Below are 71,959 nucleotides of genomic sequence, written 5' to 3'. Positions count from 1 at the left end.
ATTTTTATCCCGGGGTATAGGTCTGTGAATCACCAGGTTTACACACTTCACAGCACTCACCAAAGCACATACCCTCCCCAATGTCCATAATCTACCCCCCTCTCCCGACGCCCCTGCCCCCAGCAAACCTCAGTTTGTTTTGAGAGATTTAGAGTCACTTATGGTTTGTATTCCTCCCAATCCTATCTTGTTTCATTTATTCTTCTACTCCCTTAACCCCCCATGTTGCATCTCCACTTCCTTATATCAGGGAGATCATAGGATAGTTGTCTTTCTCCGCTTGACTTATTTAACTGAGCATGATACCCTCTAGTCCCATCTATGTTGTCACAAATGGCAAGATTTAATTTCTTTTGATGGCTGCATAGTATTCCATTGAGTATATATACCACCTCTTCTTTATCCATTCATCTGTTGATGGACATCTAGTTTCTTTCCATAGTTTGGCTATTGTGGACATTGCTGCTATAAACATTCGGGTGCACATGACCCTTTAGATCACAATGTTTGTAACTTTAGGGTAAATACCCAGTAGTGCAATTGCTGGGTCATAGGGTAGCTCCATTTTCAACTTTTTGAGGAACATCCATGCTGTTTTCCAGAGTGGTTGCACCAGCTTGCATTCCAAACAACAGTGTAGGAGGGTTCCCCTTTCTCCACATCCTCGCCAGCATCTGTCATTGCCTGACTTGTTGATTTTAGCCATTCTGACTGGTGTGAGGTGTATCTCATTGTGGTTTTGATTTGTATTTCCCTGATGCCGAGTGATATGGAGCACTTTTTCATGTGTCTGTTGGCCATCTGGATGTCTTCTTTACAGAAATGTCTGTTCATGTCCTCTGCCCATTCCTTGATTGGATTATTGTTCTTTGGGTGTTGAGTTTGCTAAGTTCTTTATAGATTCCGGACACTAGTCCTTTATCTGATATGTCGTTTGCAAATATCTTCTCCCATTCTGTCAGTTGTCTTTTGGTTTTGTTAACTGTTTCCTTTGCTGTGCAAAAGCTTTTGATCTTGATGAAATCCCAATAGTTCATTTTTGCCCTTGCTTCCCTTGCCTTTGGCAATGTTCCTAGGAAGAAGTTTTTGCGGCTGAGGTCGAAGAGGTTGCTGCCTGTGTTCTCCTCAAGGATTTTGATGGATTCCTTTCTCACATTGAGGTCCTTCATCCATTTTGAGTCTATTTTCATGTGTGGTGTAAGGAAATGGTCCAATTCATTTTTCTGCATGTGGCTGTCCAATTTTCCCAGCACCATTTATTGAAGAGGCTGTCTTTTTTCCATTGGACATTCTTTCCTGCTTTGTCGAAGATTAGTTGACCATAGAGTTGAGGGTCTATTTCTGGGCTCTATTCTGTTCCATTGATCCATGTTTCTATTTTTGTGCCAATACCATGCTGTATTGATGATGACAGCTTTGTAATAGAGTTTTTTTTTATTAATTTTTTATTTTTTATAAACATATATTTTTATCCCCAGGGGTACAGGTAGTGAATCACCAGGTTTACACAGTTCACAGCACTCACCAAAGCACATACTCTCCCCAATGTCCATAATACCACCCCCTTCTCCCAAACCCCCTCCCCCCAGCAACCCTCAGTTTGTTTTGTGAGATTAAGAGTCACTTATGGTTTGTCTCCCTCCCTATCCCATCTTGTTTCATTTATTCTTCTTCTACCCCCTTAAGCCCCCATGTTGCATCACCACTTCCTCCTATCAGGGAGATCATATGATAGTTGTCTTTCTCTGCTTGACTTATTTCGCTAAGCATGATACGCTCTAGTTCCATCCATGTTGTCGCAAATGGCAAGATTTAATTTCTTTTGATGGCTGCATAGTATTCCATTGTGTATATATACCACATCTTCTTGATCCATTCATCTGTTGATGGACATCTAGTTTCTTTCCATAGTTTGGCTATTGTGGACATTGCTGCTATAAACATTCGGGTGCATGTGCCCCTTGGGATCACTACGTTTGTATCTTTAGGGTAAATACCCAATAGTGCAATTGCTGGGTCATAGGGCAGTTCTATGTTCAACATTTTGAGGAACCTCCATGCTGTTTTCCAGAGTGGCTGCACCAGCTTGCATTCCCACCAACAGTGTAGGAGTGTTCCCCTTTCTCCGCATCCTCGCCAGCATCTGTCATTGCCTGACTTGTTGATTTTAGCCATTCTGACTAGTGTGAGGTGGTATCTCATTGTGATTTTGATTTGTATTTCCCTGATGCCGAGTGATATGGAGCACTTTTTCATGTGTCTGTTGGCCATCTGGATGTCTTCTTTGCAGAAATGTCTGTTCATGTCCTCTGCCCATTTCTTGATTGGATTATTTGTTCTTTGGGTGTTGAGTTTGCTAAGTTCTTTATAGATTCTGGACACTAGTCCTTTATCTGATATGTCGTTTGCAAATATCTTCTCCCATTCTGTCAGTTGTCTTTTGATTTTGTTAACTGTTTCCTTTGCTGTGCAAAAGCTTTTGATCTTGATGAAATCCCAATAGTTCATTTTTGCCCTTGCTTCCCTTGCCTTTTGCGTCGTTCCTAGGAAGATGTTGCTGCGGCTGAGGTCGAAGAGGTTGCTGCCTGTGTTCTCCTCAAGGATTTTGATGGATTCCTTTCTCACATTGAGGTCCTTCATCCATTTTGAGTCTATTTTTGTGTGTGGTGTAAGGAAATGGTCCAATTTCATTTTTCTGCATGTGGCTGTCCAATTTTCCCAGCACCATTTATTGAAGAGGCTGTCTTTTTTCCATTGGACACTCTTTCCTGCTTTGTCGAAGATTAGTTGACCATAAAGTTAAGGGTCTATTTCTGGGCTCTCTATTCTGTTCCATTGATCTATGTGTCTGTTTTTGTGCCAGTACCATGCTGTCTTGATGATGACAGCTTTGTAATAGAGCTTGAAATCCGGAATTGTGATGCCACCAACGTTGGCTTTCTTTTTCAATATCCCTTTGGCTATTCGAGGTCTTTTCTGGTTCCATATAAATTTTAGGATTATTTGTTACATTTCTTTGAAAAAAATGGATGGGATTTTGATAGGATTGCATTAAAAATGTAGATTGCTTTAGGTAGCATAGACATTTACACAATATTTATTCTTCCAATCCAGGAGCATGGAACATTTTTCCATTTCTTTGTGTCTTCCTCAATTTCTTTCATGAGTACTTTATAATTTTTTGAGTATAGAATCTGTGCCTCTTGGTTAGGTTTATTCCTCGGTATCTTATGGTTTTGGGTGCAACTGTAAATGGGATTGACTCCTTAATTTCTCTTTCTTCTCTCTTGTTGTTGGTGTAGAGAAATGCAACTGATTTCTGTGCATTGATTTTATATCCTGACACTTTACTGAATTCCTATACAAGTTCTAGCAGTTTCGGAGTGGAGTCTTTTGGGTTTTCCACATACAGTATCATATCATCTGTAAAAAGTGATAGTTTGACTTCTCCTTTGCCAATTTGGATGCCTTTAATTTCTTTTTGTTGTCTGATTGCTGAGGCTAGGACTTCTAGTACTATGTTGAATAGCAGTGGTGATAATGGACAATTCTACCGTGATCCTGACCTTAGCGGAAAAACTTTTAGTTTTTCTCCATTAGGAATGATATTTGCGGTGGGTTTTTCATAGATGGCTTTGATAATATTGAGGTATGTGCCCTCTTTCCCTACACTTAGAAGAGTTTTGATCAGTAGGGATGCTGTATTTTGTCAAATGCCTTTTCAGCATCTATTGAGAGTATCATATGGTTCTTGTTCTTTCTTCTATTGATGTATTGTATCACATTGATTGATTTGCAGATGTTGAACCAACCTTGCAGCCCTGGAATAAATCCCACTTGGTCGTGGTGAATAATCCTTTTAATGTACTGTTGAATCCTATTGGCTAGTACTTTGTTGAGTATTTTCGCATCTGTGTTCATCAAGGTATTGGTCTATAGCTCTCTTTTTTGATGGGATCCTTGTCTGGTTCTGGGATTAATGTGATTCTGGCATCATAAAACTAGTTTGGAAGTTTCCCTTCCATTTATTTTTTTGGAACAGTTTCAGGAAAATAGGAATTAGTTCTTCTTTAAATGTTTGGTAGAATTCCCCCGGGAAGCCATCTGGCCCTGGGCTTTTGTTTGTTTGGAGATTTTTATTTTATTTTATTTTATTTTATTTTATTTTATTTTATTTTATTTATTTTATTTTATTTATTTAACAGAGAGAGATCACAAGCAGGCAGAGAGGCAGGCAGAGGGGCAGGCAGAGAGAGAGAGGAGGAAGCAGGCTCCCCGCTGAGCAGAGAGCCCAATGCGGGACTCGATCCCAGGACCCTGAGATCATGACCTGAGCCGAAGGCAGCAGCTTAACCCACTGAGCCACCCAGGCACCCTGTTTGGAGATTTTTAATGACTGTTTCAATCTCCTTACTGGTTATGGTTCTGTTCTGGCTTTGTATTTCTTCCTGGTTCAGTTGTGGTAGTTTATATGTCTAGGAATGCATCCATATCTTCCAGATTGTCAAATTTGTTGGCGTAGAGTTGCTCATAGTATGCTATAATTGTTTGTATTTCTTTGGTGTTAGTTGTGATCTCTCCTCTTTCATTCATGATTTTATTTATTTGGGTTCTTTCTCTTTTCTTTTTGGTAAGTCTGGTCAGGGGGTTATCAATCTTATTAATTCTTTCAAAGAACCAGCTCCTAGTTTCATTGATTTGTTCTATTGTTTTTTTGGTTTCTATTTCATTGATTTCTGCTCTGATCTTTATGATTTCTCTTCTCCTGCTGGGTTTAGGGTTCCTTTCTTGTTCTTTCTCCAGCTCCTTTAGGTGTAGGGTTAGGTTGTGTACCTGAGACCTTTCTTGTTTCTTGAGAAAGGCTTGTACCGCTATATATTTTCCTCTCAGGACTGCCTTTGTTGTGTTTCACAGATTTTGAACCATTGTGTTTTCATTCTCATTTGTTTCCAAGATTTTTTTCAATTCTTCTTTAATTTCCCGGTTGACCCATTCATTCTTTAGAAGGATGCTGTTTAGTCTCCCTGTATTTGGGTTCTTTCCAAACTTCCTCTTGTGGTTGAGTTCTAGCTTCAGAGCATTGTGGTCCGAAAATATTCAGGGAATGATCCTAATATTTTGATACTGGTTTAGACCTGATTTATGACCCAGGATGTGATCTATTCTGGCGAATGTTTCATGTGCACTAGGAAAGAATGTGTATTCTGTTGCTTTGGGATGAAATGTTCTGGATATATCTGTGATGTCCATCTGGTCCAGTGTGTCATTTAATGCTATTATTTCCTTGCTGATCTTTTGCTTGGATGATCTGTCTATTTCAGTGAGGGGAGTGTTAAAGTCCCCTACTATTATTGTATTATTTTTGATGTGTTTCTTTGATTTTGTTATTAATTGGTTTATATAGTTGGCTGCTCCCTCGTTGGGGGCATAGATATTTAAAATTGTTGGACAGACCCTTTGAGTATGATATAGTGTCCTTCCTCATCTCTTATTATAGTCTTTGGCTTAAAATCTAATTGATCTGATATAAGGATTGCCACTCCTGCTTTCTTCTGATGTCCATTAGCATGGTAAATTCTTTTCCACCCCCTCACTTTAAATCTGGAGGTGTCTTCGGGCTTAAAATGAGTTTCTTGGAGGCAACATATAGATGGGTTTTGTTTTTATATCCATTCTGATACCCTGTGTCTTTTGACAGGGGCATTTAGCCCATTAACATTCAGGGTAACTATTGAGAGATATGAATTTAGTGCCATTGTATTGCCTGTAAGGTGACTGTTACTGTATATGGTCTCTCTTCCTTTCTGATCTACCACTTGTAGGCTCTCTCTTTGCTTAGAGGACCCCTTTCAATATTTCCTGTAGAGCTGGTTTGGTGTTTGCAAATTCTTTCAGTTTTTGTTTGCCCTCAAAGCTTTTTATCTCTCCTACTATTTTCAATGATAGCCTAGTTGGATATAGTATTCTTGGCAGCATGTTTTTCTCGTTTAGTGCTCTGAATATATCATGCCAGCTCTTTCTGGCCTGCCAGGTCTCTGTGGATAAGTCTGCTGCCAATCTAATATTTTTACCATTGTATGTTACAGACTTATTTGCTCAGGCTCCTCTCAGGATTTTCTCTTTGTTGCTAAGTCTTGTACATTTTACTATTATGTGACATGGTGTGAACCTATTGTTATTGATTTTGAGGGGCATTCTCTGCACCTCCTTAATTTTGATGCTTGTTCCCCTTGCCATTTTGGGGAAATTCTGTCCAATAATTCTCTCCAGTATACCTTCTGCTCCCCTCTCTCTTTCTTCTTCTTCTGGAATCCCAATTATTCTAATGCTGTTTCGTCTTATGGTGTCACTTACATCTCAAATTCTACCCTCATGGTCCAGTAGCTGTTTGTCCCTCTTTTGCCCAGCTTCTTTATTCTCTGTCATTTGGTCTTCTATATCACTAATTCTTCTGCCTCATATATCCTAGCAGTAAGAGCCTCTATTTTTGATTGCACCTCATTAATAGCTTTTTTGATTTCAACTTGGTTAGATTTAGTTCTTTTATTTCTCCAGAAAGGGCTTTTATTTCTCCAGACATGGTTTCTCTAATATCTTCCATGCCTTTTTTAAGCCCAGCTAGCACCTTGAGAATCGTCATTCTGAACTCTAGATGACATATTAGCAATGTCCGTATTGATTAGGTCCCTAGCGTTTGGTATTGCCTCTTGTTCTTCTTTTTTTTTTTGTGGTGAGTTTTTCTGCCTTGTCATTTTGTCCAGATAAGAATATATGAGGAGCAAATAAAATACTAAAAGGGTGGCAAATACCCCAGGAAAATGTGCCTTAGCCAAATCAGAAGAGACCCCTAATCATGGGGGTTAGAAAGGGGATAAAAAGAAGTTCAGAAAAAAAATTAAGAAAAAAGAAAACAAACTTAAAAAATATAAGAAAGGAAAAAATACATATATTAGACTGGTGATTAGAGCAGGATCACCCACTTAATTGTGGGAGTGTTTTGGTCTCTTAGAAGAAGCTACCTCCCAAAATTTTAAAGAATGAAAAACATATGTAAGGGTAAACACAATGAAGGGATGGAATATGCCTATAAAGATGAAAATTTTTTTTTTAAAATTTCTAAAAAAGGAGTTGATGAAGTAAACTGGTTGGGAGAATAAAGAAAAAGAAAGTGGAGAGATTTTGCTCAGACTGGAGGCTAGAACAAGCCAGGAGCTATATTTAGGGCATATTTTGATCTATTAGAAGAAGTTTTACCCCAAATTTTTTAGAAGCAAAACCCATATGGGTATACAAAAAATAAAGTTAGATACAATGATGGATAAAATATGTCTATAATAATGAAGGTTCAAAAATGATTATTATTATTATTATTTAATGAAATGTATTGTTAAAATAAACTAGTTAAAAAACGTTAAAAGAGGAAAGGGTAAAAAAATTTAGAAGAAGAAAAAATAAAATTAAAAAAAAATTAAATTAACTGCAAGACTAAGGGTCATGGGGAGAAAACCATGAGTTCCATGCTTTGCTATTTCCTTCTCTGGGATTCTGCTGTTCTTGGTATGTGAACTTGGTCCTGGCTGGATTTCTTGTTGATCTTCTGGGGGAGGGACCTGTTGTAGTGATTCTCAAGGGTCTTTGCCTCAGGCAAAATTGCACTGCCCTTCCCAGGGGCCGGGCTATGTAGTCTGCTTGAGTTCACTTTCTGGAGCTTTTGTTCCCTGAAAGCTTTTTGTAGAGTTCCAGAGGATGGGAATGAAAATAGCTGCCTCCCAATCTCTGGCCTGGAGGAGCCGAGAGCTCGGGGCCCCACTCCTCAGTCTGCCTTTAGAGACAAGCACTCAATTACTCCCGTGACCCTGGCCTCTGGCTGCACTCCGAGATCACCCACCCTGTGACCTGTTCAAGGTAACCCTGAGCTGAGAGCTCACTCCTTGGCTCTGTCTCTGTAGCTGGCTTCTCCACTCTAATATCTGTGATCTCTGGGACACTCAGACACCCTCCATCTTTCTATGACCCTGCGGGACCTGGGGCCACGCTGACCCTGCTGGGCTTCACCCCAGTTTGGCCTCTGGAGTGATGTCCCTTAATGGAGCAGATATTTAAAAGTCCTGATTTTGTGCTCCATTGCTCTGCTGCTTGCTGGGAGTCGGCCCCTCCCCACGCGGTCTATCTTCCCATCGCTTTGGATTCACTTCTCTGCCAGTCCTACCTTTCAGAAAATGGTCGATTTTCTGTTTCTAGAATTCTTGCTGTTCTTTTCTTTGGTCTACTGTTGGATTTGCAGATGTTCACAATGGATTGATAAGCTATCTAGCTGATCTTCTGCTACCTGATGTAATATCAGCCTGCTACTTCTCCGCCATCTTGACTCCTCCCCCTCACTGAATTTACTTTTTAAAGAATTTCTATGTCCATGGCTCTCATATTTTGTATTTTATTTCTTTGTGGGATTTATTTATTTATTTATTTGCATTGAAGTGCAGTGTTAGTTACTGAATTAAGTCAAACCACAAAGCTTCCACATTCTCTGTTAATATTTATTACTAAAGAACAAATTGGTTTTTCCTTATTGCCTTCTCTTACAAATGAGTTTTTGAAATTCCATTTTGCTTCCTTGAGATATCTGTCATTGGGATAATCAAATAGTAGGTTGATTTTGTAATACTAAGTTTGAGTCAATAGCTTTTTCCCTGTTATCACACATTAATTATAATAACAACCAATTAAATATTTTCAGTGTCTTTAGGGCTTGCTGTTTTTCCTGTATCAATAATGAAAATGGATTTTCCCAGGAGACTCCAAAAGTTACAAGAATGGATTCAATGCATTGATTATAATATTCTGTTCTTACCAGGGTGGGTACAGGGTCAACTCCATCTATGTGTCCCATTATCACAATTATGCCACTATATCAGAGAAATGTCATCAGCCAGGTTCTAGATTTTCTTGAGAACTGGAACTCTGAAAGATAGTAGGTTCACTCAGGGAATGACCTCTGTGGATCACATTAAGATACAGTGAAGACCCTCTTTGGGAACCCACCTACCCACTTTGAATCCCATTTCTTCAAATCACAGACACCAAATGCTTCATTATGGCATTGCGCTATGCCATGCAGCCCTTAAGAAATGGAGACTCTGAATATGATTTTTTTCCTGCAATTATAAATATCATGGTTCCATGGAAAACCCATCTATCCTATAAGTGAGAATGAAGTTTTGATAAAATTGTCTCCAAAGTGTGATTGATACATTTTATTTTATCTTTCAAATATTTTACATTTTACAATGCTTATTTATTTATTATTATTTATTATTTATTTGCTTCACAAATAAAATGTATCACCTGAGATTCTCTTTAGTTTGAGGTATAGCACATGATGCTATTGCATGACAATCAGTAATATGACATTTTGATGACCTTTCTTAGTTACTGCTATTAATGACATTCATGTATCCAGTAGTAGTAGTTTCATGCTTTAAAAGTTACTCTTTGCTTCTGTTCACTATGAAACCACCAAAAAATTTTAAAGATAGAAAATTGAAAATGAATGTGCATTTGACTTGTGTATGAAGTTATGGTCACTCGTGCTAAGCACGTGGTAGCCCTGGGAATTTATGGTGTTTTTCTATCTACAATGTAACTTATGGTCACTCGTGCTAAGCACATGGTAGCCCTGTGAATTTATGGTGTTTTCTGTCTACAATGTAGTGAAAAAGCACACCCCTAATGTTTTTTCTGTATGGGCACTATTTTCTGGACAATATTTTCTTGATTATTTTCCAATATTCGTCATTTTTGGAAAAAAAAAAAAACTTTTCCAAGTGAGTTCCTTTGGGAGGAACATCTAATGCTTGAGATTCCTTGGGCTGAGAGGTTTTTACACTACCAATATGACACTTGTGATTTATAATTAAGTTGAAAGATCAGAAGGTCTTTTATAACATACATTCAAAAGGTACTAATGCATTTTCTGTGTACTGAAGTGGTAAAAACAAAAAATGCCTAACAATAATTAATAATGACAATGTCCTCAGAGAAAAGAGTGTCAATAACATCTGCTACAGATTGCCAGAACATAATTTAAAATATCAGTCTAACTTATGTTTATTTTCATACATTCTAAGATGGTTGAAAATTATAAGATCTCTCATTTATTCTTTATCCATTTTTATTATATGAATAATTTATAAACTAGAAAAAATTTGTCTAATATGTAAAAAGGGGAAAAGAACGTGAACTATTGTAACAGAGAGAGCAAATATTTTGGAACATATGCTTTTAGATTTTCCTTCTACAAGTAGACCTATATATTGTAAATAACAGAAATATGAATGTTAAACATAAGACTTATACAATTAAATACATAATCTATCATATGTTATTTACCTTAAAATATTACAATCTTTTTAATACCTTAATCATAACACCAAAACCAAAGAACAAAATGATCCTTGGGCTCTTGTTCCTATCTTAGGCAAATATGTAATTTTACCCTCATTATTGCAGTTTATACCCCTTCAGTTCATCTTTCAGTAACATATTAACATGCTTAAGGACTTTGTGTTCTGAGTTTGTGTCAATGATCTTTCATAATTCATTCTCAGTGATTAGTAATTAACTACATTATAATCTCAGGTATTTTAATTCCTGAATCAGTGCTTATAGGGTTTGAAATTAGTTTATATCAATGAATGGAAAAGAGTTTTCCTTGGAGGCTCTGATTAGATTACAATGTGAATAGTTTTCCTTTCTTCAAAATCTTTCCTTCTTTTAGAATTGGGAGCAGGGTTGGATACCAGAAGTGTCTAGCTCCTATAAAGCCTCAAAGTATAGAGTCACCATGATGATGAACTTTCTGAGGAGCCATGAGATTGCACGCATACATGGTATAAAACTAAATAGATCAAATTAAGACACACTGAAGGATTATCTCAATAGCCCACCTAACCTCCTGTCAATCCCTTTTCCTGAGCTTATGAGCACTTAGTGTGTACAAACACAGTCTATTGTTCTAAATTATCCATCTTTTCTTCTAGTTGTTGATGCACTCTGTTTATCCAGAAAGTACTAGGATAATCCTCATTCCCTCAACTATTTTGCAGTGTAGTGTCTGGTTTAAACCACTTAAGTATTAGAAATGCAGGTGGAAATGTGTAAATCAAACTTCAAGCTCTTCTGTTTATGGAATTAGAAAATAGAAAATTAGCAATAACTAATGCTTTATATAAGAAGTAATAATAAAATATCACTTTATCCCTTCTATTTATTTGTATATTTATTTGTATATTTGTATATTGTATATAATTTACATGATATTTATAATTATTCTTACATTTTTGAAAGAAAACACCACTATTTTACTTATCATGAGCAGTTTATGTTGGTAATTTTTTTCTGTAGTTTACATGAGCAAAGATCAAAGATAATGAAAGGCAAACATACTCACTAGAAAATAATACTTAATTTTGTAGGCAGAAAGATTAATATAAAATAATCTCATGTTAATTCAAACCAAAGAGATAAAGTGTGAATAGTTTAATAATGTGATTTATCTGCATTATCACATGTATCAATATATGGTAGTACCTATGGCTTGGGTAATAAAGATTTCTCATAAATTCCTTTGTTTAATACTCTATAATTTATAAAATGTGTGTCCAAACATTCATGAAGATTATTATAGCAGAGCTCATTAGATTGAAACTTGGGAAATATATATTAGTTTCCAATTATCTAAAAGGAATTAAGGCATCTCCACAGGAAATCTAAGGGGAGGATGTCCCTAGGGAGAAATAAGAAAGATGAAAAACATTCCAAAGAACCTACAAAACACCAGTTGACTTTGTCTTTGTTCCTTCATTAAATGTAAGCTTATTGTTTCAAGCATGATGATAAACAATTGTTAGAGTTGTCACATTAAAAACTGCCCATTTCATGACAATCATGTAGACAATCAGCAAGTCGTGCTGTCAATAAGCAGAATATTTTGGATCATACATAATAATACGTGCCAAGATACCAATAATATGTGCCAAGATAGTTCCTTTTGAGGTTTGGTGGGGGGTTTTTGCAACATGTAAAGCTATCACTGGGAAAATAGCATATGGGTACCTAACTCAAATTCTTCTCCTACTTTTTTTTTTTTTTTACAAGCAGCTGTGTTCAATATTAAGAAAAGAAATAGAACTTCTGCTTAATATTGTGCTTAGAGAATGAATATTTTCTTCAGTGATTTGAGAATGTACACCTAAGTTCCTTTTTGAAATAGTACTAATCATTATAACAGCTATCATTTATTGAATATGTACTATGCATGAACTACTATGATGACTGACATCATACATTATTCAATTGATCATCATAATAGGCAAAGTACACATGATTATTAAATTTTTTGGCTGTTGAAAAAAACAAGAATTAGGGAAATCAGTTTACATGCTCACACTTATGACGAAGTTTAGAAATTATATAGAGGGGCGCCTGGGTGGCTCAGTGGGTTAAGCTCGGGTCATGATCTCAGGGTCCTGGGATAGAGTCCCACATGGGGCTCTCTGCTCAGCAGGGAGTCTGCTTTCCCCTCTCTCTCTCTGCCTGCCTCTCTGCCTACTTGTGATCTCTCTCTGTCAAATAAATAAATAAAATCTTTTTTTAAAAAATAAATTATATAGAGACACAATTACAATTAGATCTTTAATTCCAAAGTGCAGTTTGTTAAACCATTATGAAATATTTCTAATTAAGTAAATGCATAGTTTTTGGCAGCCAGATGATGATAATTAGAAAGATGATAGAGATGGTGATACATGACAGATAGATGATAGATAGATGATAGACAGACAAAAGGGCTATTTAATTTAGAAAATAATCAACAATCTAATGCCTGATGCCACATTTAGGATATAAGTGCTGAACATTTATTTTGAATGAATAAATAAATATATGATTGAAAATTTAAGATTCTTATTTCATAAATGCAAAAGCTTTTTCAAGAAATGAACTCATGAAGCTTTTTGAATATACCTTTAATATAAAATTTTGATTTTTCAACCAAATTTTATGTATTTTAAGGTTTAAAGGACCATATTACTGGGAGAAAAAGACCTACAATTGAGCATAAATAGAAATAAAGGAGGCAACAGTAATTCACACTGAACAAACCACAGGGGTAATAATCTAAGATACAGAAATAATTAGTGTGTGACTCTTTAAACTGCCATGTTCTGATCACTGACTGTCCATGAGATATATTCTTTTATATTTTTATTTTTTTATATAAAATATAATATAATTTTTAAAAATTTTTAAAAATTTTTAAAAATTTATTTATTTTCAGCATAACAGTATCATCATTTTTTCACCACACCCAATGCTGTATGCAATCCATGCCCACTATAATACCCACCACCTGGTACCCCGACCTCCCACCCCCCCTGCCACTTCAAACCTCTCAGATTGTTTTTCAGAGTCCATAGTCTCTCATGATTCACCTCCCCTTCCAATTTACCCCAACCCCCTTTTCTCTAACTCCCCATGTCCTCCATGCTTTTTGTTATGCTCCACAAATAAGTGAAACCATATGATAATTGACTCTCTCTGCTTGACTTATTTCACTCAGCATCATCTTTTCCAGTCCCGTCCATGTTGCTACAAAAGTTGGGTATTCATCCTTTCTGATGGAGGCGTAATACTCCACAGTGTATATGGACCACATCTTCTTTATCCATTCATCCATTGAAGGGCATCGTGGTTCCTTCCACAGTTTGGCGACCGGCCATTGCTGCTACAAACACTGAGGTACAGATGGCCCTTCTTTTCACTACATCTGTATCTCTGGGGTAAATACCCAGTAGTGCTATTGCAGGATCATATGGAATTTCTATTTTTAATTTCTTTTTTTTTTAAATTTTTTATTTTTTATAAACATATATTTTTATTCCCAGGGGTACAGGTCTGTGAATCGCCAGGTTTACACACTTCACAGCACTCACCAAAGCACATACCCTCCCCAATGTCCATAATCCCATTCCCTTCTCCCAACCCCCCACCCCCAGCAACCCTCAGTTTGTTTTGTGAGATTAAGAGTCACTTATGGTTTGTCTCCCTCCCAATTCCATCTTGTTTCATTGATTCTTCTTCTACCCACTTAAGCCCCATATTGCATCACCACTTCCTCATATCAGGGAGATCATATGATAGTTGTCTTTCTCTGCTTGACTTATTTTGCTAAGCATGATACGCTCTAGTTCCATCCACGTCGTCGCAAATGGCAAGATTTCATTTCTTTTGATACCTGCATAGTATTCCATTGTGTATATATACCACATCTTCTTGATCCATTCATCTGTTGATGGACATCTAGGTTCTTTCCATAGTTTGGCTATTGTGGACATTCCTGCTATAAACATTCGGGTGCACGTGTCTCTTTGGATCACTACGTTTGTATCTTTAGGGTAAATACCCAGTAGTGCATTGCTGGGTCATAGGGCAGTTCTATTTTCAACATTTTGAGGAACACCCATGCTGTTTTCCAGAGTGGCTGAACCAGCTTGCATTCCCACCAACAGTGTAGGAGGGTTCCCCTTTCTCCGCATCCTTACCAGCATCTGTCATTTCCTGACTTGTTGATTTTAGCCAATCTGACTGGTGTGAGGTGATATCTCATTGTGGTTTTGATTTGTATTTCCCTGATGCCGAGTGACATGGAGAACTTTTTCATGTGTCTGTTGGCCATCTGGATGTCTTCTTTACAGAAATGTCTGTTCATGTCCTCTGCCCATTCCTTGACTGGATTATTTGTTCTTTGGGTGTTGAGTTTCCTAAGTTCTTTATAGATTCTGGACACTAGTCCTTTATCTGATATGTCGTTTGCAAATATCTTCTCCCATTCTGTCAGTTGTCTTTTGATTTTGTTAACTGTTTCCTTTGCTGTGCAAAAGCTTTTGATCTTGATGAAATCCCAATAGTTCATTTTTGCCCTTGCTTCCCTTGCCTTTGGCAATGTTCCTAGGAAGAAGTTTTTGCGGCTGAGATCAAAGAGGTTGCTGCCTGTGTTCTCCTCAAGGATTTTGATGGATTCCTTTCTCACATTGAGGTCCTTCATCCATTTTGAGTCTATTTTCATGTGTGGTGTAAGGAAATGGTCCAATTTCATTTTTCTGCATGTGGCTGTCCAATTTTCCCAGCACCATTTATTGAAGAGGCTGTCTTTTTTCCATTGGACACTCTTTCCTGCTTTGTCGAAGATTAGTTGACCATAGAGTTGAGGGTCTATTTCTGGGCTCTCTATTCTGTTCCATTGATCTATGTGTCTGTTTTTGTGCCAGTACCATGCTGTCTTGATGATGACAGCTTTGTAATAGAGCTTGAAATCCGGAATTGTGATGCCACCAACGTTGGCTTTCTTTTTCAATATCCCTTTGGCTATTCGAGGTCTTTTCTGGTTCCATATAAATTTTAGAATTATTTGTTCCATTTCTTTGAAAAAGATGGATGGTACTTTGATAGGAATTGCATTAAATGTGTAGATTGCTTTAGGTAGCATAGACATTTTCACAATATTTATTCTTCCAATCCATAAGCATGGGACATTTTTCCATTTCTCTGTGTCTTCCTCAATTTCTCTCATGAGTACTTTATAGTTTTCTGAGTATAGATTCTGTGCCTCTTTGGTTAGGTTTATTCCTAGGTATCTTATGGTTTTGGGTGCAACTGTAAATGGGATTGACTCCTTAATTTCTCTTTCTTCTGTCTTGTTGTTGGTGTAGAGAAATGCAACTGATTTCTGTGCATTGATTTTCTATCCTGACACTTTACTGAATTCCTGTATAAGTTCTAGCAGTTTTGGAGTAGAGTCTTTTGTATTTTTAATTTCTTGAGGAATCTCCACACTGTTCTCCAAAGAGGCTGCACCAACTTGCATTCCCACCTACAGTGTAAGAAGGTTCCCCTTTCTGCACATCCTCCAACACATGTTGTTTCCTGTCTTGCTAATTTTGGCCATTCTAACTGGTGTAAGATGGTATCTCAATGTGGTTTTAATTTGAATCTCCCTGATGGCTAGTGATGATGAACATTTTTTCATCTGTCTGATAGCCATTTGTATATCTTCATTGGAGAAGTGTCTGTTCATATCTTCTCCCCATTTTTGGATATGATTGTTTCATGTGTGTTGAGTTTGAGGAGTTCTTTATAGATCCTGGATATCAGCCTTTTGTCTGTACTGTCATTTGCAAATATCTTCTCCCATTCCGTGGTTTGCCTCTTTGTTTTTTTTTGACTGTTTCCTTTGCTGTGCAGAAGCTTTTGATTTTGATGAAGTCTCCAATAATGATTTCTTAATGATTTTTTCCCCTATCTTTGTTCTTCAAAAGATCCTAGAAAGCTTTTGACAGTATTACCGTGCCTAAAATCAAGGGGAACATTCCAAAATAACAGAGGAGCCAAAATTTTCTACCGATTCCACCTTATTTTTCTGAATTTTACATACTAGAATGGTTCAAGTTTCAGTCTTTGGATCTGTTCTCTCTTCTTCTTCTGTTTATTCCCAAAGTCCTCTTATTCATTCTCATCTTTTACAACGTTTTGCTGGAATTTAACCACATCTCACTATTTCCCTGACCACTTTTATGCTTAAATCACCATTATTTTTGACATTTTACTATTTTAGTAGGCAAACATGTTGAGATTAAATGCCTATCATATGGGAAATTAGAACATCAGCTCATGTAATGCTGTTTTTTTTTTCAAAATTTTCAACTTTATTTAATAGATTATAAACATTTTGATAAAAATTAACATTTTATGTAATAGGTGCAAACATATAACCACAGGTTTTTCTGCCCATATTGTATATTTCTCTCTCAGTCCCAAAAATGGCATTTAAAACAACTGTCTAATCATTTTGGGGAAAATTCTATATGCTCATACCTTATACCAACTATAATCCAACAGTATAGATACTAATATGAGTAAGTTATGAAGTTATTGGAAGAAAATACAAAATATATGACAAGATCAGAATAAGCAAATCAGAAACAAGAAAAATCAGAATAAGCAAACCCTCTCAAGAAATGGCAACAGATTCAGAAATAATAAGACAAAAAAATTATATTTTACCACATAGTAACCAAATTTTCTGCATACCACCACCCTAAATTATATTAAATGTCAAACAACAAATCATTAAATAGGATTTGTAATATAAAAGACTTGCACAGACTTAACATCCTGAATATATGTGAATATTTTAGAAAAGGATAAGGAATCACTTTTATTCAAAAATAATGAAAGGAGAGTAATAGTATGTTTATAAATAAAGCACAAATTGCCAATAAACATACCAAAAATTACTGTATATCATTAGCAATAAAAATGTGAATTGAAATGAACAAAATAACAAAATATTACTTGGATCATCATATTGGCAAGATAATACATTGATAATGCATCTTGTATTATTAATGCATCTTCTAATCTCCAAGGACACTATCCCAATTCCCACATGCATCAGCTAGTTTTTGTTATGTTTTATTTTTCTTTTTTTTTTTTTTTTTTTTTTTTTTTTTTAACTTTTTATTTTTTATAAACATATATTTTTATCCCCAGGGGTACAGGTCTGTGAATCACCAGGTTTACACACTTCACAGCACTCACCAAAGCACATACCCTCCCCAATGTCCATAATCCCACCCCCTTCTCCCAAACCCCCTCCCCCCAGCAACCCTCAGTTTGTTTTGTGAGATTAAGAGTCACTTATGGTTTGTCTCCCTCCCAATCCCATCTTGTTTCATTTATTCTTCTCCTACCCACTTAAGCCTCCATGTTGCATCACCACTTCCTCATATCAGGGAGATCATATGATAGTTGTCTTTCTCTGCTTGACTTATTTCGCTAAGCATGATACGCTCTAGTTCCATCCATGTTGTCGCAAATGGCAAGATTTCATTTCTTTTGATGGCTGCATAGTATTCCATTGTGTATATATACCACATCTTCTTGATCCATTCATCTGTGGATGGACATCTAGGTTCTTTCCATAGTTTGGCTATTGTGGACATTGCTGCTATAAACATTCGGGTGCATGTGCCCCTTTGGATCACTACATTTGTATCTTTAGGGTAAATACCCAATAGTGCAATTGCTGGGTCATAGGGCAGTTCTATTTTCAACATTCTGAGGAACCTCCATGCTGTTTTCCAGAGTGGCTGCACCAGCTTGCATTCCCACCAACAGTGTAGGAGGGTTCCCCTTTCTCCGCATCCTCGCCAGCATCTGTCATTTCCTGACTTGTTGATTTTAGCCATTCTGACTGGTGTGAGGTGATATCTCATTGTGGTTTTGATTTGTATTTCCCTGATGCCGAGTGATATGGAGCACTTTTTCATGTGTCTGTTGGCCATCTGGATGTCTTCTTTGCAGAAATGTCTGTTCATGTCCTCTGACACTTTACTGAATTCCTGTACCAGTTCTAGCCGTTTTGGAGTGGAGTCTTTTGGGTTTTCCACATATAGTATCCTATCATTTGCGAAGAGTGATAATTTGACTTCTTCTTTGCCAATTTGGATGCATTTAATTTCCTTTTGTTGTCTGATTGCTGAGGCTAGGACTTCTAGTACTATGTTGAATAGCAGTGGGTATAATGGACATCCCTGCCGTGTTCCTTACCTTAGTGGAAAAGCTTTCAGTTTTTCTCCATTGAGAATGATATTTGCCGTGGGTTTTTCATAGATGGCTTTGATGATATTGAGGTATGTGCCCTCTATCCCTACACTTTGAAGAGTTTTGATCAGGAAGGGATGCTGTACTTTGTCAAATGCTTTTTCAGCATCTATTGAGAGTATCATATGGTTCTTGTTCTTTCTTTTATTGACGTGTTGTATAACTTTGACTGATTTGCGGATGTTGAACCAACCTTGTAGCCCTGGAATAAATCCCACTTGGTCGTGGTGAATAATCCTTTTAATGTACTGTTGAATCCTATTGGCTAGTGTTTTGTTGAGTATTTTCGCATCTGTGTTCATCAAGGATATTGGTGTATAGCTCTCTTTTTTGATGGGATCCTTGTCTGGATTTGGGATCAAGGTGATGCTGGCCTCATAAAATGAGTTTGGAAGTTTTCCTTCCATTTCCATTTTTTGGAACAGTTTCAGGAGAATAGGAATTAGTTCTTCTTTAAATGTTTGTTAGAATTCCCCCAGGAAGCCGTCTGGCCCTGGGCTTTTGTTTGTTTGGAGATTTTTAATGACTGTTTCAATCTCCTTACTGGTTATGGGTCTGTTCAGGCTTTCTATTTCTTCCTGGTTCAGTTGTGGTAGTTTATATGTTTCTAGGAATGCATCCATTTCTTCCAGATTGTCAAGTTTGTTGGCATAGAGTTGCTCATATGTTCTTATAATAGTTTGTATTTCTTTGGTGTTAGTTATGATCTCTCCTCTTTCATTCATGATTTTATTTATTTGGGTCCTTTCTCTTTTCTTTTTGATAAGTCAGGCCAGGGGTTTATCAATTTTATTAATTCTTTCAAAGAACCAGCTCCTAGTTCATTGATTTGTTCTATTTTTTTTTTGGTTTCTATTTCATTGATTTCTGCTCTGATCTTTATGATTTCTCTTCTCCTGCTCGGCTTAGGCTTTCTTTCTTGTTCTTTCTCCAGCTCCTTTAGGTGTAGGGTTAGTTTGGGTACCTGAGACCTTTCTTGTTTCTTGAGATAGGCTTGTACCACTATATATTTTCCTCTCAGGACTGCCTTTGTTGTGTTTCACAGATTTTGAACCATTGTGTTTTCATTCTCATTTGTTTCCAAGATTTTTTTCAATTCTTCTTTAATTTCCTGGTTGACCCATTCATTCTTTAGAAGGATGCTGTTTAGTCTCCCTGTATTTGGGTTCTTTCCAAACTTCCTCTTGTGGTTGAGTTCTAGCTTCAGAGCATTGTGGTCTGAACATATGCAGGGAATGATCCCAATCTTTTGATACCGGTTGAGTCCTGATTTAGGACCGAGGATGTGATCTATTCTAGAGAATGTTCCATGTGCACTAGAGAAGAGTGTGTATTCTGTTGCTTTGGGATGAAATGTTCTGAATATATCTGTGACATCCATCTGATCCAGTGTGTCGTTTAAGGCCTTTATTTCCTTGCTGATCTTTTGCTTGGATGATCTGTCTATTTCAGTGAGGGGAGTGTTAAAGTCCCCTACTATTATTGTATTATTGTTGATGTGTTTCTTTGATTTTGGTATTTATTGGTTTATATAGTTGGCTGCTCACATGTTGGGGGCATAGATATTTAAAATTGTTAGATCTTCTTGTTGGACAGACCCTTTGAGTATGATATAGTGTCCTTCCTCATCTCTTATTATAGTCTTTGGCTTAAAATCTAATTGATCTGATATAAGGATTGCCACTCCTGCTTTCTTCTGATGTCCATTAGCATGGTAAATTCTTTTCCACCCCCTCACTTTAAATCTGGAGGTGTCTTCGGGCTTAAAATGAGTTTCTTGGAGGCAACATATAGATGGGTTTTGTTTTTTTATCCATTCTGATACCCTGTGTCTTTTGACAGGGGCATTTAGCCCATTAACATTCAGGGTAACTATTGAGAGATATGAATTTAGTGCCATTGTATTGCCTGTAAGGTGACTGTTACTGTATATGGTCTCTCTTCCTTTCTGATCTACCACTTGTAGGCTCTCTCTTTGCTTAGAGGACCCCTTTCAATATTTCCTGTAGAGCTGGTTTGGTGTTTGCAAATTCTTTCAGTTTTTGTTTGCCCTCAAAGCTTTTTATCTCTCCTACTATTTTCAATGATAGCCTAGTTGGATATAGTATTCTTGGCAGCATGTTTTTCTCGTTTAGTGCTTTGAATATATCATGCCAGCTCTTTCTGGCCTGCCAGGTCTCTGTGGATAAGTCTGCTGCCAATCTTATATTTTTACCATTGTATGTTACAGACTTCTTTTCCCTGGCTGCTTTCAGGATTTTCTCTTTGTCACTGAGACTTGTAAATTTTACTATTAGGTGACGGGGTGTAGGCCTATTCTTATTGATTTTGAGGGGCATTCTCTGCACCTCCTGAATTTTGATGCTTGTTCCCTTTGCCATATTCTGGAAATTCTGTCCAATAATTCTCTCCAGTATACCTTCTGCTCCCCTCTCTCTTTCTTCTTCTTCTGGAATCCCAATTATTCTAATGTTGTTTCATCTATGGTGTCACTTATCTTTCAAATTCTCCCCTCGTGGTCCAGTAGCTGTTTGTCCCTCTTTTTCTCAGTTTCTTTATTCTCTGTCATTTGGTCTTCTATATTACTAATTCTTTCTTCTGCTTCATTACCCTAGCTGTGAGAGCCTCCATTTTTGATGCACCTCATTAATAGCTTTTTTTATTTCAACTTGGTTAGATTTTAGTTCTTTTATTTCTCCAGAAAGGGCTTTTATATCTCCGGAGAGGGTATCTCTAATATCCTCCATGCCTTTTTCGAGCCCGGCTAGAACCTTGAGAACTGTCATTCTGAACTCTAGATCAGACATATTACCAATGTCTGTATTAATTAGGTCCCTAGCCTTCGGTACTGCCTCTTGTTCTTTTTTTTGTGGTGAATTTTTCCGCCTTGTCATTTTGTCCAGATAAGAGTATATGAAGGAGCAAGTAAAATACTAAAAGGGTGGCAACTACCCAGGAAAATATGCTTTAACTAAATCACAAGAGATCCCAAATCATGAGGGGGGAGAAAGGGGATAAAAAGAGGTTCAAAAAGAAAGAAAGAAAAAAAAAAAAAAGAAAAGAATTAAAAAAAAGAAAATGAATAAAGAAAAGTATAAAAAAGATTATATATATATATATATATATATATATATATATATATATATATATATATATATATATTAGACCAACTAGTTAAAAACGTTAAAAAAGAATAGGGTAACAGTTAAAAAAATTTTAGCTGAAGAAGAGAAAAAAAATGAAAAAGAAAAAATTAAATTAACTGCAAGACTAAAAAAAATCACAGGGAGAAAGCCATGAGTTCCGTGCTTTGCTTTCTCCTCCTTTGGAATTCTGCTGCTCTCCTTGGTATTGAAACTGCACTCCTTGGTAGGTGAACTTGGTCTTGGCTGGATTTCTTGTTGATCTTCTGGGGTACGGGCGTGGTGTAGTGATTCTCAAGTGTCTTTGCCCCAGGCAGAATTGCACCACCCTTACCAGGGGGCCGGGCTGAGTAATCCGCTTGGGTTTGCTTTCAGAAGCTTTTGTTCCTGAGCGCTTTCCGTAGAGTTCTGGAGGACAGGAATATAAATGGTGGCCTCCTGGTTTCTGGCCCAGAGGATCTGAGTGCCCGGGGCCCCACTCCTCAGTGTGCTCTCAGAGAAGAGTGCCCAGTTACTCCCGTCTGCCTGACCTCCGGCCGCGCTCTGAGCTCACCGAGTCTGTGGCTGGTTCAAGGTAACCCTGAGATGTGAGCTTACTGTCCGCTCTCTCTCTGTAGCCGGTTTTCCCGTTCCAATACCTGCAAGCTCTGTGACACTCAGACACCCCCGATCCTTCTGTGACCCTGCAGGACCTGAGGCCACGCTGACCCCACGTGGGCTTCGCCCCGGTTTAGCCTCTGGAGCGATGTCTCTCAGTGGAACAGACTTTTAAAAGTCCTGATTTTGTGCTCCGTTGCTCAGCCTCTTGCCTGGAGCCGGCCCCTCCCCCCCGGGGTCTATCTTCCCATCGCTTTGGATTCACTTCTCCGCCAGTCCTACCTTTCAGAAAGTGGTTATTTTTCTGTTTCCAGAATTGCTGTTCTTCTTCTCTTCAATCGGCCGATGGATTTGCAGGTGTTTGCAATCTTTAGATAAGCTATCTAGCTGATCTCCTGTTAGCTGAAGTAGTCTCAGCCTGCTACTTCTCTGCCATTGTGACTCCTCCCCTCCTCTAGAACTTTTTAAAGACTTCATAAACTTATAATTATTTGTTATGATCTCTGTTTTTTCATATGGTCTATATTAGATTTTAAATGAAAAGTTCTGTGGAGTTGTGATCACTAGAGAGGATTAAACACCCAGACTGAGGGACTATACGTTAATGCTCAAAAATTAGGCCACCAAACAGTCAAGGTAGCATGACACAAATTCTTATATTAAAGGAAGAACCTTTAACATTGGTGTAGTATCTTCTAAATGAACCACAGGAATAACAGGACCTTTGTTAAGAAGAAATTTGAAAGAGAAGTAAAGACTATATTCTAGTCTTTTTAAATATCTGTGTGTTTAATTACTATACTGAAAAACTATCACATTCCAAAAATGCAACAAGATCTGAGTTGATATGATCTGAGTCTACTACTGAGAATAAGGTGGCCTCTGCTCTCAAGATTGTCACAGTCACAGTCTAATTGGGTGACAAACAGTAAAGAAGCAATTCAAAGCAGCTGTGATGTAGGGATGATGGATATAGGAACACAGTGGAAATGTAGCCAGACTAGTCTACAGGAATTGAGATGGCATCTCAGAACTTATTCTATATACAGTGAGGAAAATGTATTAAAATGATCAAAACAGGAGACAGGAACTCCAGTGAGAGTATGAAGTTTTCATATTGAGAGTGAGATCAAAGTGATCTGAAGTATGGTAGAAGCAGATGGAAGGAAAACATAGACTATTTTGTAATACATTAAAAATGTAAAGTGTAGGGGAGTGTGTGTGCTATGGTGAGTGCTGTGAAGTGAGTAAACCTGGCGATTCACAGACCTGTACACCTGGGGCTGATAATACATTATATGTTTATAAAAAATTTTTTAAAATTAAATTAAAAAAATAAAATTAAAAAAAGTAGAGTCTAAAAGGATTGGCCTTATCCAGATGTGGGCAATAGGGTGGAAAGAGGCCTTCTAAAAGAAGAGTAATGACAATGAATTAAATAAGAGCAGTGATAGATAAGTGGATAAAAATGCCAGCTTTCAGTAGCCTGAGTAATGAATGAAAGATAGAGGAGTAGACAAAAAACAGATAATCAGGTCAAAAGATGGTCAGAAGATATGAGCAGACACTTCTCCAAAGAAGACATACAAATAGCTAACAGACACATGAAAAAATGTTCATCATCATTAGCCATCAGGGAAATTCAAAGCAAAACCACACTGAGATACCATCTTACTCCAGTTAGAATGGCAAAAATTAACAAGGCAGGAAACAACAAATTTTGGAGAGGATACAGAGAAAGGGAACCCCCCTTACACTGTTGTTGGGAATGCAAGTTGGTGCAGCCACTTTGGAAAACAGTATAGAGAGTCCTCAAACAATTAAAAATACAGTTACCCTGTGACCTGGCAATTACACTACTGTGTATTTACCCCAAAGATCCAGATGTAGTGAAAAGAAGGGCCATCTGTACCGCTATGTTTGTAGCAGCAATGTCCACAAGAGCCCAACTGTGGAAAGAGTCAAGTTTCCCTTCAACAGATGAATTGAAAAAGAAGATATGGTCCATAAATACAATGGAATATCATGCCTCCATCAGAAAGGATGAATACCCAACTTTTGTGTCAACATGGATGGAACTGGAGAAGATTATGCTGAGTTAAATAAAGCCAAGCAGATAGTGTCAATTATCATTTGGTTTCACTTACTTGTGGAATATAAGGAATAACATGGAGGACATTAGGAGAAGGAAGGGAAAAGTGAAGTGGGGAGAAAATCATAGGGGGAGATGAACCATGAGAGACTGTAGACTCTGATAAACAAACTGGGGGTTTTAGAGGGGAGGATGGGGGGATGGGTGAGTCTTGTGGTGGGCATTAAGGAGGGCACCTGTTGCATGGAGCACTGGATGTTATATGCACATCAAAAACCAAAGACATATTGTATGGCGACTAACATGATACAAAAGAAAAGAAAAGAAGAAAGCAAAGAAAAGAAGAAAGCAAAGAAAAGAGAAGAGAAGGGATGACATGAAAATATACATGTTGACTAGGAGAATTCATGAAATGGCATGGTCTTTGAAATTCAGTGATTGGATGTTAACCTGAGCTGTTCTTTTTTTTTTTTTTAATTTATTTATTTATTTTCCGAAAAACAGTATTCATTATTTTTTAACCACACCCAGTGCTCCATGCAATCTGTGCCCTCTATAATACCCACCACCTGGTACCCCAATCTCCCACCCCCCCCGCCACTTCAAATCCCTCAGATTGTTTTTCAGAGTCCATAGTCTCTCATGATTCACCTCCATTTCCAATTTACCCCAACTCCCTTCTCCTCTCTAACTCCCCATGCCCTCCATAATATTTGTTATGCTCCACAAATAAGTGAAACCATATGATAATTGACTCTACTTGACTTATTTCACTCAGCATCATCTCTTCCAGTCCCGTCCATGTTGCTACAAAAGTTGGGTATTCATCCTTTCTGATGGAGGCATAATCTTTTTCCTGATCTCAACGGGAAGGCTGCAAGCTTTTTCCCATTGAGGATGATATTTGCTGTGGGTCTTTCATAGATAGATTTGATGAAGTTCAGGAATGTTCCCTCTATCCCTGTACTCTGAAGCGTTTTAATCAGGAACAGATGCTGGATTTTGTCAAATGCTTTTTCTGCATCAATTGAGAGGACCATGTGGTTCTTCTCTCTTCTCTTATTAATTTGTTCTGTCACATTGATTGATTTGCGAATGTTGAACCATCCTTGTAGCCCAGGGATGAATCTCACCTGGTCATGGTGGATAATCTTTTTAATGTGCTGTTGGATCCTGTTTGCTAGGATCTTGTTGAGAATCTTAGCATCCATATTCATCAGTGATATTGGTCTGAAATTCTCCTTTTTGGTAGGGTCTTTGCCTGGTTTGGGGATCAGGGTAATGCTGGCTTCATAGAAAGAGTCTGGAAGTTTTCCTTCTGCTTCAATTTTTTGAAACAGCTTTAAGAGAATAGGTGTTATTTCTTCTTGGAAAGTTTGGTAGGATTCCCCCTGGAATCCGTCAGGACATGGGCTCTTGTTTTTTCTGAGGTTTTTGATCACCGCTTTAATCTCGTTACTAGATATCGGTCTATTCAGATTGTTGATTTCTTCCTCGTTCAATGTTGGGAGTTTATATTTTTCCAGGAATGCATCCATTTCATCCAGGTTGCTAAGCTTATTAGCATATAACTGTTGATAATAACTTCTGATGATTGTTTCTACTTCCTTGGTGTTAGTTGTGATCTCTCCCTTTTCATTCATAATTTTATTAATTTGGGCTTTCTCTCTTTTCTTTTGGATTAGTGTGGGCAGTGGTTTATCGATCTTATTGATTCAAACAACCAGCTTCTGGTTTCATTGATACGTTCTACTGTATCTCTGGTTTTTACCTCATTGATCTCAGCTCTAATCTTGATGATTTCCCTTCTTATGTGTGGAGTTGGTTTGATTTGTTGTTGATTCTGCAGTTCTTTAAGGTGTAGAGACAGCTGGTGTATTCTGGATTTTTCAATTTTTTTTGAGAGAGGCTTGGATGGCTATGTATTTCCCCCTTAGGACTGCCTTTGCTGTATCCCATAGGTTTTGGACTGAAGTGTCTTCATTCTCATTGGTTTCCATGAATTGTTTCAGTTCTTCTTTGATCTCCTGGTTGATCCAAGCATTCTTAAGCAAGGTGGTCTTTAGCTTCTAGGTTTTTGAGTTCCTTCTGAACTTTTCCTTGTGATTGAGCTCCAGTTTCAAAGCATTGTGATCTGAGAATATGCAGGGAATAATCTCAGTCTTTTGGTATCGGTTGAGTCCTGATTTGTGACCCAGTATGTGGTCTATTCTGTGTGCACTTGAGAAGAATGAGTATTCTGTTTTTTTAGGGTGGAATGTTCTGTACATATCTATGAGGTCCATCTGGTTCAATGTGTCATTCAATGCTCTTGTTTCTTTATTGATTTTCTGCTTCGATGATCTATCTATTTCTGAGAGAGGCGTGTTAATATTTCCTACGTTTAATGTATTCATATCAATATGACTCTTTATCTTGATTAACAATTTTCTTATGTGATTGGCTGCTCCCATATGGGGAGCATAGATATTTACAATTGTTAGATCATCTGGTGGATAGTCCCTTTAAGGATTATGTAGTGTGCTTCTGTATCTCTGACTACAGTCTTTAGTTTAAGTCTAATTTATCTGATATGAGAATTGCTACCCCAGCCTTCTTTTGAGGTCAATTGGCATGAAAGATGCTTCTCCATCCCTTCACTTTCAGTCTGGGTGTATTTTTAGGTTCAAAATGGGTCTCTTGTAGACAACATACGGATGGGTCCTGTCGTTTTATCCAATCTGCAGCCTGTGCCGTTTTATGGGCACATTTAGGCCATTCATATTGAGAGTGATTATTGATAGATATGTTTTTATTGACATTGAGTTACCTTTGAAGTCTTTCTTTCTGTAGACTGTCTCTATATTTCTGTTCAATGCTATTCTTAGGATTTTTCCTCTTTTATAGAACCCCCCTTAATATTTCCTGCAGTGTTGGCTTGGTGGTTGCATACTCTTTTAAGCCTTGCCAGTCTTGGAAACTCTTTATCTCTCCATCCATTTTGAATGTCAGTCTTGCTGGATAAAGTATTCTTGGCTTCATGTTCTTCTCATTTAGTGTCCTGTATATATCTTGCCAGCCTTTTCTGGCTTGCCAGGTCTCTGAGGACAGGTCTGACATTATTCTGCTAAGCTTCCCTTTGTAAGTAAGGAGCCTCTTTGCCTTGGCAGCTTTCAAGAGATTATACCTACAATTATAATTCCTCAATTTGACTATTAGGTATCGTGATTTTTTTTTTTTGGAATGTATAATCTTGGGGGGAGACCGTTCAGCCTCTAGTACATGAACGCTGGTTCCATTTGCGAGATTGGGAAAATTTTCATGAAGGACTTGTTCTACTATATCTTCTAGACTTCTTTCTTTGTCCTCCCCTTCAGGGATTCCAATAATTCTGACTTTGGAACGCTTCATGGCATCATTTATTTCCCTGATTCTGTTTTTGTGGTTTCTAAGCTGTTTGTTCCAGGCTTTCTCCTGATCCTTTCTCTCTATCTGTTTGTCTTCCATATCACTAATTCTATCTTCTGTCTCAGTTAACCTAGCTTTGAGAGAGTTTAGATTAGATTGGAACTCATTGAGAGCATTGTGAACCTCCTCCCTGGTAGCTTTAAGCTCCGCCCTAACATTGTGAACATCCTGTCTGGTCACTTTCAGCTCGGCCCTAATCAATTCCGTTTGGTCATCCATGGCTTTCTGCGACCTAGCTATTGCCTGGATAATTGTTAGCCTGAATTCTCTTTCCGACATATTGTCTATGTTTATAGCCGTTAGCTATGTTGCAGAAGGCCCATCCTCTGTATTTTTCTTCTGTTGGGCATTCCTCCTCCTAGTCATTTTGGTGGGAGATGACTGAACAGATGTAGCTGGATGTATCAACCGTGGTGCAGTCAAGGTGCACCCTGGAACACTTCTGAGCAATCAGGATTCCCCACCCAAACGAGAGACAAAAGAAAAGGAAAAGAAAAAAAAGAAAAGAAAAAAGAGAGAGAGAGAGAGAGAGACAGGAAAGAAAGGAAAGATGAAAGAGAAGGTTCAGCCCAGATGGGCCCCAAGGTAAGATTTATGAAGTAGACAAACAAAAAGAGACAAACAAAAAGACTGATACAAGTATATGACAAAAGAAAAAAATATATATATGCAAATAAATGAAGAACCTCATCAAAAAGAACTCCAAGTGTAGGATTTATATGCTATCAGGACAAACACAAAAACACAGAAACACTGGTAAAAGAAGAAGATGGGAGAGTTCTTATAAATTCTCAGTGTGTGCAAGGAAGGTTGTTTTGATTCTTCCTCGATGTATCTTGATATCTTTGTTAAAGGACTCAACTTTCCTAAGATACAGGGGATTAAAAATTGTTTTACCTATAGGGGTAGTATTGATTGGGGAAAGGGGATTACTTTGAAGTTTAACTCTATATGAATATTATAGAGGATAAAAATAAAAAAGGATAAAAGGTTAAAAATAAAAAAGGAATAAACTAGATTAAACTAAACTAAAACTAGAAAAAAGGAATTAAAAAATAAAAATGCAAAAGAAAAACATAGGTGTATGTATCAAAATGTTCATGTTAGAAGGGTATCATGGAATTTGATGTACTGTACAGCTCTCTGTGATGGTAAATAGGTTAAAAAAATTACCTTTGTGTAAAAGAAAAAAAAATGAATCAGAATAGTGGGAACGAGTGAACAATAAAAGTTTTCCTATGAAGTAGTGGTTGTTCTCTTGTAGTCCCTTTTTTTTTTTTTCTTTCTAGGTTTGTTTTCTGGGGGAGGGGCCTGCCACGTGGGTTGTCAGTAAATGATGTTTCCTTAGTAAAGTCCTCCCGCCCCCCCTCAAGGGGGTGGGCTCTGAGGAAACTGTTTTTTTTTCAGGCTTTTTTTTCTCTGGCGGTTTTTATGTTTGTTCACTTTTTTTTCTCTCACCTTGACCGCTTTTGATGGTTTTTGTAGTTTTAGAGGAAAACAAACCGCACCCCGATCTCCCTCTCAGAGAGAGGCCTCAGTCTGGCTGCAGAGCCTAAATAAGTTCCCCCTTGGCTGCTGGCAGAGCAGGTTCCAAGTCACAGTCCCTGGGGACGCAGGATCTTTTGCTTGTATCTAAAGCCAAGGCAGTGGCGGCTGTCTGGGAGCTCCAGACCGTCAGAGAGGTTCCAAGCAGCAATCGCACACTGAGATTTTGCTGCTGGCCCAGGCTGGGAGTGCCTGGTCTTGCTGGGTCTAAGAGTGCCCAGCTTGCGCGCACCTCTTTCAGGGGCGGCTATGGGTCACGCGCGCACATCTCAAGCACTAATGGGGTGCAGGTCTGAAAGCAGCAGGCTGGGTTTTTGCGCACCTCTGTCAGGGGAGAGAGTTTGGGGCATGTGGCTTAAACTCTGAAACAATGGCGCGGGTCAAAGAGTGCTGGCTGGGCCTTTGTGACTCTCTCAGGGGAGCATGAGGGATGTGCTTGCGTATCTCAGGCTTTGTAGTAGGGCTCAGGAGTTCTGCTGACCGGCGTGGCTCCCATCCCCTCACAGGAGCTAGAACCTACGCATTCTCAGGAAGGCTGGCGGCTTAGGGACCAAGGCCTGGTTTCTCCGCTGCATTGTCTCTGCCTCAGCACTGGGGAGGCTGTCCTGGGACCGGGGACTTAAGCCCCTGTCCCTAGCCGCCCAGATTCCCACAATTTCCCCCCGCGATCCTTTGCTCTTTTGGAGTGCTTTCAACCAGTCTCTAAGTTAATGCTCGTCCCCAGACGCAGGGCACTCTTGCTTGTATTGGGGTATTACTTTCCAACCGGTTGCCTCTGGTGGCTCCCTCCCCCTTTTGTGTATCTTCTGATATCAGTCCGCTGTTCCCACTCCACTTTACCTGCCGACTGGCATCTTCTGCCCCTGTAGAGATCCAGACTTGTATGATTCTGATCTCAGGCTGATTTCATGGGTGAATGGAGTTCTTTGGTAGGTAATCAGCTCACTTTGGGGTACAGGCTGAAAAAGGCGCCTCCTCCTACTCCCCCACCATTTTGTCCCCCCTCCTGTATTTTTTTAAAAAATGTGCTATTTTTAAATTTAATTTATTGTCACTGTAACAGAATTCATTGTTTATGCACCACACCCAGTGCTCCATGCAATACATGCCCTCCTTAATACCCACCACCAGGCTCACCCAACCTCCTACCACCTGCCCCTTCAAAACCCTCAGGTTGTTTTTGAGAGTCCATAGTTTCTCATGGTTCACCTCTCCTTCCAATTTCCCTCAACACCCCTCTCCTCTCCATCTCCCCTTGTCCTCCATGTTATTTGCTATGCTCCACAAATAAGTGAAACCATATGATAATTGACTCACTCTGCTTGACTTCTTTCACTCAGCATCATCTCTTCCAGTAGCGTCCATGTTGCTACAAAAGTTGGGCATTCATCCTTTTTGATGGAGGCATAATACTCCATAGTGTATATGGACCACATCTTCCTTATCCATTCGTCTGCTGAAGGGCATCTTGGTTCTTTCCACAGTTTGGCGACCGTGGCCATTGCTGCTATAAACATTGGGGTACAGATGGCCCTTCTTTTCACGACATCTGTATCTTTGGGGTAAATACCCAGTAGTGCAATGGCAGAGTCATAGGGAAGTTCTGTTTTTAATTTCTTGAGGAATCTCCACACTGTTCTCCAAAGAGGCTGCACCAACTTGCATCCCCACCAACAGTGGAAGAGGGTTCCCCTTTCTCCACATCCTCTCCAACACATGTTGTTTCCTGTTTTGTTAATTTTGGCCATTCTAACTGGTGTAATTATGGTATCTCAATGTGGTTTTAATTTGAATCTCCTTGATGGCTAGTGATGACACTTTCATGTGTCTGATAGCCATTTGTATGCCTTCATTGGAGAAGTGTCTGCTCATGTCTTGTGCCCATTTTTTGACATGGTTATCTGTGTGTGTTGAGTTTGAGAAGTTCTTTATAGATCCTGGATATCAGCCTTTTGTCTGTACTGTCATTTGTAAATTTCTTCTCCCATTCCGTGGGTTGCCTCTTTGTTTGGTTGGCTGTTTCCTTTGCGGTGCAGAAGCTTTTGATCTTGATGAAGTCCCAAAAGTTCATTTTCACTTTTGTTTCCTTTGCCTTTGGATACATGTCTTGAAAGAAGTTGCTGTGGCTGATATCAAAGAGGTTACTGCCTATGTTCTCCTCTAGGATTCTGATGGATTCCTGCCTCACATTGAGATCTTTTATGCATTTCAAATTTATCTTTGTGTATGGTGTAAAAGAATGGTCGAGTTTCATTGTTCTACATATAGTTGTCCAATTTTACCAGCACCATTTATTGAAGAGAACTTTTCCACTGTATATTTTTTCCTGCTTTGTCAAATTATTTGACCATAGAGTAAAGGGTCCATATCTGGTCTCTCTACTCTGTTCCACTGGTATATGTATTTGTTCTTATGCCAGTACTATTCTGTCTTGGTGATCACAGCTTTGTAGTAAAGCTTGAAATCAGGTACCCTCATGCCCCCCATTTTATTTTTTTCAACATTTCCTTAGCGATTAGGGGTCTCTTCTGATTCCATACAAATTTTTGGATTATTTGCTCCAGTTCTTTGAAAAATATCAGTGGAATTTTGATTGGAATGGCATTAAAAGTATAGATTGCTCTAGGTAGCATAGACATTTTAACAATATTTATTCTTCCCGTCCAAGAGCATGGAATGGTCTTCCATCTTTTTGTGTCTTCTTCCATTTCTTTCATGGGTGTTCTGTAGTTCCTCGAGTACAGATCCTTTACCTCTTTGGTTAGGTTGATTCCCAGGTATCTTATGGTTCTTGGTGCTATAGTAATTGGAATCGATTCTCTAATTTCACTTTCTGTGTTTTCATTGTTAGTGTATAAGAAAGCCACTGATTTCTGCACATTGACTTTGTATCCTGCAACACTGCTGAATTGCTGTATGAGTTCTATTAGTTTGGGGGTGAAGTCTTTTGGGTTTTCCATATAAAGAATCATGTCATCTGTGAAGAGAGAGAGTTTGACTTTTTCATTACCAGTTAGGATACCCTTTATTTCTCTTTGTTTTCTGATTGCTGTTGCTAGGACTTCTAATACTATGTTGAACAAGAGTGGTGAGAGTGGGCATCCTTGTCGTGTTCCTGATCTCAGCGGGAAGGCTGTTAGCTTTTTCCCATTGAGGATGATATTTGCTGTGTGTTTTTCATACATCGATTTGGTGAAGTTCAGGAAAATTCCCTCTATCCCTATACTTTGAGGCATTTTAATCAGGAATGGATGCTGGATTTTGTCAAGTGCTTTTTCTGCATCTATTGAGAGGACCATGTGGTTCTTCTCTCTTCTCTTATTGTTTTGATAACTGTCTTGTAACAGGTGTCAAGTAATATACCATTGTGTTTTTTATTTGCATTTCCATGATGATTAGTGATGTTGAACACCTTTTTGTGTACCTCTGGTTATTTGTATGTCTTTGGGAAAATATCTATTCTGATCCTCCACCCATTGTCCATTTTTAAATTTTATTTGTTTTAGTTTATTTTTTTTCTTTTTTTCTATTGAGTTGTATGAGTTCTTTATATTATTTTGGATACTAATCTCTTATCATATATTTGATTTCCAAATATTTTCTCCCTTTCAGTAGGTTGCCTTTGCACTTGGTTGATGGTTTACTATGCTGGGTAAAAGTTCTTTAGTTTGATGTAGCCCCACTTGTTTATTTTTCTTTGTTGCCTTCACTTTTAGTGTCAAATCCAAAACCACCGCCAAGACTGATATCAAAGATATAAAAACTAATACCTCCTATGTGTTCTTCTAGGAGTTTTATGGTTCTAGGTCTTATATTCAAGTCTGTAGCCCATTTGAAGTTGATTTTCATGTATGGTTGCATTAATTTATATGTAGCTGTCTAGTTTTCCCAGTAGCATTTATTGAACAGTCTATTCTTTTCCTAGTGTACGTTCTTGGTTCTTTTGTCATAAATTAATAGGCCATGGCAGCATTGAAAATTTTTAAGGACATGGATCTGTAATAATTCATTTTCAAGAGCTGATGGAACATTAAGGTATTGAACAAAAGTTAATAACAGTACATGATTCAAATATAATTATATGTATATAATTCTAGAACATGTTTAGAAGAACACTGTTGTATATGTCCAAATATACCAATTATGTTACTAATGTTTATTTTAAAATCATACCTACAAGTATATTGATATATTTTGGGGGGAAAGATTGGAGTTTTGATGCTATAATTAAGCACTATGGGCTATATGGTTTTACATATTTTTCCTTTTCCTTGTCCAAGTATAATTTTTCAATACAATAAGCAATTTATGTAACCAATCAGTAAATGAAGAATATGGTTTCTTTATGACTCTCCCTGTACTGTCTCTCAGTTTATGTGATATAACAGCAAAAGGAGCTAAAGTTGTTTTATAACCAGATTTTTCTATTGTCCTATGCCTATTATCCGCTACTGCACCTTTCTGTCTCCAAGAACACTATCTCCAAAGAAGCCATAGTTAGTGTACTTTTTTTTTTACCTTGATTTTATTTCTCAGAAGATTTATTAACAACTCTGTTCTTCAGTCATCAGGGACGCTTTGTTTATTCATTTAGTTGATTCACTTATCAAATAAAGCAAATGTCAAGTTAGATATAGGAATTGTGCTCACAGCCCTGAGAGGTCAAAATTGCAACTTTGCTGAAACTGGAGAAGGTTACTGACTTTCCACAGCCTTGTACTATATTATTATTATTATTATTATTTTTATTTTTATCTGAGGGGGGTTTTAATAGCAAACAAGGAATTCCATGTGACTGGTTGAAGAAGGATACTATGGTGCATCTTGGAGTTGTGAATGTGACAGTGGATTCATAAACAAAAGTGGCCAGAAGTTCAGATAAAAATCTTCACCTCAACTACCATCTTCACTTTAGGAGTTTTAAAGCTTCATGTGTTTCAACCACCAGCAGAAAGTATGATTCACAGTCATATAGTAAATGAGAAAAACTGTCATTTTAATTATATTTACTTTCATGTCATTTGAATTTTATTATGCTCTAAAAAATCTCTTTTACCTATCTGTTAAAAATTAGAAATGAGAGTGATACATAAATGTAATATTCTGAGAGACTTTTATGTATGAGAATATACTGACATTTGAAAGGATTAAAATTTGATAGCTATCCAGAAATATATTACCTGTATCATCAATCTCACCAAAAAATAAGATATATATTTACATAATTGTATAAACATATCCTTACTTTATCAGAAGAATGACACATAAACTAAAGTTTCATCATCATTAGAGATCCTTAAACCCATATCAAACATATGTTTTGAAAGTGGAATAAACAAAAACCAATTAGTCACATTTCACTGAGTCTTTTTTATGTCTTTTATCATACTTATGACACCTTAGATGGAAAAAAACTTTTTAGAGCATAGAATAATATCCTATGGAGATAGGACTGAGTATGTTTAGTCAATACCATGATGTATGCATTGCTGAGAAATTAGAAACTGGGTTGGAGGAGGGTAGGTGATGGGCAGCAGAAATACTTCTCCCACATATCAATTTGATTTACTACAGTAGTTGAATGTATCTCTTGATTTCCTTTGAGTGTTCTGTCAGACCAACCATGAGCTTAGTTCAGTTCTTTCTTCTGTTTGGTACCATCATCCTGTGGCCTTAACTGGCTTTGATCCTTAGAGCCAACCCTGTTCCACACCAGTAATCACTGGGTGTTATATGCAACTAATGAACCACTGAACACTACATCAAAAATTAATGTTGTACTATATAGTGGCTAACTAAACAAAATTTTTTAAAGTTTTAAAGGTGCTGGTGATGGCTATGGATAATGTGTATATTGCCTTTTCTAAGTCTATTATTCCAGTCCAAGGGGGAAAAAAGGCTTGGGCAAAAGTATTAGCAAGCCCCTTTCTATCTTCGTTTGGGTTATTAATGGGCACACATTCAAAATTATAACCTTCTCAAGCTCTTTTTAATTGATATAAGAAGGATCCCAGATTTCCTTAAAGGAGGAGTGGAGGGACAAGTCTAAAGGTAGCATCATAGGCTAAATCAATAACCCCAGAATGCCCTTTCCATTTAATAAGAAGAGCGAGGTAAATAGTGATGCCACAGACACACAAAAATCCAGAACCTTCCAGGGACACAGCATAAGTGGGTCCCTTTGTCTGGACTTTTTTCTCAGTTTCAAAGGAAGAAATCTCATGATCAAAATGTAATCATCTTTACAGAGTACATGATAATCTGATTTACTGGAATTGTGTGACTGAATATTAGTGCATCTTATTTTTCTATATACATGAAGCAGTAATGAGTTTGATTATTATAAGTCAGACTCAGAAAACAGACTCAGATTATTGTAAGTCAGACTCAGAAAATCACTCACAAGTGACTTTGAACTATAGGAAACAAATTGAAAGTTGCTGGAGGGGACGGTAGTGGGGGGATGGGGTAATTGGGTGACCTCTGATGGAAATGACTCATCAGATGACCTACTGGGCAGCTGATCAGCTTGTAAATGTCATGAAGCAATACTGGTGGGAGATATTTCTAGGGCTGCCAGAATGGCACAATTGACTTCTGGACATTCAAAATTAGAAGAAACTAAAAGCAGCAAATCTAATTTTGAATGTCCAAAAGTCTTGATAATGGCCAATGCAGACAGAATTTTGTCAAAAATATCAAAAGGTTTTAAACATTTGAGTAAATACTCTCACAGATTATTAGGAAAGATACTTAACTGTGTATTTGACCAGAGACAATAAAAAATTTTACAGACAAATACCAGAAGGTTACAGACTTGTGAGAAAACCTATCAAAGACCTAATAAAGCACAGAAAATTACTTCAATAAAACACAAAATTTTTGCTTTTTTTTCATAATCTCTTATCAGAAGCAGACCAATAGTACAGGAAAACTTTGTCCTTTTAGCAGATGAAAGAATATTAACTTTTATCCTGATATTGTTCAGCTAGACTAGAAATGATACAATAAGCAGAGGCAACACGATCCCTGTATCACTGTTGAGGAAGGTTCTCAGAGAGTAAAGACTTGAAAGATGGGATGCCAACTTCAGAACTGATGACAGAACTATCAATATCAGTGATGCCATGACCAGAATTCCCAGCCTTGCAAGTAACTGGGAAAAAATGAAGGAAGTTCTTTGGAACAAAGATTGTTGCCTGGCTGTAAGTCTGAAAAGACAATCTATTTATGAGGCAATCAAAAAGTGATTACAGCTTGGCCTCGAGAAGTTATGACTGTGTGTGTACAGGGCAGAAGAGTGATTGTTCTTATACTGACTTTTTCAGCCAGCTGCACAGACCCTTTTGTTGCTCAGTTAACTGTGGTATAAAACCAGTAGCTTTCAAACATGCTGGATCATTTCACAGCAAGAAATAGTGTATATTTATGTCCCAGGACATACATACACATTAAAACCATATAAGTAACAGAAATAAAAGTTCAATAAATGGACATGTATTTCCTTGACATGGAAATATTTTCAGGAAGTATTACCTGACATGTATATATTTTCAGGATACACCATGCATACTCTATTTTCCATTCTATTAAATTATGCTCTTTTATTTATATAAAGTTAATAAATAAATCTATAATAATATCTGTAAATTATAGGTAAAATTAAAGACACATATATCATCCATCCATCTACATTGATAGGTATTGTGTATTTTTCATTTAAGTAAATGTTAATCATAACTCATCAATGGTTTGTGACCTCAGTTTGAAAAATGAGAAGTTACAGCAAATCCTTCCCCAGGGTTAGAAAACTCTGTGGGGTTCAATGCACCTTATCTTCTAAAGGGGCACCTGTGGCCTTGGTCTGCATTCTCTCAGCATCAAAGCACACAGTTTACACAGAGTTAATTTATGCTTATTACTCTGTTTTAACATTTTCTCTGGTTCATTTTGTAATGTTAGCTCTTCTTCCAACCTTTTTAACTATTTGTAATCTTTCCTTTTCAGTGAAAACTAGGAAACCGGCAATTGGGGACCATAATAAATTAGCATCCTGTAGTATATTAGTAAACTTTTAAAAACATCTGAAATTTTCAGAAATATATTCTTCCTCATAATACATTTTTTTGTAAATATTAAAATACAAAATTAAATAATTTTATGTTTAACAGTTAATGATTCTCTGATTTGTAAGTAATTTAAATATTTAACAAACACCCATTATTTAGTTTAACTTAATATAAACTTTGATCTTATTCATATTAATTTAAATCACTTGTTTAACATAACAATTATATTTGGATTAAACACTGAACAGCTAAATACCATTTTGTTATTTGTCTTGTTGACAAATTTTAGAACATTGAGATAACATGAGCTTTTTGATTGTAAACAAATGTAGAAAAATTTGTTTACCCACATTATATCTAATGCTGATGACATTCCTGAGTTTTTTTAAACCAAAAAACTTGAATTAGCTTTTATATATCAAAGATCATCCTAGATAATATGAACTTGAAAAAAACATCTGTGTTGGTTTGGTTATATTTCTGAGAACTTTAGGAATACTTAATTTATAAGCACTTGATTTTTGTTAAGACAATTAAATAGAGCTCTTAAAAATTTATTTTGGTAATGCCATCCAGAGGTTGAAAAATACTATGTCCTTAATGTGTATATAGACAGACAAAGAGATCATACAGATTTTGGTGTTTCTTCCTTAAATATTCCTCATATTGTCATATGCCTCAGATATGAAACTCAAAAGAATAGCTGAATCCAAGTTGTGTTTCTGGTAGATGGACCAAGTTAAAATTACCAGCTCAAATTCCCAAAGTCTTTAACCAAAGACTTTAAAAATTATTATTATTATTACCACTTGCATGCTGTATGGGAGCTATTTTGTCTTTAGAAGCTTCTGTATAACAATCAAAGAATGCATTCCATGGTCTTCAAGTGGTTTGGAATCTTCTCTTTAAAGAGTCTCTGTTAGGGTGGACTCATTTAAAACAAAGCCTCCCCAGAATGGCCAATGCAATTTTAAATTATCCAACAGCTATTAAGACACCAGGAATTGCTCATTTCCTCCCCTTGTGGAAGAAAAGTGTATTCACCAGTAGGAAGACCCACCACCACCACACCACCACCACAGCACAGTTGTGAGCTAGCACCATAATCATCCCCCTTGGTATCTCCAACTTGGCCCCAGATAAAGGCTATAATCTCAACCAGAAGGAGGGAGGTTGGAACCTGAAAGGACTCACAGTTGAAGGAGACAGCTGTTCAGGGAAGTGATGAGCACAAAGGCTTGAGTGAATACCATGGCCTGCAGCAGTGGGGTTGCTTCCAGTCTAGCTTCTGACACCAGTCATGTCAACCTAAAATTGTCAGGAAGCAAGAATTAAACAAGAGTACTTATTTGGAATCAAAGAATTGCAATTCAGGGTACACAGACATGGGAGAAACTAGTGTCTTACTAGGGAGCAAAAGCCAGGGTTTTTGTTTTGTTTTGTTTTAAGCAAATAGGAAATACTTGTATTAATTGTTGACAAAGAATTTTCTATTAGTGTTGACAACAGAAAACTAATCTTGACTGAATATAATTGGCTGCTAAATCTATCACTAAACTGTCTTTTACTACAGTGAAGGCAGCTGTTCAGGCTGAGTCCTTGAAATATTTTCAGTTTGGCCCCATTCAAAAGTTCATGGTTCCACCAGTGAAGACTTGCACAAGACCCATATCCTTAATGGCCTCCTGGCTCCATTTAAAAACTACTTAACATGGGGCAGGAAGAAGATGGTGCATGAGTAGGAGACTCAAATATCATGAGGTCCCGGGAGTTCAGCTGGATAGTTATCAAACCATTCTGAACACCTACAAATTCAACAGGAGGTTGAAGAGGGGGAGAACAGCAATTCTAGGAACAGGAAATTGACCACTTTCAGGAAAGTAGGACATGTGGAGAAGTGAATCTAAAAAGACAGAAAGATAGAACAAGTAGGAGGGGTCAGCGCCCAGCAAGTGAGAGAGCAGTGGAACACAAAATCAGAATTTTTATAAGTCTGCTCCACTGAGGGATGTTGCTCCAGAGGCTAAGTAGGGGGTGGAGCCTTCATGGGGACAATGTAGTCTCAGAACCCACAGGGACATAAAAAGACTAGAGATGTCTGAGTGTGGCAGAGCTACCAGGTATTGGAGCAGGGAAGCCAACTGCAGAGACAGAGCTGAAGAGTGTGGTCTCAACTTGGGGTTACCTTAAACCATGATCCAAGGCACAGTAGGGCAACTGCAACTAAAGAGATCCGAGAAACCTCCTCCTTCCTGCTCTGGGAGGAGTGGCATGGGAGCACATTGCAGGTATCTGCTGGCAACGGAGACTCCAAACCCAGCCATGTGCCAGAGATAGAAATACTTGCTGATCAAAATACTGGTGATAGAATACTTTGGCTGGGTGATCTCGAGCACACCTGGAGACCAGGGAGAGCTTCTCTGAAGCTAGAACTCAATCACAAAACCCACAAAAGGAGATTGACCACTTTTCCTGGAGGGTGCACTGAGGAGTGGGGCCATGAGCTCTTGGCTCTTATGGGGTGGGAGACTGGAGGCCACCATTTTCATTCCTGTCCTCCAAAGCTGTACAGAAAGTGTTCAGGAAACAAAAGCTACCAAAAACAGATTGCTTAGCAGGGCCTGTGGCAAGGGCAGTGCAATTAGGCCTCAGGCAAAGACATTTGAGAATCACTGCAACAGGCCCCTCCCCCAGAAGATCAGCAAGAACATCCCGGCAAGACCAAGTTCATGAACCAGCGAGAAATGCCAAACTCCAGAGGTAGGGGAAAGCAACACATAGAATTCATGGCTTTTTTCCCTATGATCCTTTAGTTTGTCAGAGTTAAAATTTTTTAATTTTATTTTTTCTTATTCCATTTTTAAAAATTTTTCCCTCATTCCTATTTTAACATTAACTATTTTATCTTACCAATTCCTTTTCAAAAATCTTTTTTAATTTTCATTGTTATACTCATATTTTATTCCTTCATTGTTTTTAACCTTATTTTTTTGTATAAATATAGGGTTTTTTTTCTTTAAAATTTTGGATACAATTTCTTCTAATAGACCAAAATATACCCTAAATCAAGTGCATAGTTTTGAACTAGTCTCCAGCCTGACCGCATTCTTTCCTCTTTTCAACCAACTTCTTATCTTATCAATTCCATTTTTAGAATCTATTTTAATTTTCATCTTCACATTCATATTCCAGCCCTTCATCATGTTTAACCCTTATTTTTGTGTATATACAGGTTTTTCTTTCTTTAAAATTTTAGGAGGTAGTTTCTTCTAACAAATCAAAATACACCCAAAATCAAGTGTGCGGCTTTGTTCTATTCAGCAGCCTAATATATATTCTTTTCCTTTTTCCCTATTTTTCTCCCCTGATTTTGAGTCACTTCTAATTTGGTTAGTGTATATTTTTCTGGGGTTGTTGCTACCCTTTTAGTATTTTGTCTCTCGTTCATCTATTCTTAACTGGATAAAGTGACAAGGTGGAAAAACTCACTACAAAAAAAGAACAAGAGGGACGCCTGGGTGGCTCAGTTGGTTAAGCAGCTGCCTTCAGCTCAGGTCATGATCCCAGCATCCTGGTATTGAGTCCCATATCGGGCTACTTGCTCCACAGGGAGCCTGCTTCTCCGTCTGACTCTGCCTTCCACTCTGTCTGCCTGTGCTCGCTCTCGTTCGCTCTCTCTGACCAATAAATAAAATCTTTAAAAAAAAAAAAAAAAGAACAAGAGGCAGTAGCAAAGGCTAGGGACCTAATCAATACAAACATTAGTGATATGTCAGAACCAGAGTTCAGAATGATGATTATCAAGGTGCTAGCTAGGCTCGAAAAAGCATAAAAGATATTAGAGAATCCCTTTCTGGAGAAATAAAAAAAATCTAACCAAGCTGAAATAGAAAAAGCTATTAATGAGATGCAATAAAAAATGGAGGCTCTTACTGCTAGGATAGATGAGACAGAGGAGAAAATTTGGTATGGAAGACCAAATAATGGAAAATAATGAAGCTAAGAAAAAGAGATAAAAAACAACTATCAGATCAATAGGGGAGAATTCAAGAGATAAGTGATATCATAAGATGAAATAATATTAGAATAATTGGGATCCCAGAAGAGAAGGTATATTGTAGCAAATTACAGTAGATACTTTCTCTATTTGGTGAAGGGAACAAGCATCAAAATCAGGAGGTACAGAGAAGCCCCCTCAAAATAAATAAAAATAGGAATACACCCTGTCATCTAATAGTAAAACTTACAAGTCTCAGTGGCAAAGAAAATTCTGAAAGCAGCTCGGGACAAGAGGTTTGTAACATACGATGGTAGAAATATGAGATTGGTAGCAAACCTATGCACAGAGACCTGGCAGGTGAGAAAGGACTGGTATGATATATTCAGGGCACTAAATGAGAAAAACATGCAGCCAAGGATACTATATCCAGCTAGACTATCATAGAAAATAGGAGGAGAGATAAAAAGCTTCCAGGACAAATAAAAACTAAAAGAATTTGCAAACACAAAACCAGCCCTACAAGAAATAGTGAAAGGAATCCTCTAAGCAAGAAGAGAGCCTAAAACTAACAGACCAGAAATGAACAGAGACAATATACAGTAACAGTCACCTTATAGGCAATACGATGGCACATAATTCATATCTTTCAATAGTTACCTGAATGTAAATGAGCTAAATGCCCCAATCAAAAGACACAGGGTATCAGAATGGATAAATTTAAAATTGTCCAGCAAAAAAAAAAAAAAAAAAAAGCAAGACCTGTCAATATGCTGTCTACAAGAAAATCATTTTAGACCCAAAGACACCTTCAGATTTAAAGTAGGGGTGGTGGGAAACAATTTACCATGCTAATAGACAACAAAAATAGAATGGCAATCCCTATATCACATAAGTAAGATTTTAAGCCAAAGACTATAATAAGAGATGAGGAAAGACACCATATCATACTTAAAGGGTTTGTCCAACAAGAACATCTAACAATTTTAAAATATCTATGCCCCTAACATGGGAGCAGCTGATTATATAAACCAATTAATAACAAAATCAAAGAAACACATCAATGGTAACAACAATAATAGTAGGGGACTTTAACTCCCTCTTTATTGAAATGAACAGATCATGTAAGCAAAAGATCAGCAAGGAAATAAAGGCTTTAAATGACACACTGGACCAGATGGACATCACAGATGTATGATACTTGGGAAAACCCCAAAGACTCCACTCTAAAACTGCTAGAATGCATACAAGAATTCATTAAAGTGTCAGGATATAAAATCAGTGCACAGAAATCAGTTGCATTTTTATACAACAATGGCAAGACAGAGGAAAGAGAAATTAAGGAGTCCATCCCATTTACAGTTGCACCCCAAACCACAAGATACCTAGGAATACACCTAACCAAAGATGCAAATAATCTGTACTCAGAAAACTATAAGGTACACATGAAAGAAATGGAGAAAGACATAAAGAAATGGAGAAACGTTCCATGCTCATGGATTGGAAGAACAAATATTATGAAAATGTCTATACTACCTAGAGCAATCTACACATTTAAAACAATCCCTATCAAAACACCATCAATTTTTTTTCAAAGAAATAGAACAAATAATCCTGAAATTTATATGGAACCCGAAAAGACCCATAATAGCCAGAGTAATGTTGAAAAAAAACAAAAAACAAAAAACAATGTTGGTGCCATCCCAATTCCAGACTTCAAGTTCTATTACAAAGCTGTCATCGTAAAGACACTTTGATAGTGACACAATAACAGACACACAGATCAGTGGAATAGAATGGAGAGCCCAGAAATAGATCCTCAACTCCATGGTAAACTAATCTTCAACAAAGCAGGAAAGAATGTCCAATGGAAAGAAGACAGTCTCTTCAACAAATGGTGTTGGGAAAAATTGGACAGCCACATGCAGAAAAATGAAACTGGATGATGTCCTTACTCCACATACCAAAATAGACTGAAAATGGATGAAAGACCTCAATCTAAGACAGGACTTCATCAAAATCTTTGAGGAATACAGGCAGCAACCTCTTTGATCTTGGCTGCAGCAACTTCTTCCTAGGAACATCACCAAAAGCAAGGAAAGCGAGGGCAAAAATGAACTATTGGGACTTCATCAGGATCGAAAGCTTTTGCACAGCAAAGGAACAGTCAACAAAACCAAAAGACAACTGACAGAATGGGAGAAGATATTCGCAAATGACATATCAGATAAAGGGCTAGTATTCAAAATCTATAAAGAACTTATCAAGCTCAACACCCAAAGAACAAATAATCCAATCAAGAAATGGGTAGGCGTACCTGGGTGGCTCAGTTGTTGGGCATCTGCCTTTGGCTCAGGTCATGATCCCAGGTCTGGAATCAAGCCCTGCATCAGGCTCCCTGCTCAGTGGTGGGCCTGCTTCTCCCTCTCCCATTCCCCTGCTTGTATTCCCTCTTGCTCTTGCTATGTCTCTCTCTGTCAAATAAATAAATAAAGTCTTTAATAAATAAAAAAAGAGAAACAGACATAAGACATGAACCAACATTTTGACAAAGAAGACATCTAAAATGGTCAACAGAAACATGAAAAAGTACTCAACTTCACTTGGCATCAGGGAACTATAAATCAAAACCACAGTGAAATAGCATCTCATACCAGTCAGAATGGCCAAAATTAACAAGTCAGGAAATGACAGATGTTGGCAAGGATGCAGAGAAAGGGGAATCCTCCTACACTGTTGGTGGGAATGCAAGCTGGTGCAGCCACTCTGGAAAACAATATGGACGTTCCTCAAAAAGTTGAAAATAGGAAGCCTGGGTGGCTCAGTGGGTTAAGCCTTTGCCTTTGGCTCAGGTCATGACCCCAGGGTCTTGGGATCAAGCCCTGCATCAGGCTCCCTGCTCAGTGGGGATCCTGCCTCTCCCTCTCTCTCTCTGCATGCCTCTCTGCCTACTTATGATCTCTGTCAAATAAATAAATAAATTTTTTTTAAAAGATGAAAACAGAGCTACCCTACAACCCAGCAATCACACTACTGGGTGTTTACCCTAAAGATACAAATGTAGTGGTCTGAAGGGGCACGTGCACCCAAATGTTTATAGTAGCAATGTCCGCCATAGCCAAACCATGGAAAGTATCTAGATGTCCATCAACTGATGAATGGATAAAGAAGAAATGGTATATATATACAATGGAATACTATGCAGCCATCAAAAGAAATGAAATCTTGCCATTTGCAATGACATGGATGGAACTAGAGGGTATTATGCTAAGTGAAATAGTTCAATCAGAGGAAGACAATTATCATATTATCTCTCTGATATGAGGAATTTGGGAAGCCTGGGTGGAGGGGGTCGTGGGGAGTAAGGAGGGGAAAAATTAACAAGAGGGAATCAGGAGGAAGACAAACCATAAGACTCTTAATCTCACAAAACAAACTGAGAATTCCTGGGGGGTTAGAGGGATGAATAGGGTGGCTTGGTGATGGACATTGGGGAGGGTATGTGCTATGGTGAGTGCTGTGAAATGTATAAGCCTGATGATTCACAGACCTGTACCCTGAAGCAAATAATGCATTATATGTTAAAAAAAAATGCAACAGCAAAGGCTAAGGAAGACAGAGAATTTGAAGAGCTGCAAAAAAAACAAACTTTTGATCATATGCTCCTATAAAGCATTAAAAAGTACAATAGGTTAAAAAAAAAGAAAAAGAATGAGGAAGAAATTATATTTGTGAGCTTCCTAATTTGCTTATAGTAAGCTGTTAATATCCACATAATAGGTATTAAATATTGTTACTGGTTTTTCATTTAGTTTACCTTGTTTGTGCATGGATTTAATTTGTCAAATATATCTCAGTGTTTCCTAATGTAAATTGATAAATGCCTGAAAAGGTCTTAGAAATTTAGACTGTGGTCATTGGTATAAATTCTTTCAAAATAGATCTGAGATAGTAATAGATATGGTGTGGTAGCAGTTTAAACTGTACCCATGGGGCAAATAATACATTATATGTTAATTAAAAAAAAAACACTCCTTGACATAAGTGACCCGATTTTATTTCATCTTTCAGAACACCTATAGTTAAAAGTAATACATTTTACACTTCAAACTTAAGAGGCTAGAACTCATGTTAAGTGTTCTTAACACAATAAAATATTTAAGAATATACATATATATACATTTTTCAGTGAAAAAAGGAAACAAGTCTTCACAAATATGATTTTAAGGGAGTACCTTATTCTAAAGCTTGATAGTAGTTTAGATTCCTCCAGTTGATTACCAACCCATCATTCAACAATAACTATTGTTATTAAAAGAATCACTCCTTTGAGATTTCACATTTTGTAATATATAAAGGACATATTCATGCTTCAACAGTGAAAAGAACATCAGGATATTTAATATTTTTGTGAAAAAAAAGAATAAGCCTAGAAAACAACACATTCATCATAATTACAAGACTAGTACTGTTATCATGAACAATAAGGACCTATCAACTGGGTGATATTGTGATTTATAATAAGAAATACCTATTTGGTCTTCATCCAGTTAGACACACAGAGCTTCTAAAACCTCTGGGATTTCCTGAGTGATGGAAAAAATAAAGGTATCTTTTGTTATACTAATGAGGTGACTTGAGAAGCCATTTTGTAACCTAAGGATGGAAGCTGGCTGCCAGAGCAAGAAACCTTGTACAAAATGTTAGAACTTACAGTCCTGGCCAACTCACATCTGGGAAGCAGAGATGGGTAGAGACTGAGTTCAATCACCAATAGCCTGTGAGTTGATCAATCATGCCTAAGTAATGAGGCTTCCATTAAAAAAAAAAAAAACAAAAAACAAAAGAATAGGTTTAGAGAACTTCCAAGTTGGTGAACACGCAGAGGTGCCTTAAGAGTGGCACACTTGGGAGGGCATGAAGCTCTGTGCTCTTCTCCACATAACTCACCCTATACATCTCTTTCTTCTGGCTATTCCTGAATTATACCTTTTTATGAATAAACTCCTGATCTAGTAAATAAAATGTTTCTTTGAGCTCTATAATGGACTCTAGCAAAGTAATCCAAGCCAAGGAGAAGGTCAATGAACTTCAGATCTATAACTGGTCTGTCAGAATTACAGGTGACAACTTAGCCTTGCCATTGACCTCTAAAGTGGGTGGAGAGTGGTCTTGTAGGACTAAGCCCTCTACCTGTGGTATCTGATAACATCTCCAGGTAGATGGTGTCAGAACTCAGTTGAATTGTAGAATACCCAATTGCTGTTGGAGGATTGCTTTATGTAGAAAACAATATACATCAGAATTGGTGTCAGAATTTTAAACTGGAAAAAAATAGCAAAATATATTCTTTTCAAGCACATATAAAACATTCTTCAGATTCAATCATGTGACAGACCACAAAACAAGGCTTAATAAATTTAAGAAGATTGAAATTATGTCAAGCAGCCTTTCCAACCATAATGGTATGAAAGTAGAAGTCAATTACAAGAAGAAAACTCAAAACTACAAATATGTGGAAATTAAATAACACCTACTGATCAACCAATGGGCCAACAAAGAAAGAAATCAAAAGATAAGTCAAAAAATAACTTCAGAAGCTAAAATGGAAATACAATGTATCAAAACATATGGGATATAGCAAAAAGAGTTCAAAGAGTGAAATTTATAATGATAAACACCTGTATTAACAAAAAAATATCTCATACAAACAACCTAACTTCATATTTCAAGGGACTAAAACAGGGGAACAAATGAAGCCCAAAGCTAATAGAAGGAAGGAAATAACAAAGATCAAAATGGAAATAAATAGAGACCCCAAAGAAAATATCTATGAAACTAAGAGCTGTTTTTTAAAATAAAAACAAAATAAAGAAACTTTACTGAGACTTAACAAGAAAAAAGAAGACTCAAGTAGATAAAATTATAAATAAAAGGAAGACCTTACAACTGATACCACATAATTACAAAATGATATAAGACAATACTATAAAAAATTATATGACAACAAATTAGACAGCCTAGAAAAAAATAGATAAATTCCTAGAAACATACAACCTACCAAGAATCACAAAGAAATACAAAATCAGATCAATTACTAGTACAGAGAATAAATCATTGATCAAAATCTTTCCAACAAAGAAAATTCAGCACCAAATGGCTTTACATGAATTCTACCAAACATTTAAAGAAGAATTAATACCAATCCTTCATAGAATCTTCAAAAAAAAAAAAAAGAGAGAAGAGAAGAAAATACTTTCAAACTTATTTTATGAGACCAGCATTACTCTTATATCTAAGCCAGACAAAGGCACTACAAGTAAAGAAAATTATAGACCAATGTCCTTAACAAACATAGATATAAAAATCCTCAACATAATATTAGCAAACTAAATTCAACAATACACTAAAAGGATAATACACAATGATCAAGTGGAATTTATTCCAGGAATTCAAGGAATGGTTCAACCTCCACAAATCAATCAATGTGATACACCACAAAATGAGGGATAAAATTCCATATAGATGCAGAAAAAAGCAGTTGACATAACTCAGCACATTTTCATGATAAAAACTATCAGCAAACTGGGTGCAGAGGAAATATCTCAATAGAATAGAGGCCATATATGAAAAGTCTACAGATAATACTGTTCTCAGTAGCGAAAAGCTGAAAGCTTTACTCTAAGATCAGGAATAAGACAAGGATGCCCATTCTTACCCTTCCTATCCAACACAGTATTGGAAGTGCTAGCCAGATAATTAGTCAAAGAAAATGAATAACTGGCTTCAAGATCAGAGAAGAAGTAAAACTATTTCTATTTGGATTCATGTTATATGTAGAAAACTCTAAAGACTCTGCAAAAAAATTGTTAAAAATAATAAAAAATTTAGGGGTACCTGGGTGGCTCAGTCAGGTAAGTGTCTGACTCTTGATTTCACCTCAGGTCATGACCTCAGGGTGGTGCAATAGAGTACCACAATGGGCTCCATACTCAGCACAGAGTTGCTTGAGGCTCTTTCTCTCTCTCCCTCTGTCCCCTCCTAAAATAAATAAATAAATCTTAAAAGAAATAACAAAGAATTTTAGTAAGTGTGTAGTTTACAAAACTACCAAAATCAGTTACATTTCTACACACTAATAGTGAACTCTCTGCAGAAGAAATTAAGAAAATAATATCATTTACAAAAGCATCAAAAATACTAAAATATTTAAGAATAAGTTTAACCAAGAAAGTCAAGATATATACACCAAAAACTGTACTGATCAAAACACAAATAAATGAAGAGATATACCATGCTCAGGGCAGTCTTTACAAAAATTCCAATGGCATTTTTCACAAAAATAAAACAATCCTAAAATTTGTATAAAACCACAAAAGATCCTGAGTATCCAAATCAATCTCTATATAGAAGAACAAGAAGGGTCATTTGTACCCCAATGTTTATAGCAGCAATGGCCACGGTCGCCAAACTATGGAAAGAACCAAGATGCCCTTCAACGGATGAATGGATAAGGAAGATGTGGTCCATATACACTATGGAGTATTATGCCTCCATCAGAAAGGGTGAATACCCTACTTTTGTAGCAACATGGATGGGACTGGAAGAGATTATGCTGAGTGAAATAAGCCAAGCAGAGAGAGTCAATTATCATATGGTTTCACTTATTTGTGGAGCATAACAAATATCATGGAGGACAAGGGGTGTTAGAGAGGAGAAGGGAGTTGGGGTAAATTGGAAGGGGAGGTGAATCACGAGAGACTATGGACTCTGAAAAACAATCTGAGGGTTTTGAAGTGGTGGGGGGGTGGGAGGTTGGGGTACCAGTAGGTGGATATTATAGAGGGCACGGATTGCATGGAGCACTGGGTGTGGTGAAAAAATAACAAATACTGCTTTTCTGAAAATAAATAAATTGAAAAAAAAAAGAAGAACAAGTTGAAGGCATCACATTATCTGATTTTAAACTATATTATAAAGCCATCGTAATCAACACAGTATGATACTGGCATAGAAGTTGACACAGAGATTAATGGAACAGAATAGAAAGTCCAGAAATGAACCCACACAAATATTGTCAACTAATTTATGACAAAGGAACCAAGAATACACAATGGAGAAAGAATATTCTCTTCCAAAATTATGCTGGGAAAACTGAATTGCCACATGCAAAAGAATGAAATTTGTCCCCTATCTTATGCCATACACAAAAATGAATTCAAAATAGGTTAAAGACTTGAACATAAGACCGGAAATCAGAACTCCTAGAAGAAAATATAGAAGGGTAAGCTCTCTGACATTAGTCGTGGCAATGATTTTTTTTTTTTTTTAAATTTGAAACCAAAAGCAGAAGCAACAAAAAGCAAAAATAAGTAAATGGGACTACACCAAATAAAAAGCTTCTGAACTGCAAAGGAAAATGTCAACAAAATGAAAAGGCAGTCTACTGAATGGGAAAAAACATGCAAATCATATATCTGATAAGGAGTTAATATCCAAAATATATAAAGACCTTACATAACTTTATAGGGGAAAAATCCAATTTGAAAAATAGGCAGAGGACCTGAATAGATATTTTTCAAGAAAAGGCACACAGATGGCCAACAGGTAAAGGTGTTCAGTATCATTAATTGTGAAGGAAATGCTAATCACAACCACAGGGTGGTATCACTCACACTTGTAGAACTGCTATTATCAAAAAGACAGGGGTGCCTGGGTGGCTCAGTGGGTTAAGACTCTGCCTTTGACTCAGGTCATGATCTCAGGGTCCTGGGATCGAGCCCCACATTAGGCTCTCTGTTTGGCAGGGAACCTGCCCCCCCCCTGCCTGCCTCTCTGTCTACTTGTGATCTCTCTCTCTCTCTCTGTAAAACAAATAAATAAAATCTTTAACAACAACAACAACAAAAAAGACAGATAGCAACTGTTGGTGAGGATGTGGAGGAAAGGGAACCCTAATATACTGTTAGTAATGTTAATGAGTGTAGCTGCTATGGAAGTTTCCTCAGTATGGAAGTTCTTCAAAAAATAAAAACAGAGCTATCATATAATTCAACAATTCCACATTTGAGTATTTATCTGAAGGAAACATAAACACTAAATAAAAATGTTAACAATATGGGTGCCTGGGTTGTGCAGCAGCAGGTTAAGCACCTGATTCAGTTTCTGCTCAGGTCCTGATCTCAAGTTCATGAGACTGAGCTCTGCATCAGGCTCTGTGCTCAGTGCAGAGCCTGCTTAAGACTCTCCCATCCTCTTCCACAGCCCCTCCCCCACCCCCACCCCCCCTCAAATAAATCTTTTTTTAAAATGTTACAACCACTTTGAAGCTGCCTGTCAAACAAAAACTTGCATTTGATCAGACCATTGAGATGAAGGTATTTACCAGAGAGAAATGAAACACCTGTCTACACCAAAATTTGTAGATCAGTTTTCATAACAACTTTATTCACAATAAGCAAAACCCAAAGACATTCAAAATGTCCTTCTATTATTGAATAAACAAATTGTGATATATTTAAGTTGTGGAATATTTCTTGGTAAGACAAACTGACTACTGATACATGCAATAGTAAAAATGAATATAGGGGTGCCTGGGTGGCTCAGTGGGTTAATCCTCTGCCTTTGTCTCAGGTCTTGATCCCAGGGTCCTGGGATCGAGCCCTGCATCGAGCTCTCTCCTCAGCGGAGAGCCTGCTCCCCCCCCCCCCCTCTCTCTGCCTGACTCTTTGCCTATTTGTGATCTCTGTCAAATAAATAAAATCTTAAAAAAAAAGATGAATATAAAAAACACAGAAGGGAAGAATGTTGTGTATAATTCCATTCATATGAAACACAAGAAAAAGATTTGCATTTGAAAAAATCAAATTTAATATAAAATGATGAAAAGCATATTGCCATTATCTGGGATTAGAGGGTTTTAATAGGAAGAGATATTAAGGAACTTTGTAGGGAAGTGGAAATATTCATTTTATTTTCAGTGGTAGTAATAATTAGAAAGGTATATTTTTGTAAAAATTCCTCAACTGAAATATTAAAAAATGGTCCATTTATTGTATGTAAATTTTATTGTAACAAATCTGTAAACCAACCTGCACTCATGTTAATCCATAAATGAATGAAGGTAATAATTACTTAAAGGAAAAGAAGATGTATGTTCATGACTTAGGTGTATGCACAAAGATACTCTTAAACAATTTAAAGGAAGATATTATTACTTAAATTAATGAATTAATAAAATGGTTAATTAGAAACATAGTTAGAAATATATCAATATTATGAAGAAAGTTCAATTCTATCAATTATCTTACAACGCACAAAATATATTTTCACAATTTTTTATCATTATAAAATTTTTTATAATGACAAAAAATATAAAAAGAAGCTAAAATGATCTAAGAAAATTGGAAACAGTATAATTATCCATACAGTGATATTTTACAATGGTGAAATTTTGGAAGCAATTTACATTTATGACAATGATAAATTTTGGTTTAAATTCTGATGTCATATTAATATAGTGTACTAAAATTAAATAGATTTAAAATGATGCATCTCAATAAAAATTAAGATATAACAAGATTCATACACTTCTAAGGGTAAAATAGCAGAGACAACTTGTATATCTCAATACAGAGGTATTTTCAATTTAATGTTCGTGCATTTGTACTTACTATATGTGAAAAACATGCATATGATTACAGGAAGGAAAGAATGAAAGGTATTCTCCAAAATATTACCTCTAATATTTCACCATGATTTTTCTGTTGTTATATATCTAATCTAATATATCTATATGTTTTAACATATAATTTGTTCATTCCATAAAAAAAAAGCAGAGAGGGAGATCTATCATCTTTTAACTACCTTACACCATAAGAATTAAAAAAAAACTGGACTAGTTTAAGAGTCAATGTTCTCCTACCAGTCTCTTAAATGACTCTGTTGCTTTTCCTGTCTAGAAAGGACATGTTCCCACTGCTACTGTGTTAAGTTTACTTTTATTTTTGCTTTTTTTTTTTACCCTAAGGTCAAATGATACAAGATGGTTACACAGATGACTCATTAGCGATTTTTGAACCTTGGTCACCAAGGACTGTTCTGTTTATTAATTTTGCTGCAGATATGGCAAATAAATATCAAGCTTGGGAAACTGGAAAGCTCTCTTCTCTCAGCAGAACAGTTCATAACATCCACTCTTCCAGAGTGCCCTTGAACCCGTTTTTCTTCTCAATGGCTGAGAGTTTAAAAAAAAAACCAAACAAACAAAAACAAAAAAACCCATATCCGAGGCTTGTGATGGCACTACAGCTATTGTGCGGGAATTGATACAATCACCTGAAGATAAAAACTGCAAGGAAATTATGTATATTCCTGAGAGCTGTTACTGCAGGAGTGGCCAGACTCAGCCAGTAGTGACCAGAAGTTTTGTTGCTAGTTTTCAACATTATATGCATCAAGTTGTAGCTGTAAGAATAATTGTAGTTAACTTAATAGAGAGAAGCTAACATTAACTGCCAGAGTGTAAGTATTATGAATCCTGTCATTTCAGTTACATTGGTTATGAGACTTGGGTCATATTCACCTATAGTAAGTGAATCTTTACTGATGGTATAAAATTTAGCAATGGAAGGGCACCATGGTGGCTCAGTCAGTCGAGCAACCAACTCTTGGGTTTGGCTCAGGTCATCATCTCAGGATCCTGAGATGGAGCCCTGCATCAGGGTGGGCTCTGTGCTGAGTGCAGGGTCTTCTTAGGATTCTCTCTCTCTTTTCCTTTCCCTCTGCCCCACCCCCACCTCACACACATGCTCTCTCTAAAATAAATATTTATTTAAAAACTTAGCAATGTTGTTCTAATATGGGTATTAAACATCATTTTTAGAGCACTTTATTCTTGGATGGTGTATAGTTACTGATAAGATTAGTTTAAGCAACAATACATAAGAGGTCACCTAAGAGTTGCATAATTTGAATTCCATGATGAAGTGATATGTCTCACAAATGCAAATTCTGGGAACTAAAAACTATTAACCAGTGGCTGGCTGAGGATGTGCATGCTCAGCAAAACTGGAGACTGGGAACCGAGATTGGGTGGGGAAACACAGAACAGTGGAGGGAAGATTACTCCAGATAGATAATCCATGTAAAATGCAGATTTCAGTATCTAGCATATAATAAAGCTTCAATAAATATACAAGCTAGATTATTAAAAAAAAACAGGGGGAGAAATAGGATTAGAGTACGGAAAATTAAGAGTTTTATTTTGGACATTCATTTATTCTGGAGTGCATTTGCTTATGTAACTGAAAAGCAATCATTTTTAGAAATTAGGAGTTCAAGAAAACACTCAAAGGGAGCATTGTGTTAAGAAGTAAAAAAGTATTAACAACTGAGACACATGGGTCATGCAGTCCATTTAGCATCTGCCTTTGGCTCAGGTCATGATCCCAGAGTCCTGGAATCGAGTACCACATCAGGCTTCCGGGATCCTGCTTCTCCTTCTCCCTGCTGCTCCCCCTGCTTGTGCTCTCTATCTCTGACAAAATAAATAAATAAAATATTTTTAAAAAAGTGTTAAAAATTATGTCGACATATGAGAGACCGGCAAAAAAAAAAAAAAGTATCTAGAGATTAGAAAGCCAAAAGATGGCAGGTAAACATGTATATGGTATTAAGGTAAGTTAAGAGAGAATGCTATGAATATCGGGTGGTTGAAGGTACACATCACATTCTACTTAGAAATTCCCTAAACTTTAAAAGCAAAAAAAAAAAAAAAACCAAAAGTGATAAATTCTGGCACATGTTATTTCAGTAGGTTCTTGAGAACAAAACAGGACTGTAGCATATTGATGAATGAATGTAAGGTAACTAAAAGGTAAATTATTATGGACAAGGTAATTGAAGTAGTTAAAATAAGCATCACTCTTTATCAGTCATGTACATTCTAAGTACTTTATATATTAGTCTTTAATTTTTTGATGAAGGAAAATATTATTTCCATTCTGTAGATTATAAAAACTGAGTCACAGTTAAAGCAAGCCATGCTTGAAGAATGTGTTTAATAGCTTAATCTGAAATTTTTTGTAGTTAGTGATATTAATAACAATATTTTGAAATGTGTTTCAATCTCAACTAAACAGTTTGAAACCTAAGAAAAATTGTAATTATTTTTTACATCCCTATATATCTTACATCCAACACATACATATTATCATTCTGTACATATATTTGTCATCAAAATACTTCCTGTCTTCCATACCACCGTGGGAAATTACTATAATTTTAAAAAGAAAATATGAAAGTCAGGGAAATGGGTGAGTGAGAAAGGAGTTGTTTAAGGAAACACATATTTATAAAATTATAATACTAGAGCTCGTCATCTTCAGTAATGGATATGCAGAGCCTGTATAGTGAGACTCAAAATATTTGTGATTTGTTCCTTACCCAAACAAAACTTCAGGGAAACGTATGAAGGTGATAATGAAAACTGAAGGTTCAGCTTTAGGATTCAGTCTGTGAATAGGGACAAAATGATCTCACAAAACATTAGCAGTCAAATCTATCTGTCGGGAAAATCAAATCCCAGGTATAAGTAACAAATATATAAATTGCAAATAAAATGTAATGAGAAGGAAGCACCCATAACATTTTGGAGTGTGATACGGTTTTTTCTGAATTTTTAAAATATCTTCTGAATTTACCAAAAACACCCAATTGTAGAACCTAGAATCCCAGTGTATTGATAATATTTGTAAATAAAAATTTTGTAAATGCATGTGATTATTTGCTTAGTTTTTTTTCCCCCATTAATTACCACTGTATCTATATCAAATATACCTGAATTTTAAATGCAGATTGAATTGAAGTCAGAAGTCAGTGATGAGAAACCACACAATAACAACTTTTATCCTGTTGGGATTGACCAATGATCCACAACTGAAGATTATGATTTTCATCTATTTCTCACATGTTGAGTATAACTGGGAACCTGACAATCATCTTCCTTACCTTCATAGATTCTCACCTTCAGAATGCCATGTACTTTTTCCTACAAAATTTCTCCTTCTTAGAGATCTCATTTACCTCTGCTTGTATTCCCAGATATTTGTACAACATATTAACAGATGACAAGACAATCACATATGACAATTGTGTCTTTCAGATTTTTTTAACTGATGTTTTTGGTGTAACAGAATTTTTTCTCCTGGCCACCATGTCCTATGATCGATATGTTGCCATCTGCAAACCCCTGCATTATGTGACCATCATGAACAAGAAGGTCTGTAGAAGACTCATCCTTGGGTGCTGGACAGCTGGCTTCTTGATCATTCTTCCACCACTTAGCCTGGGCCTAAATCTGGAGTTCCGTGACTCTAATGTTATTGACCATTTTTTTCTGTGATGCATCCCCCCTCCTAAAAATATCGTGCTCAGAAACATGGCTTATAGAGCGGATAGTCATAGTCAGTGCTGTGTTGACCTTCATTATGACCCTCATATGTGTACTTCTATCCTACGTATACATCATCAAGGCTATTCTACGATTCTCTTCTCCCCGGCAAAGAAAAAAGGCATTTTCTACATGTTCTTCCCACATGATTGTAGTCTCCATCACCTATGGAAGCTGTATTTTCATCTATGTTAAGCCTTCAGCAAAGGAATCAGTGGCCATTGATAAGGGTGTGGCAGTCCTTACTACATCCATTGCTCCTATGCTGAACCCCTTCATTTATACCTTGAGAAACAAGCAAGTAAAACAAGCTGTCAAAGACTCAGTCAGAAGAATTGCATTATTCTCAAAGAAGTCATAGTATTTGCTAAAGTAAGGAACCACATTTTCATAAAAATATCTTTAGTTCCTAAGTATATATCTTTAGATTTTTATGTCATTCCTTTCTAGCAAAGAGTCTATTTCAGAAAACTTTCTTTTCAAAAAATTTTTTTATTTATTATTTTAAGAGAGAGAGAGAGTGCACAACTCAGGGGAGGAGTAGAGGGAGAAGAGAGGGAGAAGCAGACTCCCTGCTGAGCAGTGAGCCTGACTAGGGGCTTGATCCCAGGACTATCATGACCTGATCCCAAGGCAGACCCCCAACCAACTGAGCCACCCAAGCAAAGCTCTGTTAAAAAGAAAATGTGATACATTTCTAGGAAGCAAAATAATACTTCTCATTTTAACAAGCCTTTACAAAACTGCAAACAAAACAAGACAAAGTAAGCAGAACCAATGAGTTAATTGTATATATTGGATAGAGTAATTGTGTATTGCATTTTCCAGTTCTAGCTTTTAAGAGCATTTTTGATGCCAGGGACCATTTCAGGCACTGGAGATAGAATAGAAAACCTACAGGTTTCTTGCCCTTAAATGCCTTACCCTTTAGAAGGGATATGTGACTAGTGCATTAAATAAAATATGAACATCACTGTCAACCTACAAATATCACGAAGCAATAGTCAAGCAAAAGTGTGTATTTGCTAATCTTGGCTAAACATAACTGGTCCCTAAGGCCATCACTAAGCAAAAGTTCATTACTGCAGCAAGTTGTAAATATTCTTGCAGAATCCTTGAGGTATTTGGGATTAGGCCCGGTTCAGAAGTTCATGGTTCTACCTGATGAGGACAAGCATACAGCCCACCTCCTTAATGGCCTCCCAGATGCATTTTAAAACCCCTTGACATCAATGACTCCATTTTATTTCACCTTTCACAATTATAAACAACAAAAATATCTTTAAGTGAAAAAAAGGAAGCTATGACAAATGTTTGCCTCTTAATGCCTAAGCTGAATTATAAAATGTAAATTCTCACAATTTTGAGTACTCAAAAAGTCAATGACTAGCAGGTTAATTTGAAGTAAAAGTGCTAACAATTCTTCTTAAAAGACAAGTAAATTTATTTATTTATTTGTTTGTTTTGTTTTGTTTTTGTTTTTCATTTTTTAAATTTAATATCTTTTCAGTGTAACAGAATTCATTGTTTATGCACCACACCCAGTGCTCCATGCAATAAGTGCCCTCCATAATACCCGCCACCAGGCTCCCCCAACCTCCCACTCCCCGCCCCTTCATAACCCTCAGATTGTTTTTCAGAGGACAAGTATATTTCTACAGACAGTGGTTATATATATCCATATTTGTTTCTACACCTTTATAACTATATGCATTAGTTATTGAGAAACATGTAAAAAATAAAAAACAACTAAAAACATGAAATGTATCTTAATTAGGCACAGAAATAACAACTCAAAGGAAACCTATGGAAGCAGTACTTTCATCTATAGTACACAGTCAGCCTTGGAAACAGTGGCTGTTAATAAGGGCATGATAGGGCTCCATACTTCCTATGTTCAGAACTACTTCCTGGACCCCTTCATTGATGCCTTGAAAAACAAGGAAGTAAAACAAAATTGTAATGACATTTCAGGGACCTTGATTGGGAAATAATATTTGATATATTTTATTACATAAAATATACCATTTAAATGGATTTTTTAAAGTTTTTTAATTTATTTTTTTTATAAACATATAATGTATTTTTGAAACAAGATGGGATTGGGAGGGAGACAAACCATAAGTGACTCTTAATCTCACAAAACAAACTGAGGGTTGCTGGGGGGAGGGGGTTTGGGAGAAGAGGGTGGGATTATGGACATTGGGGAGGGTATGTGCTTTGGTGAGTGCTGTGAAGTGTGTAAACCTGGTGATTCACAGACCTGTACCCCTGGGGATAAAAATATATGTTTATAAAAAATAAAAATTTAAAAAAAAAAACCATATAATGTATTTTTATCCCCAGGGGTACAGGTCTGTGCATCACCAGGTTTACACACTTCACAGCACTCACCATAACACATACCCTCCCCAATATGTCCATAACCCCACCCCCCTCTCCCAACTCCCTCCCCCCAGCAACCCTGTTTGTTTTCTGAGATTAAGAGTCACTTACCGTTTGTCTCCCTCCCGATCCCATCTTGTTTCATTTATTCTTCTCCTACCACCCCCAGTCCCCCATGTTGCATCTCCACTTCTTCATATCAGGGAGATTAATTTATAATATGGCTATAGAAATGTCTGAATTAAATATGTGCCTTACATCACCTTTCTATAGGAATGCTTCAGATATTTAAGCAGTGCTGCTTAGTAGTGGACTCAGAATATAGGGTCTGTTTATTAGACCCCAAATTCTGTATTTGACTAAAGAAAAATTCACCAAAGAAACACTTTTAGCCAAAAAGATGTTTTCATAAGACTTCTCAAGTAAAATGTACATGGAATGAAATCAGTATAAGTAACATTTAAAAATATTATCCCGAATATTAAAAAAGGCTCACAGAGACTTAACCTATAAAATGCAGTACATCTTTTTAATGTAAGATTAATAATGTACAAATGAAATTAATCTGTGGGTTAAGAATGAAAAGAACTTTCAAAAGATAATATAAATGTAGTGATCACTAGCATAACATAACTAATTTTCCTTTAAAAAGTGTTGAACTTTTAAATATATATAAATTAAGATAAAAAATGGGAATCTGAATATGTAAGCAATGTGGTTTTTAAGAGCAATACTCCTTGGCATTGAGTAGGCAGGAAGGACGGCTGAGTACAATGAGGTCAGGGAAACCTGGGAAGCTCCTTCTAATGCAGGCAGAACTTTTTGGCAACTCTGTATCAATTGTTGTACAGCATTAACTGCAGTTCATACAAGCTCTGACTCTGGTGGAATCATTTTTTCCACATCATTTTTCACCTTTGCCAAACCTTCTCTCATTTCCTTCATTGGTCTAGTAGGTGCCCTCACTCCCAAGGAGACAATACTAAGAATTATATCCTTCTCGTCCAGATCTGACAAACTGGGTGTTTCCAGAGACGAGTGGACTTAATGACTTAGTTATTAGAAATTGTCAGTTTCTGGGAATTTAGATTGCAATAATAACCCTCACCTGTCTTGAGACAAGTTGCTATAGGAGGCCTGTGTTATAGGAATAAAAGTCCCTTACTGCTCAGGCCCACTAATAGTAGCTTACCTGAGGGCCCAGACTGAGAAGTTATAGTCCTCCAGGTCTTGTTCTATGACAATAGGTCTTGTTCTAAGGCTTTTTCAGCCCAAGGGTAATTACAACTAGTTTCCTAAATTTCTTAAAATGTCTAAAATATTAAAAATATCTTTAAAAAAATCTTAATATCAACAACAAATTATTTTTGAGTGCTTATTCTACCCCAAGCTGTATGTCAAACACTTCATTTCTCTTCAACTTACATAGAGAAAATTTCATAATACACAGTACTGTCTCAATCACATCAATAAGTATCAATTTATAGCCAACTTGTTTCATCTACAAACAGGTCTATTCCTTCCATCCCCTACTTGATTATTTGAAACAGATACATACATTATTTCATATACATTTCAGTATGACTCTCTAAAAATATAAATTTTTTAAACATTGATGATATATAATATAGCACATAATTCAGTGTACAGCTTGATGAGTTTTCAAAAGTACTGATACTCATGTAACCATTACACAGATCAAGATACAGCACATTTTAAGCACCCAAGACATCTCTTTCATGCCACTCAATATCAATATCCTCTCAAATGCATCTGCTCCGCTGATACAATGCCAAGGCTCAGTTTTGTATAATCACGACCATCAAATGAATAAGAATACACAGAATGTACTCTGCGGGGTCTAGTTTCATTTGTTTGACATCATGTCCATAGAGTGGTCCAAGTTGTTTTGTTAGCAATTTATAAGTTATAGTCTATTATAGAAATATAGCACAATTAATTTAGCCATCTCCTATTAATAAATATTTAGGTTGTTTCCTATATGCGACTATTATAAATAAAGGTCAAAGAACATTTTTGTACATTTTTTTTTTTTGGCAGACATAAACACTCACGTCTGTAGAGTATAGAACTAAAAGTGGATTGATAGGCTATCTGTTAGCCATATGTTTAGCTTAGTTGACATTTTCAAACAACACTCAAAAATAGTGTACTGATTTATCTTCCTATCAGCAATGTATATGGACTATAATTGCTTCATATTCTTGCCAACATGAAACTTTGTCAGACCTATTAACTTTAACCATATTATGACTGATGATGTTGAATACCCTCATATGCTTTTTAGGTATCAGACATCCTATTTTGTGAAGTGCTTATTCAAATAATTTGTCCTTTCTATTAGATTTCTTTCCGTTTGAATTTATTTTTAGGACTTTTATTAATTTTCTATATGTCAGTCCTTTGTCAGAGGCGAATACTGAAGTTATCTCTTATCTATGTCTTGTCTGTTCATATTGTTTTTGTTAAATTTGTAAAACAAAAGATCTTAACTTTAATGAAGTCCAATCCATCCTTTCATTTCTGTTGTTGATAGAGGGTTCTTCGTTTTTTGTTTTGTTTTGTTTTGGGGGGATTTGTTGTTTCAGAAATCTTTGTTAACTAAACATCATGAAGGTAGATAACTATGTTCTATTCTATAAGTTTCACTCACTGTTCTTACAAACTAAGGTTAATGGCCCATGTGAAATTGACTTTTTCTATGGTTTGAGATAGAGAAGTATGGTCTTTTTTCCATGTGAATATCAAAATAACAGAATTATTTCTTGAAAAAATTCACCTTTCTCCTTGAATTCAGTGGCAATTTTGTCATCATCAGTTGATATGTGAGTGAATCTTTTTGAGGTTTCATCACTTAATTCCATTGGTATGCTTCTCTCTGAACCAACACTATACCATTCTATTTATAGTAGCTTATAATAAGTTTTCATATCAAGTAGTGTAATCCAAATAACTATCTTCTACTTCCTCAAGTTTACTTTGTTCTTATCAGTCCTTTATTTTTCATAAAACTTTAAAAACCTTGGCAACTTCTACAAGTAAAAAATTATCTTCAGTGATTTTAAGATCGCATTGAACCAACAGGCCACTTTGGGGGAAATTAATGTCATTATAACATTAAGAACTCTAATCCACTAAAACAGTCTCATTTGTGTCTTTGATTACTTTCAAAAATATTTTCATTTTAACTGTATAGAGGCCTTGCACAACATTGATAGACATATTACTGGTATTTGATAAATTCATTCCTCAGCCTTTGATAACACATTGCTATTTTACATGGACTTTTAAAATTTTTATTTTCTAATTGTTTGTTGCTAGTTTTAGAGGTATTATTGTTCTTTAATATTGACTTTTATATAGTAATCTTCCCAAATTTAATAATTACTAATTCTTAAATTTAGTGATTAATTCTAGTGATTTACATGTAGAGAATTTTAAATATGTCAATACACAATCAAATAATATGCAAATAATGACAGGCTACTATATTTATTTTTTTCTTTATTGCTCTGTCTAGGTTCCCCCAGTAAAATAATAAGTAGAAATGGTGGGAGTGGACATCCTGTTATATTCCTCAACTAAACAGAAAAGATTTCAGCATTCAGAATAAAATACTTAGGAATAAATTAACCCAAGGAGGTGAAAGTCTGTACTCTGAAAATTATAAAACACTGATGAGGTAAACTGAAGATACAAATAAATGAAAAGACATTTGATGCTCTTGGATTGGAAAAAATTTTATTGGTAAAATGTTCATACTATCCAAAGCAATCTATAGATTTGATGCAATCCCCATTAAAATACCAATGACATTTTTCACAGAACTATAACAAAGAATCCTAAAATTTGTATGGAACCATAAAAGCCCCCCAAACAACTAAAGCAATTTGACCCCCCCCCCCAAAAAAAACCCTATAGGTATCACATGCCTTGATTTCAAATTACATTACAGAGTTATAGTCATCAAAATAGAGCAAAATAGGGTGGTGGTACTGGAATGAAAACAGGTAAAAAGATCAATGGAATACAACAGAAAGCCCAGAAATAAACCCAAACAAATGGTTAATCAACCTATGACTAAGGAGGCAAGAATATACCATGGGGAAAAGACAATTTCTTCATTAATGGTGTTGGGAAAACTGGAAAGCTTTGTGCAAAAAAATTGGACCACTATCTTACACCATATACAAAAATAAATGTAAAATGGATATAAGACTTGAATGTAAGACCTAAAATCATAAAATTCCTAGAAGAAAACAAAGGAAATAAGCTCTCTGACATTGGTCTCAGCAATTTGGGGGGGGGGATCCAGTCCCCTCACTCAAGGGCAACAAAAGTTAAAATAAACAAATGGGATTACATCAAACTGAAAAGCTTTTGCATAGTGAAGTAAACCATCAACAAAACAAAATGGCAAACTACTGAATAGGAGAAGATACTTGCAAATCATACATCTGATAAGAGTTGATATCCAAAATATGTAAAAAAGTCACACAACTTAATATCAAAAAGAATACACAACCCAGTCAGAAAATGGACAGAGAACTTGAATGGACATTTTCCCAAAGATAAACAGATGACCAACAGGCACATGTTCAACTTCACTGATCATCAGGGAAATGCAAACCAAATCACAATGATATACTACCTCATACCAGTCAAATTGGCTATCATCAAAAAGACAAAAAGTAACAAATATTTGTGAGGTTATAGAGAAAAGGGAACTCTTGTCTACTGTTGGTGGAAATGTAAATTGGTCCATCCACTTTAGAAAACAGCATTCAGGTTCTTCAAAAAATTAAAAATAGAACTACCAAATGATTAAACAATTCCACATCTGAGTATTTATCTGAAGAAAATAAAAACACCAATTTGAAGATACATATTACTGCACCCCTGTGTTCACTGTGGCATTATTTACAATAGCCAAGATATGGAAATAACTATGTGTTCATTGATAGATGAATGAATAAAGAAGGTAGGATATATATAATGTATAAAATGATATATTATTTATAATACATATTATATATACATGTTAACATGTATTTTATATAACTTAATAAAATATAATTATATAATTATATGTATTATATAAATAATTTGTAATGGACTATTACCCAGCCATAAAAAAGAATGAAATCTTGCCATTTGTGACAACATGAATGAACCTGGAGGGTATTACACTACATGAAATAAGAGAAGGACAAATACCATATGATTTCACTTATATGTGGAATCTAGAAAACAAATGAACAAAAACACAAAACAAGGGTGCCTGGGTGGCAGTCAATTGAATGACTCTTGGATTTGCCTCAGGTCATAATTGCAGAATTGCGAGACCAAGCCCCACATTGTCCTCTGTGCTCAGCACAGACTCTGCATGAGACTCTCTCTCTCTCTCTCTCTCTCTCTTTTTGCCCCTGCCCCCAGTGCTCTTTCTCTAAAATAAATAAATAAATCTTTAAAAAAACAAAACAAAACAAAACAAAATAGAAAAAGACTCATAGGTAGAAGAAATGGTTTCCAAAGGAGCTAGGGGTTGGGTGGCAGGTGAAAGAGGTGAAGGAAATTAAAAGGTACACATTGCCAGTGATAAAATGAATCATGGGGATGTAATGTACAACACAGGCAATATCGCCAAGAATACTGTAATGATTTTGTAAAGTGCCTGATGGTAGCTAGACTTATCATGAGGATAATTTTTTATGTAAAAATATTGAATCAATGTAATTTACACCTGAAAAAAAACATATATTGTATGTCAATTATATTTCACTAAAAAATAATAACATGTTGTCTAGATTCCTTTTATCAGACTAACAAACTTAGTTTCTATTCCTAGTTTTCTGAGAATGCTTAATAATGAGTGGTTTATAAAATGCTTTTCTCTACATTACTGAGATTATCGTATTTTTTCCTTCATTCTACTAATGTGGTTTGTATTTATTGATTTTCAATGGTTAAGCCAACCTAGAATTTCTTTAATAAACCTCACTTTATGGTTACACATATCATTTTCTAACACTCCATTTAACTTGATAATTCATATTTAAGGATTTTTATAATTACTATGACAGAAATAAACCTGTAATTTAACTTCTTGCAAAAATGTTTCCAATTTTGGCATGAAAGATATTCTGCCCTCATAACCAAGTTGAGAATTATTCTTCATTTTACTCTTCTCTGGATTGGTTTATATAAAATTAGTATTTTTTTCTTTAAATATTTGGACTAATTTACTAGTGAAGCCATTTGGCCCTGAATTTTCTTTGTGAGAATATTATTAATTATAGATTCTATGATTCTGACTTACATTGACACATCTTTATATTTTCTTTTTCTTTCTGTCTAATTCTTTTATTTCTGTTTTTAACATAAATTAATATGTGATTTTAGGTAAATTATTTCATTGGCTTAATGTTCTTTATAACATACTTTATTATTCTTTTAATATTTGTTGCATCCGTATTGATATTCTTGTTTTTCATTTGGATAATTTCCCATTTTTTCTCTTTTGCTTCTTCTTGACTATACCTACAAGTTTAACTTTCTTAAAAAATCATTTTGCAATTGCATTTATTTTTTATATTATATTTATTCTCTATGCAGCTGATTTCTACTTTTATTATTCTTCCTTCTAACTATTTTGTTTTAGCTTGTTCTTCTTATAGTCTATTAAAGTGAATGTTTAGGTCACTGGTTTTTCAATATATTAAATATTCTAATTTTATATTTAAATAAAAATTTCCCTCAACACAATGGTATACTGCACACATTTTGATATGTTACATATTATTGTAAGATGAAAGAAAAGTTACCATTACAAACCAGATCTCAAGAAATTACTAGAGCATAAACTATAGGTTTTTCCCAAGTGCACAGGATTAATCCAAGGAAATAATATGAAAATGAAAAGCAGTACTGAATGCCCAAACCAGGTGTTTATTGTGTAAATATAGTAGCTTGATGTGAAAATTATATATGATAATATGCACAATTAAGTTTATTATGGAAAGAAAAAATATCTTTGAATGAATTTTTAAAAAACTACATGTGAATCTATCTAGACCCACCTTAGGAAGGGCTGAAAGGGTAAGATGAAAATGTATTTTTATTTTTATAAATATTCATATGTGTTCATATGTTTCCTTCAAATATTAAAAAGAATTAATTGCTTTGAGTTTTCTACTGTTTTCCTATTTTATCCTTTTTAATGATTGAGAAAAAATGATTATTGGAATAGAGTTGTGATCTTTCAGCTTCCATATATTTTAGGAAAGAAAGGCAGGAAACGCAGACTACTTCTTGACCATCTGGTTTTTTACTGTTGCCTCTTGACCTGTGTCTGTTGTTATTTTTTATCTCTGTGTCTCTAAGGACACTGAGCCCACTGCTGCATCTTAGGATTTTTGCCCAGATTCATTACAAAGGCTAATCAGTGATGTTTGAAACTGGGTCACCAAGGACTTAGTTGTTTATTATTTAGTTTGAAATTTATCATATAAATCTTAATAGTGTAAAAGCCTCTTATCCTTTCCAGAGAAGTCATAATGGTGACTTCAAAACAAGAGGGGGAAATGTTTTAACTATATTTTACTTTCAACCAAGAGAGAGCTAGAAAATACTTCCTGGGCAAAAAGAGGACCAAAATTCTTGGTCTGAAAATCTCAGTGTGATGAAGATGAAAAATACAAGCAGTTCCAGGCTCTCCCAGAGCATCAGGCAGGGTAAGTAGAGTCATAAACTGAGAACCTAGTAAATCCCACACAAACCTTTTCTAATCCTCTTCATCAAATTAACTTTTAGGGCTCATTGTTAAATAATTAACTGAAGGTAAAATTAACCCTTGGAAGAGTAAGTATAGGGGACACATCATTTTACTTTTTATCTTTACTTTCATCTTTTTCCATCTTTGGTAAATTTACATGTTAATTTTTCTCTGAAAAGCAAATGTAACATGATTTACCAAAATCAGATGTAAATAATATTTATTATATAAAGACACAGATCTTTCTGAGATGTATTTTTTATATTTCTTTTTATAGTTTACATAAAGATAATGTAGAGTGATGTGCAGTGAGAAGTTATCTCTGCCACACACTCATTTTCTCTTTAAAGAGAAGATGTATATTACATTAAAATCACTGATACGACAAAGTTTGTCATCCTAGATCATTTTTAAAATATAAAACTCTTGGTTTTTTTATTTTTTAAAGATTTTATTTATTTATTTGACAGAGAGAGACATCACAAGTAGGCAGAGAGGCAGGCAGAGACAGGGGAAAGCAGGTTCTCTGTTGAGCAGAGAGCCCAATGCAGCACTCAATCCCAGGACCCCAAGATCATGACCTGAGCCAAAGGCAGAGGCTTAACCCACTGAACCACCCATGTGCCCCTAAAATATAAAACTCTTTTAAAGATGAAAACTATTTGCTTAAACCTTATCTCTTAAAAACAGCATTAATGAATGGAATAAATGAAAAACATTTTGGAACAAGGGTTACCACCTAGAGGGTACAGGAAAGAGCATGGTACCATGTAAAGCTCTAGGAGCCACTGGAGTGAAGAATAATAGATTGAGGAAGTTAAGGAGGCTTGAGAGTATCTTTCTACTTCATTAAAATTATCCTTTGTAGTTATTATGGTGTGCCCCTTTAGTTCCTGGGAAGATCAAAGTTCTTCAAAAAAATATCATTGTCACTGGAGTCCAGTGAAGGTGACAGGAAACCTTGGGGTTTAGTTGTAGTAGCTGGATATACAGTGAGAGATGACCCTGCCCTCATCTCTGGAGAAAGTGAGTATTTTACAGGACAAATGAGAGCCAGTCACAGCACAAGCTAACTGATTTTTGCCAGGAAATTGAAAAGCATATTGCCTTCTATCCACTTATATAAGAGACACCCAAAATCTGGAGCTACTAGCTCAAAACTAAAAAAGTTTTTGATGATGTTAGTAACACTAAGTATGATAGCTAAGGAAAAACGATAGAAAAACTATTAAGCCAATGCAAAAATTAGTGAGTTCTTAAACTTCAGTTTCAAAATATGAAAATATGCATTAAAGAGACATAAATGGAAATTTAAGAGGGAAAAAAAATCTTTCTCTGTGGAAGACAAGAATAAAAGTTTTAAACGTAAGCTGAACAGATGACTATTTCATGGTGTAAACTGTGTGAATAAACACCCAACAGAACCGGCCTTTATAAAATATATGTCAATAATCTTGAAAAATGACACAATACATTACAGTAACTTTAGCACAGATACAATTAAAGTGGCATAGTGAGTTGAAGGAAACCATGATAGGAATTAAGTTTATAGATGATACCTTTGTAAATGTATACAAAATTTCTGAGCATCTTTTTCCTTGAAATTTCATTTTCAGGAATTATTACAAAATCATGCAATAGTGTTCATAAAAACTTGGTTTTTGCAGACATTTTAACCTTTGTAGAAAACAAAGATTTATAAAAGGGTGTTAGAAATTGATTCAAAACTTTAGCTATTTTCATATAAATTTTTGAAATAATAAGAATTTACCGAAATAAAGAGCATCAGAAACGATGAATACCCAAATTTGTATCAACATGGATAGGACTGGAGGACATTATGCTGAGTAAAATAATTCAAGGAGAGTCAATTATCAGATGGTTTCACTTATTTATGGAGCATAAAGAATAACACAGAGGACATTGGGAAATGGAGAGGAGAAGGGAGTTGGGGGAAACTGGAGGGGGAAACAAATGATGAGAGACTGTGGGCTCTAAGAAACAAACTGGGGGTTTGGGAGGGGAGGGGAGAAGGGGTTGGGTGAGCCTGGTGGTGGGTATTGAGGAGGGCACGTATTGCATGGATCACTGGGTGAGGTGCATAGACAATGAATTTTGGAACACCAAAAAAAAAAAAAGAAAAAATTAGATTACATTCAATTTTAAAAAACTGGAATTACATAAATACAGTGGGTTGAAATTAAATAGAATTAAAAGAAGTATATTTTGTAATAGAAATGTAAAAATATTTATAATATATTTTAAGAAAAAATGGCATGTGAAAAATTATTTAAATATGTAAATTTTTTACCTCCAGTTTGAATATCTTACTGACAGAGTCCTCAAGAAAGCAAAACAACTACAAAGAAAAATACAACTATTTAACTGTTTGAAAGCTAAAGCAAGTCACAGATGCCAGTTAATAGTTCAGCCAGCATGAAAGATAATAGCATATCATGAAACCACCACCCTTTTTGCTGTTTTTACCTTTCATGCTGCCTGAACTATTAATTTTAGATACTGGTACATATAAAAGTTTAGTAATTAAAATTAGTGACAAAGCAGTTTCTTTTTTTAAGATTTATTTATTTATTCATTTATTTGAGAGAGAGAGAGAAGTTGGGGCAGAGAGAGAGGGAAAGGGAGAATCTCAAGCACACTTCCCACTGAGGGCAGAGTTTGACCTGGGGCTTGATCCCACAACCCCAAGATTAGACCTGAGCCTAAAGCAAGAGTCAGACACTTAACTGACTGCACCACCCAGGTGCCCTAGAAAGCAGTTTCAAGATGAAACCCAAATAGGACAGAAGATAGCTTTGAATATGTAGGCAAATGAATAAGATATATATGTATCTATAGAACAATATGTCTTACCATTGACTATAAGTCTAGGATTGTTAGTTTCAGAGCTATCCCAGTAAAAAAGACAGCAGTCCCTGATTTCAACAAACTTAACCTTCTCACCGAAAGTGCTAAAATGGAAGTAACAATTATTTGTTATGAGAGCACAAATAAGGACCAGTCAATACAAACATAAAGTTGAGAAATCTTCTCAGTAGAAATGATGCTCAAAGTGAAAAATCACAAATAAGGAGTTGTACCTGGGTAGTGTTGGAGACTAGGAAGTAAAGATGGAATGTGGAAGGACAGAGAGAGATGTGGAAGGAGAGATTTTTTTTTCCCAGATAGATTACCAGTGTAAACCACTTTATACAAGACCTACGACATGATAAATTCTCAGTAAATATAATCTATTCCTCTTACTATAAGAAATGTGGAGTAGAAAGAAGGTATCACTTACACAGACCATAAATCCCACTTAGGATTTTGTGGTTTTGAGGTCATGTCACATGAATTATCTGTAGGACAGAGATAATAGTAGCTGACATAAATGAAGCATATACTATGCATCAGATTTTATCATAAATACATTACCTCATCTAATCATTTTAACTGTATATGGTAGATACTCTTATTATCTCCATTTTAGTGATTAAAACACCCTGAAGGCCTGAGAGGTTGGGAAACTTGCCTGAAGTCATAGAGATGTGGGCAGGAAAGCCAGGTATTGCATGATGGAGGTCTCACAACAGGTGTGCTCTTAATCAGCATGATGCTGCCACTACAGCTTAGAGTGAGAAAGAGAGTATAGACAGGTGTGTAGGGAGTATATTCAATATTTTTAATTTGATTCTGAACTTAGTGATAATGAGGTATTACAATGTTTTCCATACTTAAACAGACCAAAACATGTGAGGTTTTTTCCAGCTGTGTATCTTTGGTCCCAACAGTTCTTCATACGAAGCAGACAAATTGTGCATTAAAATACTCTCTGTATCATGTATCCAGTGGACACCGAATGTAAATTACATACCACCAGAGAAACTTAAGAAGAGAGTCAGAGGAGTGATCCAACAATTTAGAAGTTGAAACAGGAAACAAGACATAAGCACATGCTTCGTCATCATGCCACGATGCAAAATACAAGTCACGGATGGATCAGCAGCCCTGATGGAGCCCAGATCAGGTGTTATACATTTACATTTTATCATGACCAAATCTTCAAGAAGAGTCATAAAACAAACTAAATGGAGATATTCATCTTTGAAATAAAGAAGAAATGTTAGATATAAGAAGAAATCACAATTTTGTTGAATCACAATCTAATCACATGAGAAAATCCTTTCTTGGGTATAGATTAAAATTGTGAGGGAAAAGAAAATGAGATAGTAGAACAATTTTTAAAAATATGTTTAAAAAATCTATTACAAAACTGCCAAAAGAATAAAATAAAATTAAAAAATTGAGTAGCCAGAGTATTGGCAATATCATTTATTAATTTATAAAAGAAACCACATGTTCCTTTGTATGCTATCTCTTGTAGTCACTGTTTATTGCCATCTAGCTTTGACACACTCTATTCAAATAAAATAACTCTAAATTTTACATCAAACTGAATAAAATTTAGTAGTCAGTGATGAAAAACCACACAGTAACAACCTTCATCTTATTGGGACTGACAGAGGACCCTCAACTTCAGATTCCAATTTTTATATTTCTACTTCTCACTTACATATTGAGTATAACTGGGAATCTGACCATCATATCCCTCACTTTAGTTGACTCTCACCTTAAAACACCAATGTACTTTTTCCTACAGAATTTTGCTTTATTAGAAATTTCATTTACATCTGCATGTATCCCTAGATACTTGTACAACATAGCAACAGGTGACAGGTCAATTACATATAATATTTGTGTTATTCAAGTGTTTTTCATCGACATCTTTGGAGTAACAGAATTTTTCCTCCTGGCTACAATGTCCTATGACCGCTATGTAGCCATTTGCAAACCCCTGCATTATGTGACCATCATGAACAACAGAGTCTGCAAGAGGCTTGTCCTCGGCTGTTGGATGACTGGCTTGTTGATCATATTCCCACCACTTACTCTGTTCCTAAATTTGAAATTCTGTGATTCAAATGTCATTGATTATTTTTTCTGTGATGCATCTCCAATCTTGAAGATTTCATGCTCAGACACATGGCTCTTAGAGCAGTTGGTTATTGTCTGTGCTGTGCTGACCTTCATTCTGACCCTTCTGTGTGTTCTTCTGTCTTACATTCACATCATCAAGACCATTCTACAATTCCCCTCTTCCCAACAAAGGAAAAGAGCTTTTTCTACTTGTTCCTCTCACATGATTGTTGTTTCCATCACCTATGGAAGCTGTATCTTCATCTATGTCAAACCTTCAGCAAAGGAATCGGTGACTATTAATAAGAGTGTGGCAGTGCTAATGTCATCCATAGCTCCCATGTTGAACCCATTCATTTACACTCTAAGAAACAAACAAGTGAGACAAGCCTTCAGTGAGTCCTTCAGAAAAATTGCATTGGTCTCAAAAAAGTAAAAGAATGCTCAAGTTCGTAAATAAAAATAACAAGCTAAGCATAAACCATCAGGCTCTTAATCTCTTTGTCTCTTTTTAATATGATTTCTATTTAGGTTAACTTTCTCAAACATTTATTTCTTCCAGAATTAACACCTTTCACCACCTGAGTTCTCTCCTTTAACTCCCCACCCTGCAAACAAACCCAAGATCCCAATCAGAGGACATGATAATAATTTTCTAATTGATGTAAACCTGATTTTACTTCTAATCTCACAAACAAAATTGCAATGCAGAAAAATAAAACAAATGAGAACCAAACAAG

The 71,959-nt window shown here is 36.2% G+C and overlaps 1 protein-coding gene and 1 pseudogene across 2 annotated transcripts; both read left to right on the top strand.

Annotated features, from left to right (window-relative positions):
* The first annotated feature begins 55,491 nt into the window (after window positions 1–55,491).
* On the top strand, window positions 55,492–56,423 carry LOC309870324 (olfactory receptor 6C2-like; annotated as a pseudogene). The gene has a single exon. The product of its transcript is annotated as an olfactory receptor 6C2-like (transcript).
* Window positions 56,424–70,719: 14,296 nt separating this feature from the next.
* Window positions 70,720–71,655, top strand: LOC309869892 (olfactory receptor 6C2-like; the record flags this gene model as incomplete). Its single annotated transcript, XM_082741663.1, has 1 exon — window positions 70,720–71,655. One exon carries the CDS (start codon window positions 70,720–70,722, stop codon window positions 71,653–71,655), a length of 936 nt encoding a protein of 311 aa, XP_082597789.1.
* Window positions 71,656–71,959: the final 304 nt, after the last annotated feature.

The sequence above is a fragment of the Mustela nivalis genome, assembly GCF_964662115.1.
Source record: "Mustela nivalis genome assembly, chromosome: 7".
In the NCBI taxonomy this organism is placed as follows: domain Eukaryota; kingdom Metazoa; phylum Chordata; class Mammalia; order Carnivora; family Mustelidae; genus Mustela; species Mustela nivalis.
This window is presented reverse-complemented; position numbering and strand designations above follow the sequence as displayed.